We start from the raw sequence: 72,089 nt of genomic DNA on the forward strand, positions 1-72,089 counted from the left end.
AGAAAGAAAAATGGTTCAAAGTTTGTTTTAATTCGCTCTATTTCATATTATCATATTTTGTGAGTGAATATGTAAGTGTTGGTATTGTGTTGTGTATATGATTGTTTGGTGAACTTTTGTGGAGTTGAGTTGTGATTGGAGATGTTTTGGTCATCACTTGTTGTGACCTTGGGTTTTATTAGGATATGGCTCCCTTAAGCATGGCTTTACTCTCACATTTTCCTAAATTTATCCTACCCTTTACCCTAGCCTTACATTACAAGCTTTAAAGACCTTCCGACCTTTGTGCATAAGAGCTGTATGAATGTGAAAGTGTTATTTATCAATGCAAGTTATGATTTGACATATTTCGAGTCGACTAGTAGGTTGAGCGTTCATTGTTTTATACACACGAGAGTGTGAGTTGGGAGGGCATTGTTCACATAAAGGGGTTGGTTGGAGAGTGATCGAGAACATCTTTTACTCGCCACATAAATGAGAGTTGAGTGTGTGAGCACTAGTCTTGAATTCTATATGCTCTTGTGGTTTGCTCTATTTGACAATTGTTAGGGAAGAAAGGTAATTGGATGGATTTGATTGGTTGATTTTGAAGTATGTTTATTTGATTTACCTTGAATTGTTTGTGCTTGATTTTTACTTTTTGGGGTGAAGCATATTTATTGATTCATTGATGAGATCTTTGCTTAGGGACAAGCAAAGGTTTGGCTTGGGGGAGTTTGATGTGTCTATTTTATATAGTGTTTTACCCCCGTCCCTTGGTCATAATTAGTAGTGTTTTTGGCTCTTTAGAGCCACTTTTATTACTAATTGGTGTTTTCTAGTGTTTTCGTAGATTTGGTTGACTTTTGCAGGGATTTTCACTTTTGGAGCATTTTCCCAAGATATTATAGAGCAAATACGAGCACTGGAGAAGCACGACCAGATTTTATAGCCCAGGGCCGGTTAGAGCCATCAAACCGGTGATTAAGGGCTCAGTATATGTGATACCGGGGCATTTGGACCGAGTATTCAAGACCCGAAGAAGAAACCCAGATTGGCCCGAAGAATTGGAGCCCAATCTTAGTCCAAATAGTGGCCTAAGAGAGCCGCCCGGCCAAAGAGGCTGGCGCCCCGAGGCGCGCCTGGCCGGGCGAGAGCAGCAAAGGACGGCGCCCGATGACGCGCCCGGCCGGGCGCGAGACATGTATCTGATGAGCAAATGTTTGATGTTCAAATGTTCTAGTTGGAGGTTAATCAAAAGAGAAAATAAGAGCTTCTATGAAAAATTCAAGTTTGAAAATAAAGTTTGTTTATTCACTCCACTTCTTCATTATTATTTCCTATGAGTGAAATTCTAGGAGTTGGGATTGTTTATATTGTTTGGAGTATATTTGGTGGATTTTTGTTAGAGTTGGTTATGTAGGAGATGTTGATCATTATTTATTTTGATTATGGGTTTTACTAGGATTTGCTCCCTTAAGCATAACTTTTCTCTCACTTATTCCCAAATGATTCCTACCCTTTACCCTAGCCTTACATTACAAGCTTTAAAGACCTTCCGACCTTTGTGCATAGAGTTGTATGAATGTGAAAGTGTTGTTTATCAATGCAAGTTATGATTTGACATATTTCGAGTCGACTAGTAGGTTGAACGTTCATTGTTTTAAACACACGATAGTGTGAGTTGGGAGGGAATTGTTCACAAATAAAGGGGTTGGTTGGAGAGCGATCGAGTACATCTTTTACTCGCCACATAAATGAGAATTGAGTGTGTGAGCACTAGTCTTGAATTCTATATGCTCATGTGGTTTGCTCTACTTGACAATTGTTGGGGATGAAGGATGATTAGATGAATGAGATTGATTGCCATTGAAGCATGTCATTAGATTTATCTTGAATCGTTTGTGCTTGATTTTGTTTATTGGTATGAGGCATGTTTTATATGTTCATTGATGAGCTCTTTGCTTAGGGACAAGCAAAGGTTTGGCTTGGGGGAGTTTGATATGTCCAATTTATATAGTGTTTTACACCCGTCCCATGGTCATAATTAGCAGTGTTTTTGGCTCTTTAGGGCCACTTTTATTACTAATTTGTGTTTTCTAGTGTTTTTGTAGTTTTGCTTGAGTTTTGTAGGAAATTGCACACTTGGAGCGTTTTCCGGGGTTTTCACGAAGCAACTACGAGCGTTAGAAGGACACGACCATCCTTGAAGCCCAGGACCGGTGAGAGCCGGTGATTAAGGGCTCGATATGTGATACCAGGGCAATTGGATCAAGTAATCAAGACCCGATGAGGAAATCCGGATTGGGCTGAGGAATCGAGCCCAATCGAAATCCAAGCCTCGAAGAAGAACCTGGGCCCGATCGGGCAAGCATACGACCGATCGGGCGGGCGCGCGCAAAGCAACATCAAGGAAGAAGGCGCGCCCGATCGGGTGAGCGTAGGCTCGATCGGGCGCAGCACACTAGTAAGGGCGTAGTAAAAAAGGCGGGCCCGATCAGGCGGCCCTTCGCACGATCAGGCACGTGTTTTTCTAAGGACCTGATTAGTTTTGTTTAAGGATTGGTTTTAGGAGTGTTTAAGTACGAATTTTGTACGTAATTTTTGTTTACCTTCTTTTTTAGATTTTCTCTCTCTACTTAGGATATTTTCTCTCTTTTAAACTCTCTCTCAACATTGTTCTTAATTACATTCATTAATCCAGATTTCTTTTAGTAACAATTTCTTCTCTTTTAATTCCAGTTATTTTATTTAATTCTTTCATTATGTCTTGCTTTATTTATTTGATTAGTTTATATTTAATTATGCTTGAGTAGTTTTATTTCTAGGGTTTATGGGGATCTAATCAATAATATGAAGGGGTAAATTTGTGATTGTTGATTATCAATGCTTGGTTAATTTCCTATTGATTGATTTAATGCTATGCAATTAGGTTTGGTCAGATTTAATTGTATGAGTTTAGCAATATTAATTCAAGATTCGACAGATGAGAATTGATGTTTAGGCAAAGTTTCAATAGGCGGACTAATTTATAAATGGTTAAGTCGAGATTCGACAAATGAGATTTAATACCGGTAAATTAACTCTATGATTATAATACGTAGCGAAAGCCCTTTATAATTTGATTAATCAATGCTTGATGATTGTTTATTATGATTTGCCCTGGAATATTGTTTATTAGTGAACCTATACCTTAGGCCTTTTAATATTTAATTTCTCCCTACTTTATTTTCTCTTATCATATCCTTCGTAGTATAGTCTTTAATTACAACAACATTGGTTACCTTGATAATTTAGATTATAATAATTAATTAGGAGTAAAAAGACTTGTTTCCCTGTGGATTCGACCCTACTTCCCTATCTGCATTAGTTAGAGGACTTAGGTAATACTTTTGATTAGGGGATACGACTTTACCCTGTCAATTATTTTTGTCACAACGTAAGTATGCAGAGGAAATTATTGACAGGGCCGGGATGAGTTCGTGTAAGTCTTCGGCCACTCCTGTTGAGGCAAAGTCGAAAGTCAATGCATCGGGCTCCCCTTTTGTAGATCCCACCTTGTATTGTAGCCTTGCTGGGGCACTACAGTATCTTACTTTTACAAGGCCGGATATTTCTTATGTTGTGCAACAGGTATGCTTACATATGCATGATCCGAAAGAAACTCATATGGCTGATCTGAAACGCATCATTCGGTATGTACAAGGTACTCTTGACCATGGTTTGCATCTTTATCCATCATCTATTTCTACTCTTGTATCATATACAGATGCTGATTGGGGTGGGTGTCCCGATACGAGACATTTCACATCTGGGTATTGTGTGTTTTCGGGTGATAATTTGATATCTTGGTCATCTAAACGACAGACTACTCTCTCCAAGTCTAGTTGTGAAACAGAGTACAGAGGTGTGGCCAATGTGGTTTCGGAGTCATGTTGGCTTCGTAATTTGTTGTTGGAGTTACATTACCCGATTAAAAAGGCAACCTTGGTTTATTGTGATGATGTGAGTGCTATTTATCTTTCGGGTAATCCAGTGCAACATCAGCGTACCAAGCATATTGAGATGGACATTCTTTTCATTCGTGAAAAGGTGGCTAGAGGTGAAGTGCGTGTCCTCCATGTTCCATCTAGGCACCAAATTGCGGACATCTTTACGAAAGGACTACCACGGATATTATTTGAAGATTTCAGAGATAGTCTAAGTGTCCGTCCTCCTCCCGCTTCGACTACGGGGGTGTGTTAAGATATATTAGAATTAATATATCTTTGACTTAGTATATATGTAAATATTCTGTTTTCCTAACTTGTAGCTTAGCATTTATTTTGATGTATAGCTTCCCCTTAATTAGTGGCTTTAGTTAAGGATTGTAATGTGTATATATTGACAGCAATTCTAATGGAAAACTCACGGAAATAGTTTCCTTCAATAATTATATATTTATTTGTGTATGTACTTGTGTATAAATTTGGTGCAAAACAAATAGATCTTCCAAAACATTGATCTTCATAATGTTCTATTTAAAGTAAATGTTTCAGTTTTAAAAGTAATTAAATACATAATACTTTAAAGTTAATGAAATATTTATATAATAATTTAATAATAATAATGAAATATTCAAATTGATCTTTATAATTTTGTTAAAGTAAATGTCTCAGCTTTAAAAGTAAATATATATTACTTTATAAAGTTAATGAAATATTTATATAATAATTTGATATGACTAATTTTCATTTTAATTTGAATTGCATGCAGATTTAAATAAAGAAAATTTCAAAGAAAACTGTTGCAGTTACGAAGAAATCTCCAAGGGTTGCAGCTGGAAAGAAAACTACAAAGATACCTCCGGTTGCAATTATGAAGAAATCTCCAATGAAAACCTCCTGTGGCAACTCGAAATCTCCGAAGAAACCTCCTATTAAAAATATGTTGCAGCTACGAAGAAATCTCCAAAGAAACTTGTTGCAGGTATGTTATCTTGAATATTCAGTTCAATAAGTTTTGTTTTACAAAATTCCTTCTAAAACATGCAAAGTAAATACAGTATGCGTGAGGAGGGTAGTCCATCGTTGGGGATCCCACTTCCTCTATGCCCATGACCCTTTAAATAGCCTAGGAATTGAAACTTTTGAAGGAGTGTAGGATTTGAATTCTTGGTTGTTTAGGAGACTATGAATTAGAATTGATTCTATCATTACGGTTTTTTGTAAGAAACTTATAGAGAGTCGCCAATGAGTTTTAGGAAAATTCATAAACCTCGTTCATGTCTTTTTCCCAAGTAGAGTTCAAGGGATATTTAACACGAATCATAAGTTTACGCATGACCAAATTGGTCTACTTGTACTAGAAATGAGTTCGGGAGCGAGAGTACTAAAATAACATTCTCTTTAGAGGGGAATCGCTATCCTAGCCCAATTGCAGCCTCTACTACCTCTTCCTTTTTCACAATTTCTTCACAAAACAATGTATGTAATTACACTACAAGAAAAAGGTTAAATACCGACGGAAATTTTCCCTTGCAAAAAGGCCAATTTCCGTCGCAAACAGCATTTCCAACGGAATTCCGTCGTAACGTTCCGTCGCAAAACCTTTCGTAGGAGAAAAAAAGAATTTCCGAGGGAAATTCCGTCGGAAATGTCTTTTACGACGGAAATACCGACGAAATATCTTCCGTCGCAAGAAAATCTGACTTTCAAGTATCATCCGTCGCAGATTTACGACGGAAAATTCCGTCGCTGAATAATCAGTTACGACGGAAAAATCCCTCGCAAAAGTTCAGAATTTGCGCAGAATTGTATTTCGTCGGAAGTTTACGACGAAAAATTCCCTTGCTAAAAGATTATTTGCGACGGAAAAATCCCTTGCTAAAAGATTATTTGCGACGGAAAAATCCCTTGCAAAAAGATTATTTGCGACGGAAAAATCCCTCGCAATATTCCGACGGAATTTAATTCCCTCGCAAACTTTCAACTTTTGCGAGGGAAGTTTCCGTTGTTAAGGATTCCGTCAGCGACGGAATGTTCTTCATTTTTCCGTCACAAATCAATTCCGACAAACAAAATATTAATTATTTCCGTCGCATAATATAATTCACAAAGCCAAAATTCTAGTTGTCCAGCATTAATAACTTATGTTCCTGCACCTAATACCTGTGAAAATTAAAATCATAAACCAATTTCAGAAATATAAATATATATATTTCCACAAAAGCTATTCTGAAGTTAAACATATCCAAAAGCTACATAATATATAGTAATTCTACAAAAGCGGGAAAATCATCAAACGCTACATAAATTCTAATTAACTACTTGTCCGTACTACATAAACCTAAGCTAGGCTAAAAAATTGCAGGGGTACCCTGGCTTGCTCCTCCACTACCCGGGTCATCCCTAGGGTCTCGTCGCTGAGGCTGAATGGTGGAACATGTGTCGTTGCCAAATCATCTCATGAAGTCATTCCACCTCTCCTCGGCTCTCCTTTCCATTTGGGCTACTTCAGCTTGAATTTAGCTTGCATCTCAACTTCCATTTCACTCCGAAGTTCACTTCTTATTTCACTCCGGAGTTCATTGCGGATCTCACTACGAAGAGCCTCCACCCTGTGGTCCATCTAGTCCTGCATATGACAAACAACAGACGGTGTGTACTGTTGTGAAGACCTAGAACCTCAACCCGTCCGGTTTCCAAAGTACAGCTCTGAACTTTGGCCAAGTCCCCTCACTCGACCCTTCTTGTTGCGACCACCCACACTCTCCCAATACAACTCATTAGGACTCTTTTTAATCCCTTGAGTGGTGGCTTCTTCAACATTCTTCTGGTAGTTCTCCTACAAGAAAGACATTATACAATAATATATAGTTTAAACAATTAACCAACAACATAAGTTACAAGTAAAGCAAATAAACATATAAGTGAAGACTTGAAATCACATAAAAGAAGCAAATTTATAAGTTTATGGGTCCATATTCTCAAAATGAAACCATTTCAAGCCAAAATGGATTCTTACATGCCTATTTTCTTTATTTCTTAACTTTTGAACTCATTTTTTCTTAAACCATCCCATATTTACATATTTATAAGAGTTTATGACTTTAAATCACGTAAAAGAAGCAAATTTACTAAGTTTATGGGTCCATATCCTCAAAATGAAGCCATTTCAAGCCAAAATGGGTTCTTACATGCCTATTTTCTTTATTTCTTAACTTTTGAACTCATTCTTTCTCAAACCATACCATATTTACATATTTATAAGAGTTTATGACTTGAAATCACGTAAAAGAAGCAATTTTCTAAGTTTTTGGGTCCATATCCTCAAAATGAAGCCATTTCAAGCCAAAATGGGTTCTTACATGCCTATTTTCTTTATTTCTTAACTTTTGAACTCATTATTTCTCAAACCATTTCATATTTACATATATATAAGATTTTATGACTTGAAATCACATAAAAGAAGCAATTTTCTAAGTTTTTGGGTCCATATCCTCAAAATGAAGCCATTTCAAGCCAAAATGGGTTCTTACATGCCTATTTTCTTTATTTCTTAACTTTTGAACTCATTATTTATCAAACAATCCCATATTTACATATTTATAAGAGTTTATGACTTGAAATCAGGTAAAAGAAACAATTTTCTAAGTTTTTGGGTCCATATCCTCAAAATGAAGCCATTTCAAGCCAAAATGGGTTCTTACATGCCTATTTTCTTTATTTCTTAACTTTTGAACTCATTATTTCTCAAACCATCCCATATTTACATATTTATAAGAGTTTATGAATTGAAATCACGTAAAAGAAGCAATTTTCTAAGTTTATGGGTCCATATTCTTAAAATGAAGTCATTTCAAGCCAAAATGGGTTCTTACATGCCTATTTTCTTTATTTCTTAACTTTTGAACTCATTATTTCTCAAAACATCCCATATTTACATATTCATAAGATTTTATGACTTGAAATCACATAAAAGAAGCAATTTACTAAGTTTATGGGTCAATAATTTCAAAATGAAGCCATTTCAAGCCAAAATGGGTTCTTACATGCCTATTTTCTTTATTTCTTAACTTTTCAACTCATTCTTTCTCAAACCATCCCATATTTACATATTTGTAAGATTTTATGACTTGAAATCACGTAAAAGAAGCAATTTTCTAAGTTTATGGGTCCATATTCTAAAAATGAAACCATTTCAAGCCAAAATGGGTTCTTACATGCCTATTTTCTTTATTTCTTAACTTTTGAACTCATTCTTTCTCAAACCATCACATATTTACATATTTATAAGAGTTTATCACTTGAAATCATGTAAAAGAAGCAATTTTACTAAGTTTATGGGTCCATATCCTCATAATGAAGCCATTTCAAGCCAAAATGGGTTCTTACATGCCTATTTTCTTTATTTCTTAACTTTTGAGCTCATTCTTTCTCAAACCATCCCATATTTACATATTTATAAGAGTTTATAACTTGAAATCACGTAAAAGAAGCAAATTTACTAAGTTTATGGGTCCATATCCTCAAAATGAAGCCATTTCAAGCAAAAATGGGTTCTTACATGCCTATTTTCTTTATTTCTTAAGTTTTGAACTCATTCTTTCTCAAACCATCCCATATTTACATATTTATAAGATTTTATGACTTGAAATCACGTAAAAGAAGCAATTTTCTAAGTTTTTGGGTCCATATCCTCAAAATGAAGCCATTTCAAGCCAAAATGGGTTATTACATGCCTATTTTCTTTATTTCTTAACTTTTGAACTCATTCTTTCTCAAACCATCCCATATTTACATATTTGTCAGATTTTATGACTTGAAATCACGTAAAAGAAGCAATTTACTAAGTTTATGGGTCCATATTCTCAAAATGAAGCCATTTCAAGCCAAAATGGGTTCTTACATGCCTATTTTCTTTATTTCTTAACTTTTGAACTCATTCTTTCTCAAACCATCCCATATTTACATATTTGTAAGAGTTTATGACTTGAAATCACGTAAAAGAAGCAATTTACTAAGTTTATGGGTCCATATTCTCAAAATGAAGCCATTTCAAGCCAAAATGGGTTCTTACATGCCTATTTTCTTTATTTCTTAACTTTTAAACTCATTCTTTCTCATACCATCCCATATTTACATATTTGTAAGATTTTATGAATTAAAATCACGTAAAAGAAGCAATTTACTAAGTTTATGGGTCTATATTCTCAAAATGAAGTCATTTCAAGCCAAAATGGGTTCTTACATGCCTATTTTCTTTATTTCTTAACTTTTGAACTCATTCTTTCTCAAACCATCCCATATTTACATATATGTAAGATTTTATGACTTGAAATCACGTAAAAGAAGCAATTTACAAAGTTTATGGGTCCATATTCTCAAAATGAAGCCATTTCAAGCCAAAATGCCTTCTTATATGCCTATTTTCTATATTTTTTAATTTTTGGACTCATTCTTTCTCAAACTATCCCATATTTACATATTTATAAGAGTTTATGACTTGAAATCACATAAGCAATCAAATGTACTAAATTTAATGGTCCATATCCTTAAAGTGAAGCCATTTCAAGCCGAATTAATATGTTTAAAGCCAAAATTATATTAAAGTTGTTACCGCAATGTTCTTGACTTTGGCATTTTTTGGCACCTTTCCTTTCCCAGGGATCTCGTTGAAGTGTGTCTTCATGAAAAGATCATGTGCAGTTGGTAACTGGCCATTGTTTTTCGCCGCCTTTGAACGTACATGCACCAAACCAAATTAAGCTTATCATTTCAATGTAACCATAATTGTTGTCTTTTTCAATTGCCTAAAAAACAAACTCACAATCCTTTTAGCATGTTGTAAAGATGAAATTGAACCCTGGTAATGGGTTGGCTCAACCACATTGTCCATCGATCCGCCTCTTCTGTTCTTCTTGTTTTGTTCGGACCTCTTCTTGTACGTATCATCATTTTTCAAAACGTCCATCATATCCTTGTGGACTTCATCGATCATCCATCTCGGCTTCTTACCGTTCATCCTGTGTGTGACTGCGCGAAACATGTCCCTCAGCCGATCTGCGAACTTGACTTCGAAGGTTCGCTTAACATGGTCGTTTAACTCAGGTGCCCATGTGCATTGTTTCTGCATATGACAAACATTTAAAATTATCAAACATAACTCCATCAATTCATTTAGTAATACATAGTTATAAGTATAAAATGTCATACGCAAAACAAGTTCCACCAATGATCCTTCGTCTTCTTATCAACCTCTCCGTAATGACTATGAAGGTTTTGTATGAAAGAGGAAGTGAAGGGGACTTTGATTTACCTTTCAAAGGGATACATCCATCTATATTGAACAGGACCACATAACTTTCCCTCATATGGAAAATGAATAAGTAAATGCTCCATGGAGTTGAAGAATGCCGGAGGGAACACCTTCTCAAGCTTGCAAAGGATTTCAGCTATGTTTTTCTCTAATCGCTCCATGTCACTAACGGTGATTGTGTAACAACACAAATCACGGAAGAATTGACTGATCTCTGTAACCGCATTGCAAATATGGGTAGGGAGCAATTCTCTCAAAGCAGTAGGCAACAACCTCTCCATGAACACATGACAGTCGTGGCTTTTCATACCATGAAGCTTACAACCTTGTAAATCTACGCATCTGCTCAAATTAGAGGCATATCCATCTGGAAAATGCAACTGTTTAACCCAGTCACACAACACTTTTCTTTGAGCCCTATCAAGAGCAAATGGGGATTTTGGCATGTACTCTTTCCCCCTACCGTCCTCCTGCAGATGAAGTTGTGGCCTTTTACAATATTTAGCTATGTCATTTCGAGCCGATGGCGTGTCACATGTCTGTTTTATCACATCCATAATGGTGTGGGTTAACTGATCAAAGAAGTTCTTTTCAATGTGCATGACATCCAAGTTGTGACGGATGAGCAGATGCTTCCAATAAGGAAGCTCCCACAACGAGGTTTGCTTGAACCACCCTTTTTTTGCTCTTTTGAGATGTTTCAATGCCTCCGGCCCATCAGTTACCTTTGGAAGGTGTCTCACACATTCCCACAATTCCTCACCTGACATGATGTGTGGCGGTGAACCTTTTTCGACTTTGTTTTTACAAAATGCAGTTTTACTATTTCGAAAAGGGTGATCTGTTGGAAGGAATTGGCAATGGCAATCAAACCAAGAAATTTTTCCACCGTGTTCAAGCCAGAATGCTTTGCTTTTATCCATACAATAAGGACAAGCCTTCTTACCCGCTGTGGTCCAACTAGACAACATACCGTAAGCTGGGAAGTCACTAACAGTCCAAAGGATGGCTGCTCGAAGATTGAAATTTTGTTTCCTCGAAATGTCATAAGTATTTGCGCCTACTTCCCATAATTGTTTCAACTCTTGTACCAACGGTTGCATATACACATCCAAATTGCCCTTAGGGTTCTTAGGACTAGGAACGAGCAACGAAAGGAACATGAATTGTCTTTTCATACACATTGAAGGAGGCAAGTTATAAGGGGTCAAAATGACTGGCCAACAGGAATATTGTCCCCCAAACTTACCATGAGGAGCAAAACCATCTGTACACAAGCCAAGTCGAACATTACGAGGCTCATTGGAAAATTCTGGAAAGCATCTATCGAGGTGTTTCCAAGCTTCACTATCACTAGGGTGCCCCATTGTGCCTTGAACTCGAGAATTTTTCGAATGCCATGTCATTTCCTCCGATATGTTCTTGGTTGCATAGAGCCTTTGCAATCTCGGTGTAATCGGAAAATAAATTAAAACATTCAAAGGCACTAAACTACCTTTAGAAGTCTTTTTGTATCAGTCGCTACCACACACCCTACATGTAGATAGCTGAACATCATCCTTCCAAAACAGCATACATCCTTTCGGGTATGCATGAATCTTTTCATGAGGCAACTCCAACCCCTTCACAATCTTCTTCACCTCATAGAATGTGTCGGCCATATTGTTATTATTAGGAATCGCCTCATTGACCAAAGAAGCAAACCCATCAACACATATATGGGGCAAATTATACTCACACTTAAGACTAGTAATTCGAGCAGCCATCTCTAACACAAACAATGAACTTCCTTCGTATAATGGTCTTTCGGAAGCCTTTAACAAATCTAGGAAATGCTTAGCTTGTGCACTAGGCTCCTCCTCTGCCTCTTCTGAATGCCCTTGATCTTCATTATGACCAAAAGCATCGAAAACCATTTCACGGTATTCATTTGACGGTCCTTCAGAAGCTCCCGGAAAGCCTTCCCCATGACACATCCACTCATAGTAATTAGGTATGAAACCCTTGCGGTACAAATGAATTTTAACAGTTTTCGCATCCCAAAGTCGTTTGCTCTTACATTTAAAACATGGACACCTAACTTCATTCGGGTTGCTACTCTCGGGATGGTCTTCCAGATATTTAAGGAATTCATCTACCCCTTTCACAAATTCCGGATTAATAGAATGCCCAACCTTCCTTTCATACATCCAGCTACGTTCTGTTCGTTTCATGATTACAACTTCTACACAAACTCATGAATATGTATAATCACATTAGTCACAACGCGTATTGAATATTCATTAACCATCTAAATGTTAAAAATATGATAATAAGATTGTACATGATGTCCAAAGGTCCTTATCACTCCAACCTAACCCATCCTTGGACATTTAATCTCACTAGCGAATGTATGCCAGGTTATCAGCTCTATGGAAAATCCGGCAGCATTTCCCTTATGTTCTCCAAGTACACGATGTAGGCTATTAGATAACCCGTCATATGTACCCAGAGAACATTGTAGAGAAATGATAAGCCAGGATATTCCCTAGAATCAATAACAAGGCATACATTCACCACCTAAGTGAGAATAAACGTCCAAGGACAGTCCCAACCGGGGACTATCCAAGACATACTCCTAATGAGTATGCCTTGAACGGGTATATAGGCAAATGATGATGCAAATGATTCATTCAAAAATATATCAAGTAAATATAACACGCTCATTTAAAAATATGCCAAGCAAATTACATAACACAATCATTATAAGTAAACCAAATATATCATAATCATAATTAAATTGATATAAACAATCATATATAAACAACTAATATTCGTAATTAAATTGATATAAACAATTATATAGTAATCATTACATTTAAAATTATATAAAACAAATATTTTTTACTAAATTAACTAACATGCATTAAATTAAACTAACATACATTATATTAAACTAAACAAAACTAACATACATTATTAAATAATAATAAATTAAACTAAACTAACATACATTATTATAACAAACTAAATCAATGTAAACTAACATATCATGCGGTACATTATTATAATAAAATATCAACCTAAACTAACATATCATGTCATACATTATTATACTAAACCAAACAAAATTAACATGCCATGTCTTACATTATTATAAAAAAAACAAACCAGATTAAACTTAACTAACATATCAACCATTATTATTTATTATAATAAAACCAAAGAAAACTAAACTAACATTTATCTAAGTCACTAACAAGCCAAGTATAAACGAAAATAGGTGCTCCTCTCTCTAAAAATTGAGAGTTTATCTCACTAGAATTGTGAGTAGGTTTTTTTCTGTTGGTCTTTTGCTTTTTCCCAAGAAAATCTAGGGTTTACTGTAGCATGCAAATTTAATTTGGCCCTGATTCCAGTGTTTGTGAGGGGCTCAAAGATTTGCTTTTCCTTGTTGGCCAATCGGTGTTCTTGTTTCTTTGATCCTCAACAAACATGATCTTTGAATCTGCCATCCTTCTGATTTCTTTTGTTCAAACTTTTCATATTCCCCTATCACTGGCTTTGCTTGTTTGAATACATGCAAAAAAGAGGTTGAACAATTAGTTTATACTCTGACCTTCACCCTTCTATTTCTCTTTATATACAGGCATTTTGTGTTAGTTTCTCTCAATCAAAACACAAACCTTTCTGCTTTTTAATCCCTATTTATTACTTGGTTTCTAATTTTGAAACATGGATAGAAGAATATTCCCCACAAATACTTTCTTAGCAAGCTTCAGAATGGGGGTTGTACTTGATCCCCCTGATGCTGAGATTCCAGACAATATTAATTGGCTTTCAACTGTCGCTGCAAGGTTTGTTGGTGATTACCCACCGCACCCGACCTTGATACAGGGACTAATAAATACTCAATGGACTAGTAGAGGAGATATAGTAGTCCATAGAGTGAGCAATATTGTTCTGTTTGTATGTGCTGTTCAGCAGGATGCAGATGCTTTGGTTGAGTAGCAAACTACGATTCTGGATGGAAGAGTAGTTAATCTTAGACAAGCATACTTCTCAATGGTCCCACAATCGGTTAGTTTCCAGATCTCCAGGTTATGGGTACGTGTGGTAGGTCTACCTTTGGGCTTGCTACATAGAGAGTGGGCTCTACAAGCCTTTAGGCAAGTTGGATATGTGGTCAGAATGGAAGAACAAGAAGGAATTCTACCACAAGAGCTTGAATTCAGGGTGCAGCTAATGATTAACACCTCCCAACCCCTTATTCCAGGCTGCTATGTGCCCATTCATGGCCATCAGGTGGTTTGGATTCACTTTAGGTACGAAGGTGTCTTTAAATTCTGTAAGCAATGTGGCTGTGTTGGGAATTATACTCGCCATTGTCATGTTTCTGAATATTTTGCTAGTAGATTTTTGAGGAATCGTTTAGCTCAATGTGATAGGGATGGGATGAGGGTCTTATATAGCCCTATCTCGATCCCTTATTACTCTAACATGATACAAGGGCTGCTTGATCGTTTCTGCTATCGAAATACTCCTATCTAATGGAGAATGATGAAGTTGGGCCTGATTTTGGTCCATTTGGGTTCGATAATAATAACAATGATGACCAGGGTAATAATGATGATGATGAAGAACCTGATTTTCATCCTGCTAGAGAGGATTTTAATCAGGAGGAGGGGGACGATGCTACATCTGATGATGATGTGATGCCAGCAGAAGATAGGGTGGTTGAAGGTGAACATAATCCTGATGACTTCTATGGTGATGATCCAATGGTGCATGACGCGCTGTTGCCTTCAGCTTTTCTTGCGCCAGGAACTCGTTTTGGCCTGGGAGAAGATCCTTATGCTATGTATTACCCCACGAATATGTCGAGTCCGGATCAAAGCCGAGGTAACCAGCTCTCAATCTCTTCACCTACTGATAAAAAATTGAAAGGTGTCGTGCAGGATGATAGCCCAGCTAGCAATGGGTCTGGTGAGGCTCGAATTTGGAATTTTGAACAAGGTGAATCGAGTCAAAACCGCTTTGTTACCCATGCAACTGTTCCAATAACTATAACAATTCAACCTCCCTCTACTCAATCTCTCCAAATTAATGAAGGGGCCAATCAAACCCAGGTTAATTTGGGCGGAGAAGAGGTCACTCATAATGGGAATGATGGTGTTCGTGATATGCCGCGAAGAACAGGGTTGCTGGAAGATATACCATTGCAAAGCTTGAGATTAGACGCAGCTCCTTCACCGATTATGATGATTACTCGTCCGCAACCTCAAATTCCGGAAGGAGAGCATGCAGGGGTCTATGTTCAGCTTCCGCAAGCCCAATTGCCTCATGGTCCGAGAATTCATGATCTTCTCCCTGTAAGACAAGGTGTTAGACGTCGACCGCTTAAAGCTCTTCAACGATTTTGCAAGCTTTTTAAGCGCAAAAACTCAAGGTCGAAGGTACATCCAATTATTGAAATTCCTGTCACAAATAATTTTCAATATAATGTAATATTTGCTGGAAATTTGGCAAATGTTCCTGCTCTTCCAGACTATAGGAGAAACCCTCCAAACTCACCAAGTTCAGATTTCTCTTCCTCTTCATCTGATATTTCTTGTGTTGAGACTGATTTTAGCTTTCCGGATTTATCTGATCGAGTTACTGATCGAGTTACTTGGGCAAAAAAACGGGTACTAAGCTCTACATTACCAAGGACTCGTTCAACTGGTAATATTCATGAAAATGACTTTGTTACTACTAGTTGGGGTTTCAAAAGGCGAAAAATGCGTCTTTTGGAATTACAGGAGAAAGGGGGCTTTAATATGTGGAGAGAGGGGGGTACAATCTTGTACTCAAAAGCGATCTCTGATATTGATATGGCTCGTGATCTGGAAGTGGAAGTAGGGGAAGAGGTATCTTCCTTGCTTTCTAAAAGAAGGGAGATTGATGATTCTGTCTTTTTTTTTTAGAAAGATAACATGCAATGTGATGATTGTGTTGATGATGTTCTCACAGTTAATCTGAAACTTTCGCTTGGTGTTAACTCTAAGGGTGTGGAAGCTGGCCCGTCACAGCTCCCATACTTATTATGAAGACAATAGCTTGGAATTGTAGAGGTATCAATGATGCCGGATCCTCTAAACAATCCTATGTCCTTTGGCTCAAACAAAAATTTATGCCTATGTTTATTTTTCTCTCGGAAACTAAGATGACAGTCCAAAAAGGTGTAACTATTTTCCAATCTAGTTCACCGCATTTTGTTTTCGGATCGGACTCGATAGGATCTAGTGGGGGCTTACTTGTGTAAGCTTGGAGCTCTTTTAATATTTCATGTTCTTTCTCTTCAAAAAATATTATAGCTTGTAATGTAGTAGAACCTAATGGTAATGAATGGAATATATTATTTGTGTACGGTGCTCCTATCCTAGAAAATAGGGAGGAGGTGTGGTTTTCTTTACTTTCACAAATTAGATTAAATCCCAATGTTCTAATTATTGGGGATTTTAATCAAGTTGAACACTCTTATGACAATTTAGGGGGTTCTAGTACAATTAAAGGGTGGAATATTTTTATGGATTGGAGATTCCATTCAAGATTATTGGAGGTGCCGTACCTAGGTCCAAAATATACTTGGACTAATAAAAGGGAGGATCATACTCTAGTTTTGGAAAGAATTGATAAAGCATATTGTGATAATAATTGGATGGAGAACACCCAAATGGCCGTGTGATTCACCAACCCTTTACTGTTTCGGATCATGGTGCAATCATTTATGATAGTGACTATGGAAAGCTTGTCCTAAGAAGACCGTATCAAATTGAGAATTGGTGTCTCCGATTTGAGGAAATTACCAACATCATTAAAGAGGTTTGGAAGGCGAATGTGAATGGCTCACATATGTTTGTGGTACAACAAAAAATGAAGAAATTAAGACCTCTACTACGACAATGGTGCTTAAAATATAGGAAATTTTGGGGCATAAATTGGAATGATTTCACTGAGACCTTAGCCAACGAAGCCTCAAGAATTAATATGGTTGAGGAAGGTATGGATTTTATTACTCTTCTAAAATCTAATATTACAAAGATTGATATAGACTTTCTATATTGGAAGCAAAGAGTTAAACAGGTTTGGATTAAAAAAGGAGATGTTTCTTCTAAACAAATGTATTCTAAAATGAAACAAAGACAGAGAAGAAATGAGATATGCATGTTGAAGGACTCTAATGAGGTTTGGGTAGAAGGTCGAGATAAGGTGATCCCTCTTGTAGTAAACTTTTTAAAAGATGTGTATGACCCAAAGTTGGAAGAAAATGATGGGGATGAGATTGATTTGGTTTTAAGGGAATTGGAGTTACCTATTTTATCAGAAGACGATAAAAGGATTTTTGAAAAAAGTATTACTCCAGAGGAAATTAAGGATGCCATGTTTGGAATGAAGAGTGATAAATCCCCGGGTCCAGATGGTTATAATGCAGAATTTTTCAAGCAGCACTGGGATATTGTTGGCCCTTCGGTGATTAATGGTATTACTAGCTTTTTTAATAGTGGTTTTATCCTAAAGTCTTGGAATGAATCCATTTTGGTTATGATCCCTAAAATTGATAATCCAGAAGAAGTCGGGCATCTTAGACCAATAAGTTTATGTAATACCATCTACAAATGTGCTTATAAATGTATGGTAAATAGAATAAAGCTAGTCCTTCCAAATCTTATTTCGGATTACCAACATGCTTTCGTACCAGGGAGACATATGTCAGATAATATCCTACTTAGCCATGAGCTTCTCCATATGGTTAATAACAGAAAGAAGGGGGCAGATATGGCTGTGGTAAAGATGGACATGAGCAAAGCGTATGACCGAGTAAGATGGGATTTTTTTGTTAAGGTTCTGAAGAAATTTGGCTTTCCGGACCATTGGATCTTGCTGTGTAAACAATGCTTTTCAACAGTTTCTTACAAAGTTTTGATAAATGGAAGTGTTTCCTCAAATTTCAGTCCCAGCTGTGGTTTGCGGCAAGGTGACCCCCTTTCTCTGTATTTATTTTTGTTTTGTATGGATATTTTTTCACGAATGCTACAGCTAGCAGAAGACATCAATCTTATTAAAGGTATTAAGCTTTCGAGACAATCCCCAAGGATTAATCACTTATTTTTTGCGGATGATGTCCTTCTGTTTTATCATCCATCAGAAGAGATATGTACTTCTCTTTCTACTATTATCGGTCGATTCTGTAAGATCTCAGGGGAACAGTTGAATTTGAACAAATCCTTTATCAAATTCAGTCCGAGCACTACCCTGGGAAAGCAGGATGCTTATAAAAGTATTTTGCGAATAAACAAAACAACAAACCTGGGGCTTCACCTTGGTGCTCCAGTTGATCTCCTTCCAAGTAGAAGCTCAAATTTTAACTTTCTAGTGGATAAAATTACGGGGAAAATTTTGGCTTGGAATACTCTCAATATTTCTTTCTCTGCAAAAATAATTCTGGTAAATACAGTACTTATCTCGATGGAAGCACATGTTATGAATTGCTTCAAGCTTCCTTGTGCTATTGCTAGCAAGATTGAGAGTCTGGTGATGAGATTCCTATGGGGGAATAAAGGTAGTAAGGGTATTCATTGGGTAAAAAAAGAGATTGCTCAATTGCCTAAAGGAATGGGGGGCTTAGGGATCCGAAATATTGAAGCCCTTAATGATACCTTACTAATGAAGCAAGCCTGGCGTATGCACAATAACCCGCAATTATTGGTATCTAGAATCTATGCTATGAAATGCCCTTCTATGCTGTTAAAAGGGAAGGCTCTTTCATTGAAGAACAAAAGGATTTCATGGGGAATGAGGGGAATTCGGAGTAGTGAATCGAAGTTTAAAGATGGTCATGGTTGGAAGGTTGGAAATGGGGAAAAATTTATGCTTTTCGGGATATTTGGGTTGATAGAAGAACTCCAGAGCCAAATTCAAATGTAACTCTCCGACAGGTCTTAAGAGGCAAGGTAAGTGATTTAATTAATAAAGAAAATAATATGTGGGATGCTAGGAAACTACGGGATTTTTTCCCTTTAGCAGAGGCAAGAGCAATCGGGGCTATGGAATTGCCGGAGACAGACAGAGAGGATGTGTTGTGTTGGAATCTTACCAAGACTGGAGACTTTAGTACGAAATCGGGTTACGCCTTCTTACTCGGTAAACAAATACAGAATGATAGAATTACACTTGATGAGATAAAGTTTCTAAAGTTTATGTGGAAACAGAACTACTACCGAAATGGAAAATTTTCATTTGGAAGGTTTTTTATAATGGTTTGCCAGTTAAGAGTAATTTGCTTCTTCGTCATCTTAGCACCTCGAGCTTGTGTGAAATCTGTAAAATTGAAGAAGAAAATATGAATCACCTTTTAAGACAATGTGATACTCCAAGGAAGGTATGGTTTGGTGGAAGCCTTGGTATTAGATCGGAGGAAAACTTGGAGAGTACTATTCAAACGTGGTTAATATGTTATATCCGACTCTTTTATAGTCAGGATGGTTCCGAGAGTGAGAGAGTTCCAATCTTTGTGGCTACCCTGTGGGAGATATGGTTAGCAAGGAATGACTTCATTTTCAGAGGGAACAAGGTGCCTGCAGAGGAAATATTGGAAAAGATTGACAAGCGTATGGAAGAACACCAGACCTTTATCAACCAAGGTACGACTGGGGTTGAAGATTCTTACCCAACAGACTTAGATCCAGTACGACCGCCAGGATTCCTTTTGGCAAGTTTAGGGAAGTCTGATCAAGGTTTCTCTAATCTACTGATACAATTTGATGGTGCTTGGAATAAACAAACAAAGAGGATGGGTATAGGTTGGGCTCTAGTAGAGAATGGAGTATTGATAAAGAATTATGGCTGCAATTTCGGAATGGCAAGTTCTGCTCTCCATGCGGAAGCTATGGCATGTCTACTTGCAATGAAATGGTGTATCCAAGAAGGTTTAAGTAGTATGGTCTTTGTCACAGATGCTGCAAATCTGGTTGATCTGTTGCAGAAGGGGAGGGCTAGAGATAAAACAATTGATTGGACCATCTCTGAAATCAAGGAAAAGGGAAAGAACTTTAACTGGTGCATTATTCGCAAGGAAATTAGGGCAAAAGTGGAAGTAGCACATAGAATAGCCAAGGATGCAGAATCCTTTTTAATTTAGTCTGTTACAGTTTCTTCAATTATGTAATTCTGCTTTTTCCAATGTAAAAAAAAATAAAAAAAAAATAAACGAAAATAACAATTTTAGAAATTAGAATGTCACGAAACTATAGATTTGCACTTTTTATTGAGATTCAAAGTAAGGAAAAGATACAAATCCTACAAATAATAACAATTAAACATTATTTAAGGTGTAAAATGTCAATTTTTATTTAAAAAAAATGAAAAAAAAAAAAAAAAAGGTAAAATTATGTTCAATAATTTACCAGCGGGAGGATGAAGGTGGTGGTGGTTCTGGTAGGAAGCGGAACGGTGGAGGAACCTGAAACAAAAGGGGTGTTGGTGGTGGTTATTAGGGTTAAATCAAAAAAAAATTAAAACATAAAAATAAAAAAAAATATATAAAAATACCTCACCGGCATTGCAGCCGGAATTCTTGGAATGTCGCCGGCCGGGTAGGTGTGACGGCGACTGCTACAAGCCAGTGGTGGCTGTTCACAAGCCCTGGTGGTTAGTGGTGGCCTTTTGCGAATTTAAAAAATAATAAAAAAAAAACCTAACAGCGGCTTACCGTCGGGGAGAACAGCGGGATCCGGTGGTCGCTCAGGCGGAGGCGGCGGCGGCGTCCTTTCCTCTTCCTCTTTCTCTTTCTTTCTCTCTCTTTCTCCCTTTCTTTCTTTCTTTCTTTCTCTTTCTTCCCCCGTTTTTTTTCCTTGTTCTTTCTGGTTTACAAACCTAATTTCTAGTTCAAATTTTTGCGACGGAATTTATTTCTGTCGATAAATTTTTTCCGACGGAAAATTCCGTCGCAAATAATTTTGCTACGGAATTTTCCGTCGGAAATATAATTTTCTGACATAAATAAATTCCGTTGCAAATTTAGCGAGGGAATTTTCGTCGCAAATCATATTCTCCGACGCATTTTAGCAACAAACTTAATTCCGTCGCTGAAATTAAAGTTTGCGACGGAAAAATAGGTCCGTCGTAAAAATTCCGTCGGTATTAAGCCGTTTTCTAGTAGTGTAACGTGGTACCTAAAACTAAGTTAGTTGATTTTATTTACACACGTTAATCACATAAAGATTACATTACAACGAATGTTGTTATTCTTATTTAGTCCAAATTTGTGAAAGAACAAAAGTAAAAAAGATTCGCCTTGGCTTAAGTGATAAAACAATCAATTAATTTGTCCAATTCTAGTCTTGTTTAATGAAAAAAAATACTATGTCAAAATAATTAATTAAATGTTTAATTTAATGTAATCAAACAACAATAATTAATTTAAGTGATTTAAGACCAGAAAAGTAAAGTGATTTATCTAAGTGCTCGAGAATTACCACTTTTCCTTGTTAGATCTTCGTTTAGAACACTTATGGACTCCTTCTTGTTAGGAAACCTCCACTGTAATTAAGAACATAATAATTAAAGGGTAAGTGTTTGGGACAAGAGGGTTGATTATTGCATAAGTTCATAAAATACTACTGCTGACCTTTAGGTTATTTTTCTGTCTTTAAAGCTCGCTCGTATTGAACCTCTATTTATAGGAAATGGGTGAGATTAGGGTTTCGGAGATTCTGCTGCAGTAGGTGGCGCACGCAACTCTGAAGGTTGCGCGCGGCTACTGCATGCAAGTTATTTGAACCTCTGGTCTTGCGTGTGACTTTATGGTAAGATTCAATTTAGTATTTTATTTTTGAAATTCTGAATCTTTCACAAGCGCATCTATGTGGGTCGCGCTGGGTGCAAACACTGTAAATTTTTTGTTCTCTCTCAAATTTGATCCAAAGGCAAGGTTTGTTGTTTTTTATGTTTATAATCAAAAAAATTTATAGCAATTCAAGTAAAACAATAACAAAAAGATGTTAATACAAAAAAAGTATTTTATACTTCGTACTAACAAGTAAAACAAGAAACAAGAGGTAGTGCATTGATAATTATGCAACACAAATACACAATACTTACAATTTTGATCTAGTTACATACTTGAACGATAAACCTTTTAATTTATAGCTCATATGTCATACCAACTTTAAGCAATTGCTTACGAGGAATGTCAAACATTTTATTACTTTGTCTTAAATTCCTCTTCAAGAAATTGAATGCCATATCAATGACAATCTTCTTTCCAACACTAGACCCTTTACTTGCAATCACTTCGCTCTCACCCATCATGTGTACAACCCCAGAACACCGTGCTTGATCAATCATAACAATTTCATTTTCTAAGGCGTCTTCCTTAGCCTTTAACATGTATTCTTCATCCTCATCATCATCCTTGTGACATATAGAATCCTCTTCGTCGCTTTGATGATACATGCTTTGAGTTTGATAATCGTTTCCAAGAACCCAAAAGTCGTCCCTAATAAACTCCTTTAGCCTCTCTATTAACATCGTCTCAAAAGGTGCATCCTCATTGCGAGTTTCAGCATATCCATACCTTACTACACAACGGAACACATTGAGCTCCCTAGGATGAACTCTTCGAAAGAGAAATCGTTCCTCTAGAGGGATTTTACTAACAGGCAATGACTTGACGGAAACAAATACCAGCACTGAATGCAAAGCAGGGATGTTCTCCACATAATGGTTAAAAATAGGAGGTATTCCATGGACAAGTTCCGAATAAAAGATTGCTATCCCTGGAATTCGACACAAGTTGCTTCGACTGACAATCTCCCTTAGTGTATCGGGTGAGACCTTGTTTTCCATCTCATAGTAGTACCTCTTTCGATATACATAATTCCAAATGAACATTATAGTTAGTAGGATGCTCGCAAATGCTATTGGAAAGTATCCGCCATGTGGGAATTTGTATAGTACTGCGCTCAAGTAAACGAGCTCAACTGACATTATGCAACACACATACATTATCACTAGTATTATGTGCTTCTTCCAAATCACAAGCATTACAAGAACTATGAAAGACGAAGTGATTGTCTCAGCAAATACCACTGCAATGCCTGAAATATAAATGTGAATCATTCATTAGTTAAAACAAAAGTTGTGCCTAATCTAGGCAACTAAAAGACCGTGTTTAGAGCATGAATAATAAAGGTAACATACCATAAGCATGACCAATCTTTTCGGTTGTTCTGAAAGCAATCGTGACAAGTACACTAGCCAACATGAGGATATAGTTAATTTCTGGGATATATACTTGACCTTCGAATTTGGCTGATGTATGAACAATTTTAACACGAGGGAAACATCCTAACGCAAGGGACTGTTGGATGATAGAAAATGTCCCGGAGATCATGGCTTGGCTAGCTATGATCGCTGCTAGAACAGCTATGGCGAACATTGGCCAATAGAGTGGACCTAAAAAGGAAACAAATCAAGCAATCAAATTTCTTACACTTTTTAGTCACAGAGTAATTGAGGTACATAATACAATAGCAGAGCAACTGGTTATTACCTGGTATTGCGTTATAAAATGCATTTCCAACTTTATCTTGATGCAATCGAAGGAAAGATGCTTGTCCTGAGTATGTCAACATAAGAGCAGGGTATGCAATAGATGATGTACTTATTTGGATCGACCGAACAGAAAAATGTCCAACATCAGCAAATAATGCTTCAGTCCCTACAAATGAATACATAAAACTCTTATATTAGGCTAATGTTGGGCAACAATTCTTTCTACACTTAAATACAATAAGAAAGATTGTATATCCTTTAGTACTACGAGAAATTCCCTGTTTCTCATGGTGAGAAACGAAATTTGTTTCTCATGGGGGCATTTTCGTGAATAAATCAGTAACTTTTTCATTATTGTGGGCTCCACAGTTGAATAAAGTTGTTGATTTATTTACGAAAATGCCAATGAGAAACAAATTTGTTTCTCATCGTGAGAAACTGGGGCACCCTCTAAGTAATCGCTATATATATTGATCAATGGTACACACTCCAATTTAAAGAGTTTTCCCGAAAACTAACAAATAATGTGCACTTAAATAATAAAATTTAGATGAGGGCTTGACAAACCTGTGACACAAAGGACTACACCGCCGAGAGAAATCCAAGCATCTTTGCCATTCCTTACGAAATATTGAATGATGTACCATGGATTAACAGCTTTAATAACCGTAGGATCATACTTAATGAAATTGAAAACACCAATTCCAGCATTCATTATAAACCAAATGCTGACTATAGGAGCAAAACTATAGCCTACTTTATCTGTTCCAAATCTTTGAGCAGAGAAAAGAATAATCAAAATGCCAACAGATATCCAGACCACCTTTCCTATGAAAGAAATACAGAACAAAGAGTTATCATAATCGCGATGATCACATATACATCATTCAACTTAAAGTTATGCTGTTAAGAAACATTAACTAGTGATTGAAATAAGATCAATTGTACCATGAAGAAATTAGCAATACTACAAGTTCTAATAATTATGCTTTATAATAAGTTTTGTTACCTTCTGTGAAAATAGGTGAAGCTTCTCTTAACCCTCCAACCGCAGATAAAACTGGGGATCAATGTACATAAAACATAGAAAAATGTTAGTTGAACTTCCGTTGCTATACATTACATTATAAAGGGATCAGATATTTAATTATAAACATCATGTTAAGGATACTTTTGGTAATTTACTTGTTTAATTTTCTTTTATAATTTTTGCTAGTGTGAGATAATTAATATCTAACTTTTATAATTTTTGCCAGTGTGAGATTAAAGATATTTACGGTCAAAGATGGGTAAAAATTTGTATCGATTTACAAAACAGGAACATCATTATGAAACGGAGTGAGTAGTACAATAAGAATGAAAGATCATTACAAAATACAGGTTATAGTACATTTTTTTATGTTAGCTTTTTATGTGATTATAATGCTTATCTTAATTGTTCAAATAGGTAGTTCGTATAATATAATTTAGAAGAAATAATAAGATAAGATGGATACCTGATATAGAGGGAGTGAGGACACCATCTCCTATGACCAAGGAGGTTGAGAGCATTGTGACAAGCAAAAGAATGTATTTGGAAATTAAGCTATTTTCTAAGAAGGTTTTGAGCTTCAAAGACAATCCTAATTGATTGCTTGGCAACTGAAGTTGATAGTTTGATACATCTTGATCTTCTGCTTGTTGACTAGGGAGCAAACCCACCTTTGCATTTCGGCACAAAAGGGAATACAACGCAAATGTTCCACCTATTTCCGTGTCACAACTTTAATCAGCAATCTATAATATATTTTTTTATCGATATATGAATATTATAAAAAGTTAGCATTTTGAACACATATGAACAAATCCAATAACAATAAGTCAATAATAAAATCTGTAATATTTATTTTTATAAATTACTACTCCGTATTTTGATCAAGATATAACATGGTAATGATAAAAATTAAAGGAAATTATGAATGATTAATAATATAAAAAAGTACGGAGTATGTTTTCTTTTAAATATTTAATGTTTGTATTTTAAAAATTAAAAATAAATAAAATAATGACTAGTCTTTCTTCAAAATAAGTAAATTATACTCCCTCCATTCCAAAATGATATTACTGTTTGGAATCTTTGACTTTTAAAAAATAAGAGAGAATCTTCTAAATTTCTCTCAATCTATATTAACAAATATAGTCATGCATGTGAGATCCTTTTTGATTCGTGTTGGTGAGTAAATTATTAATATCTAACTTATACTGAGTATAATTTTTGCTAGTAAGAGCTTAAAGATATTTGCGGTCAAAGATGGATAAAAACTTGCATTGATTTACGTAAATAGGAACATCATTCTAAAATGGAGGGAGTAATGACTACTCTCGGAGTCCTTGATTTAACACAAATTGATATTCCGTATACTAATCAATCCCAATTGAATACTATTCAAAGTAGTTATTTTACCATACTAATTATTACCCATATGTTCAAATTATTTATCTCATTTTCATTTTAATAAAAGATAAGTAAGTAAGAATAAAGCGTGTAGATGATTGTAAGAAGTTAAAAGGGCAACTAAATTGTAACAAAGGAAAAAAAAATGTAACAGATAAATTTTAGAAGCGTTTATTCCAACTAAGTTTAAATTTCATATTAGTAAAACAATAACATTTTGCCTATAATGGAGTTTTGTACTGTAAGTAAAATCGAGTAAACAAACTCCCAATTAAAAATTATGACTACCTACGTATAGTGTATACCCCGTAAAATGTATTCCTGAAGAGGAGGAGTTAATCGAACATATTGCAATAAATCTAGCACGGAGTAGTTTTTTCTTTAAAGGACAACAAGGCAACAAAAAACAAGCACTTAGAGCATGTTCTGATTTACTAAATTGAATTGAATTTAATTGAGTTAAACTGATTGGAGCTGAGCTGAACTGAACTGAACTGAGCTGAACTAAACCGAATTGTTTATAAGAGAAGGAAATTATGAACTAAAGTGAGTTGAATACTTGAATTGAATTGAACTGAACTAAAATTAAGATGAAGAGAACATACCCTTATTAGAGTGAATCTACAAGAACATACAAGTTTAGGCGAGAATATTGACTTTATAATTAAAAACATGTGCGTAATAGTCATGATACTTTGAAAATATGCAAGTGATTACGAAAGGAATATTCTTAAATTTAGTTTGTATGACGTCAACATCCAAGTACATGGATACACTTAGCTACTTAACTTAAGCAGTTGAAGCCGCCAAGGTGCCAACTATAAGTCTATAAGTCAATAAATAGTCAATATTCTTCAAAAGACTATGGTACGTTTCATGATATAAGTTCTCAAAATTGGAATACAACAATTCATTATGTTTTTTGTATGTAATCATGTATTGCTTTTACTCATCATTCTAGTAAAATTTGAGTTCAATGAATTTATGAATGAAATTTAACGGCAAGATAAGCAGCTGATTAGCTTACAAATATAGTGTCATCCTCAAAATTGAAAATAATTTTGAGTATGACAAATTTGTTAAAACATTAATCACAAGGGTCATTTATATTGTAAGAATGTAGCAATTGGTTGCCCTGCACACTTGTAGTGGTGGTTTTTTTTTTTTAATCAATATCTTTCTATTTAAGCTCCTATGACCAATTCTCATGCTACTTATGATTTTATGAATAGGTACTATCAATATTTGCCCCAAATTTATGACATAAATTTTCTCTACTCTACTTAAAAGTCAACAAAACAACAAAATATATATATATATATATATATATATATATATATATATATATATATATATATATATATATATATATATATATATATATATATATATATATATATATATATATATATATATATATAGCAAAGTCTCTTCTTATAAAGACAAGCAGCTTAATGTCATTTAATGACCTAAACCCCTTAAAGGACATGGACGTGACCTAGTCATACTCTTTCTCTCTCTTAAACTCAATTATGTACATTTTTTTGTAAAAAAAAATAGTATTTTTTTCAATCTTGACGCCCGCATTGGTTGGCTTTACTATGAACAATATAATTTTCACTACTAAAAAATTTAATTTTCTTGTATAGAATTTTTATATGGGTGAAGATTCCCTCCACCAAGGGGATATTATATAGGATAGTTAAAGTTGTTTTAATATGTACTAAATTATTATTAAAATTTACAAGTACATAATAATTTTTTCCTCCTTTTATAAAAGTGTCTTTTTCATTCTTAAACTAATGCTCCGTTCACTTCACCTTATTTTTGTTGAATTGAAATTATTTACAGAAACAAAATAATATTTGTTGAAATTAAATTATTTTTACTGAATTTAAATTAATTTTACTGAACTAAAATTAATTTTACTGAACTGAAATTATTTTTACTGATTTTATATTATAATTTTTCTTTAAGATAACTGAATTTTACTGAACTAAACTTATTTTTACCGATCTGAAATTATTTTTATTGAACTGAAATTATTTTTACTGAAGTGAAATTAATTTTATTGAACTAAACTTATTTTTACTAAATTGAAATTATTTTTACTTAATATTATTTTTTAAGGTGAAGTGAACAGGCCTAACAAATTTAGTCAACACCGCTAAATATATATATATATATATATATATATATAAAGAAAATGATGACTTACCCTTTCCATTGTCATTTGCCCTCAAGACAATAAAGACATACTTGATCAAGGGTAGCAAAGTAATTGTATAGTAAATGAGTGAAAGAACTCCCAATATATCATCTCTATTTTTAATTCCATTCGAAAAAGTGCTTGCATACACATATAGTGGCGAAGTACCGATGTCTCCATAAATCACACCTACACTTTGGAAAGCCAACGACAATACAACTGCCCAACTTACATCCTATTCAACAAAGAAAAAAAAAAAAAACAAATTAATTTATTGGAATTAGCTAATTAATCAAGAAAATAAAACCAAGATGTGAAAATAATGTCATGCTATTAATAATAATGTAACAACAAGTCTAATACAACTATACAAGTAATGTACTATTTTTCTTTTTCATTATCAAATGTTAATACTTCATTCATTTCAAAATAGATGATTCAAATGTACACCATTATGACTTTATTTGTGCATTATAAATGAGACTGAATAAAGTAGATTATGTATAGTTTTTGAATTTTGAATATCAGTTTTTCATAATTTATCCTCCGTACATTTAAATATTGGTCAAAATTGATGTATTTATCAATGTGCCAATCAAAATAAGGTATTATTTTAAAGGACAGTTTTGTAATGGCTACAATAAAATTGTAGCCACCACAAGAATGAAATCTACACCCTTGATTATCATTATGTAAATTAGGACCGTTGATTTTAGTTGACCATAAAAATACCCAAAAAAATTTCTTTAAAAGTTTTTCCTTAATACTCTATATTGCATTGATGATTTTCTGCAAAGTATGAATAACAAAACAATCCACTTAACATGAAATCCATCAATTAGTGCAAGAACGAACAAGGAGAATTATGGAGAGGAATAATTAAATAATTATGAACTATCCCATGTATAAAATTGTATTCGTTTTTGAAGGTCATCGGTTGACAGTTTTCCATTGATTGTAATTGGTAATACTTTAATCCTATCTATAAGAATTGTTCCTCCATACAAATTTATTGGAGATTTAGGTTAATAGGTTAAAGGTTGAATACTTGAACTGCGTCAATGGCAGCGACAGTTTTTTTTTTTTTTTTTTTTTTGTAAAAAAGTAGTTTTAAGAAAAATTTTATAATTTAGAAGTCAATATATGAATGGACAAGATTAATCATTAATATTTAAACGGTTGAGATTAAAAGTAGTTACAATGGCTACATATTTTATGTAGCCATTAAAATAGTCTTATTTTAAAACTAAAAGAGTAATTTACATTATGTGTAATTTACTTAAGAGAATGTAGGGAAAGTAATACAGATTTGTTATAATCCTCATTTGGCTATGTAGCCAATTCGAGTTGGAATAGAGATGAAGATAAAACTCAATTTGAGGGCATACACAAATTTGGTAAGGGGTTAGGGTGGCACATGCCCCGCAAATTTTATGAAATATGGAGTATATATTATATTTACAAATTACAACAACAAAAATAGGGCTATTAAGTGCTCCACCACATTAATTACAGGCTAAGTTCAATAGGAAGAAATGAATGTATTTTTTCCAATAATGAAAAAGAAATCTCCAAAACTAGTTCAAGCTTCACACTAGTTAAAGTGAGTTGTGAATATTTAACAGCAAGTGAAATATGAGGACCAAGAATTAGTAGGTGGGATTTTATTACTCCTTTTTTATCTCTTGTACAGTAAGTGATGAGAAAATAAAAAAATAAAATATTAGTTCTATCGAGGGTCAAGCCTAGAAACAAAGAACAAAAATTTAACAATTAAAATGTTATAAGTTAATTAAATGGTTGATTTTTTATTTTTATGGGTTTAATAATTTGTTCCTCAAATTTTTGTAGGTATTATGATGTAATTAAAAGAAGTTTGAAAAGGAAACAACATTTTCCATTTTTCTTACCACCCTAATAATATTGCTAGTTAAACTACTACCTCCGTTAAATGTTATGTGTACGTTTAGGGTATTATTTGTGAGATATAAAATATTCCAAAATTGCAATTAACATTTAACGGTGTAGTAATTAACAATGTGAAAATCTGAACAATAATGGAATTCATAAAATTAATCAATCTTGTCCTAAAACAGTAAAATTAAATACTCCCTCCGTTTTTAAATACTTGCTCCATTTCTCCATGCACGGAGTTACAGGAGATATTGGAGAAAATAATAGAATATGGAGGTAGTGGGGTTGGTTGAAGAATAAAAAATTATAAAAAGCAAAAGTAATGGAGAGAATTCGAAGAGAGAGAATATATATTGGGTCCACTAGGTGAGAGAAATAAATTAAATATTGTAAAAGCTTTCCAAATAAGAAAATTAAATAAGTATTTAAAACGACCGCAAATGAAAAGTAGAGCAAGTATTTAAAAACGGAGGGAATCTACATCAACCATGCATGGAACAATGAAGAACAATTATTACCTTGGAGTCATGAGCATGGTGGCCTTTAACGTTAGCGGATTCGAGATCGAGGGAATCGTAACGATGTAGTTTCGTCTTCCCTTTGATCTGAGGATAAGCAATTTCTTGCTCATCGTTGTTCATGATATTATCATCATTTGACATTTTTAACATAGAAAATTCACTTGGAAAATAAGAAGAGAAAAGGATGACTTAGGAGTTTTTTTTGCACTTACTTTGGAATGGAAAAGTTACAAAAAAGGGGGGGGGGGGGGGGGGGGGGGGGTTTAAAGGATTAATTCTACGTACATAAGCCCAACACTCATGAGATCCATGGTATAGTGCTTAGAATCTAAAAGTCTAAACACGAGAAAGAACTTATTTTTGGTAGTATTTGGGAAGGGTGTTAACTGTTTAAATTAAGTAAAACTTTGGCTTTTCATAATATGCGGGTTGGTGTAATGTACATTTAAGACTATTTTTTAAATGCCTTTGTTTATTTGGGAGAGTTTATAAATTTAAGAGAAATTTGTGAAAAAGATCCTATTAAGTGGTCGAATTTTAGTAAAATGACCTTTTAAGTGAAAAGTTGTGAAAAAAGACCTTTTAAATTGTATTATGTTTTTAGGGGGTACTTGGGTGAGTTTTCTTGGTGGTCAATGCCGGAGCCCCGATGTTGACTTTCACATGTTAGTCACGTGAATAAAATAAAAAAATTATTTTTTCCACCAAATTTTAGAAAGAGGAAGGCGGGAAAATGAAAGGGGTAGTTCGAGAAAGGAGGGAAATTTGGGGGGAAAGTAATTTTTTATTATTACTTTTAACTCACGTGACTAACACGTGAAAGTCAACGGCAAAGCTTCGATGTTGACCACCAAAAAAAACTAACCCAAATACCCCCTAAAAAATCATACAACTTAAAAGGTTCTTTTTCACAACTTTTCACTTAAAATGTCTAATTATAAAAAAAAATCGACCATTTAAAAGGTTCTTTTCACATATTTCTTTAAATTTAAAGTGCGGTGTTTATTAATATATCGTCAAAAAAAAATTATATTAGTTACGTGTAACTGTTACTTTGATATTTGGATACCACAATTTATAATGATTCTAACAAGATGTCATATAAATAATAAATAAATAAATAAAAAATAAATGGTACGCAATAGATGGTCAACGTTTTTTCAGTCGGACCCATACATGGTAATTAAGTGAGTAAAGCATATGAATCAAGAAAAAAAAAAAAAAAAAAAAAAAAAAAAAAAGAGAGAGAGAGAAAAGAAAAAAGTAAGTAAAGCATACAAGAATTAGACTTTCATTTTTTGTTCTCAAAAAAAAAAATAATAATAATAAATGAGTAACATGTTAGTGATTATATTCATAACTTGATTGGCTAAAAAACTGATACGAAGTAGTACATTATTTGATGTTTAACTAGTGTGTGATCCCGGGTTTTGCCCCGGATGACATTTTGAATAATCTAATATATATATATATATATAGGGGAGTTTTTTCCCGAGTTTTTAGAGAGCCACTTAGCATCTAATTTTCTTAGAGCGCCACATAGGATTATAAATTTTTGTTGTAGCCAATCAAATAAGAGATTATTATATTTCTTTTATAATTAAATAATTCAAATGCCACGTAAGCAAAATTGGCGAATACAATTTTTAAGTTTAAAGTAATTATATATTATATATTATCTTTTGATATTAGGAATTTTATCTAAGGGCCTGTTCCGATTGACTGAACTCAGCTGAACTGAACAGAACTGAACTGAACTTATTAATTAATGATTTTTAACTACGGATTAGTGATCTTTGATTATTTATTGATTATTTATTACTATACATATGTGTATATACAAATGTACATATTATTATTATTATTATTATTAATAATAATAATAATAATAATAATAATAATAATAATAATAATAATAATAATAATATTATTATTATTATTATTTATTGATTATTATTATTAGTATCAGTATTATTATTATTATTATTGTTATTATTATTATTATTATTATTATTATTATTATTTATTGATGATTATTATTATTATTTATTGATTATTATTATTAGTATTATTATTTCAATTATTATTGTTGTTGTTATTATTATTATTATTATTATTATTATTATTATTATTATTATTATTATTTATTGATGATTATTATTATTTATTACTTATTGATGATTATTATTATTTATTACTTATTGATTATTATTATTATTGTTGTTGTTGTTGTTGTCGTCGTCGTCGTCGTCGCCGCCGCCGTCGTCGTCGCCGCCGCCGTCGTCGTCGTCGTCGTTGTAATAAGAGCTTAAAAGAATGAAATTTGACTTTATATCATTAGCAATATCATTAGACGTAAATTAAGAGCTGAACTGAACTGAACTGAACTGAACTGAGCTGAGCTGAACTGAACTGAACTGAATTGAACTGAACTGAATTGAACTGAACTGAACTGAACTAAATTTCAACGGAAGAGAACAGACCCTAAATATATAACAAATTTTAGCACATTAATACAAAAAAAAATATTTAAAAAAAAAAATCAAACAAACCGTGCATCGCACGGGCTTCATCTAGTTTCATTTTTATTTTAGACACTATAAAAGATATGTTAATTTTTTATTGTGTGATAATTGACTGACATGGTTGTAAAGTCAATTTTGTTATGAGTGGTTTGGGGTTCGAATCTCCGAGTCTTCATATTTTTATGAGATGTGGCAAAGTGACATGGCGACATGAATTGTTTGTAAAAGTGACATGGTGTAATATAGAAGATTCTCCGTGACACATGTACGTTTTTATAAACGCATTTTAATATATTAGTATAGATTTAGTGGAAATTATGGACCATGAGATGCGGAATTTTATGATAGCATTTAATTCATATGTGATTTTTCATGGTACATATAAGAATTCACAGTCTACCTCCATTTTTTGTTATTTGCAATAAAGAGATATTATTTATGAGACATACAAAAAAATTTTATTACTATGGTAAAAATGGATGTAGTATTGTAGACACCTAAAAATGTCTCCCCAAAACCAAACCCGATGATGAATAACCTTTCACCGCCACTATTGGTCAGGTTTAGTATTTAATCCCGAGAGTGCTTAAAAAATCATATTTTATTAAATTCATATTTTTGAACAGTCCATGGATTAGTCTTGATGTTTGGTAAAAGCATAGTTTTAATTTCAGCCCAAACTTATTAATTAATTTTTAGCCCAAACCTTTTTTATTTTATTGTTTTATTATTTATTTTTGGCCCAAACCCTTTATTTATTTTTATTTAATTATTTTCTTATTTTAGCCCGAATAATAAAAAGTCAGAAAAGGCCCGAAATTGTCAATCGACACTTAAAATGCGGAAGGAAATTTGGGTTAAAAATGTATTTAGACGGAAAAACAGGCAGGAATTTCCTGCGCCACGGCAGGTACCTACCGTGTCACGGGAATCCTTCCCGTCTGACGGTGGGATTTCCCGTGACACGGGAGGTCTACCGTGACACGGGACATTCCGTGTTTTTTCCGCGTAAACCCTTGACGCGTTTTCTATCCCGTTTTCTGAAAATTTCCCGCATCACGCCAAAAGTGTACCGTGTCACGGGAAAGTGTACCGTCTGACGGTGGAGCTTCCCGTGTCACGGTACAGTTTGACCATGTCACGGGATACTTTTTTAGGGTTTTTATCATTTTAGGGTTCCGTGTGCTCCCTCAACACATTTTCCCTATAAATACCCCCTCATTTCTGATGAACGGGGCACCGAGTAATTCTCTAATTTTATTTTCTCTCTTCTATGCTTTAGCCTAAACACTAGCCTACCCTTTTCTACTTCGAAATTCCTTCTTCAAGTACTCAAAGGAGTCCATACTTTACTCGTGGTTCTATCCTTAAGCCAAGGCGTGAAAGGTAGAATTGTTTGAGGGTTTGGCCCCAAAATCAACTATACTTTATTTAAGTTAATTTCATTATTGTTTTATTTATTTCCTTGAAGTTACTAACTCGTTTATTATTTTGTAGTTGCAAACAAACAGAATCAAAGTAAGGATCATGCTCCTTTTATTTTTATTATTTTTCTAACGATTTTGTGTTGTTGGAATTGTGATTAAATTGGTTTTAATATTAATGTTTATTCTATTATATTTTTTATTGATCACCATATTGCATGTTTAAAGGGAATATGTAATTGAAAATCACGCCTAATAAGATAATTTGGACAACCGGTTTAGGATCTTTTTTAATCTTGTTGTTTAATCAAGTGATCACCAATATTTTAGAATTATGTTGCATTAATATTAAACCAATTTAGCTTAATAATAGTTTGGAGCAAATTGAATATTTTGTTTGTATGCCTTTGAGATCACAGGAATGCTTTTCAATATAAGAATCGAGTAAAGGCCAATACGGGCGAATGTGACTCCATGACTCACTTCGTACCATCATCCCCGATCCTCCTTTCGTGGTTCCGAACCATATGGAGTTAGTAATCTCATGGATTATGAATGGGGTGTAACCTTCACGGGTCAATCGTTGTTGCCTATCGTTGTCCCTTTATCGTGGTTGCCTTTTATGATCTGTGAACGGTTTACAAGTTCCTTAAAAACTTGTTGGCGGCTCCCTACTTTTCTTTGTCCCTAATCGTTGTCCCTAATCGTAATGTCAATTCCCACTTCCTATGAGTGCCAAGCATATTCACCACATGCTTTAACGTAGGCGCACTTCGAGCGACCCCTACAAGTATCTATTTTTCTTATGTGTGTAAAATATCGGATTTACATTTGTATAAGTGTTTGGGAGGAGATTCTTTACATAAGCATAGTTAAAAAAAAAAAAAAAAATAGTAGTATAAAGTATTTCGTTCTTAATAGGAACTCATCAATTAATTTGATGTATCATGTAGTCACGTACAAGTATGTGTTAACATATACTCCGTATATAATAACATCAATTGAACCCAAACCAAATCCACATAAAGCAGTCTACTAAATAATTGACTCGACTTGAATTGACGTGACTTAAATTGCCGAACCTAATAACCCGGATGAACTGATTGCCCCCTCTTAGAAGTACTAGTAGCAATTTCCGTAATTTAAAAGAGTTAAGGAAAAATCCTTTGCCCCATGCCATGCATGCACACATGCACATATTTGTCAAATATTGGAAGATTTGGAACAACTTCTTATTACACGCTGCCTCTATTTGACTGAGGTGAAGGATGACACTTGCGGGTAGATTGCAATTGGATAACTAATTGAACGACTAGAAATTATTAGCAATGCCAAAGTCTAACAAAGATTCACTTACAAAGCTAGTATCACACGGGAGTAAGTTAAAAACTAAAGTATGTACGTAGTATCTTATACTACGTATATAATTAAATATTAATAAAAATTTATTAAATAGTTAATATTATTAAATTTTATATTAATATGATAATAGCTATTTATAAACATCTATATGAAATTAATTATTTTTGAAACATTACTCAAAATCTGTAGTTAAATTGAATATATAAATAATGAAGAAAAATTAAAATGTATCAATTATTGTGAGAGGAATGGAGTATGTTCATACAAAGCTAGTATCACACGAGAGTAATAAGTTACAAACTAAAGTATGCAACATTTTCCTCGGACAACTTGGGTAGCAAATGATGTCATGACTCCAAACTAAGAGGAAGAAAAATAATTGAAGGAACTCCTCAATTTCACATGAAATTTTGTTGTATGATAGTCAATATTTTGCATGTGTAGTCACCCACTTGTTGTCAATCTTGTCACACTCATGGGAATCATCATTTTCTCTTACGTAGTAGTAGTAATCGTGCTAATACAAAGGAAAGTAAGAAATTTCTCGTGCTCTATTCCTTTTCCAAACTCGATAATTGACTACGGGTCTATTTTTATTTATTGAACTGAACTCATTGGAGTTGAACTGAATTGATTAGAGTTGAACTGAATTAAGCTGATTGGAACTTAATTGAACTGAGCTGAAATGAATTGTGTATGAGAGAAGAAAATTAGGAATTGAATTGAACTGAGCTGGTTCAAGCTAAACTGAACTGATATTAAGCTGAAGAGAACAAGCTCTAATAAGCGAAAAAAATTTACTAATATTATTTTATTCAATGGATAACAACTTAGTCTTAAATTTATACTTGTAGATTACTACCTTCGTTCCTAAAAAATATACTTTGTATTTTCCGTTTGCTTTGTATAAGAAATACGAAATATAAAAAGTAATAATCTACTATTATTGGACGTATAGAATACAATCTACACACAATCTGTATTTCTTATACAGTAGTACTTTTTTTGTTTAGGCTTATTTCCCTATATGTGTGTACACACGTAATGTATTGGACGTAATTAACTTTGGGTTAGAATCTTGGCCCTGAGGTACCTTTAGGGTGTGTTTGGATTGAAGGAAATGGAGGGAAGGGAAATAGAGAGATGGAATATCTTTCATTTGGATAACTAATGAGGAAGGAAAGGAATTGGAGGGGAGAGAAATAAAGGGATTAAATTGTAGGAATTGATCCCTCCAATAATGGAGAGATTTGGAAGGAAAATTCAACATTCTTCCCTTCCCTCCGTTTCCCTCCCCTCCTCTTCTCCTGATGGATGTCATAAATGGCACCCATTTGATGAGCATTTAGGTTGTTTTCACCTTCTTTTCATGGCTTTCATGCTTAATAAATGCTTAGTTTTATGCTTATGCTCTTTGTCTTACCTTTTACTCTCTTATTTTGTGGTTTTGTGCATTTTGATTGTTTTTCTACTCTTTTCTCCTTTATTTGCTCTATTTTCGTGGTTGTAGGTATTGTACGAGGTCCGGGTCTTGATATTGGTGATTTACTAAGGTGGAAGATGCTTTTGGAGCAAGCTCATGGCAATTGGAAAGCTTAAGATGCCGGAAGTGGATTCTCCAAGTTCTAGCTCTTACGCTTTCAAGCCGTGCTCTCATGAAGATGGGGTGTTGAACCCACAATCAAGTGCTTTTGGGACTGCCTCTCTTAGTGTTTATCATTATCATGTTGCGCATTCATTCGAAGACCTTAGCGAACACACGAAGCTGCGAGAAAGATCAAAGAAACCCAAATCAGCACGGGCGCGCCACCCCTGCTCACGCGGCCGCGCCTCTCTAGGTACTTCCTTGCTCGGTTTTTGTTCGCGCCTCCTATATATATATCTTTGTAACCCGATTTTTGGGCAAGTTTTAGAATAAGTTTTTAGAGAATTAAAATTCATAATTTTAGTTTAGTTGAGAGCTTCTCTCTCTAGTTTTAGGGTTAGTTTAGGAGTAGATTTTAGAGAGAGAAAGTGAGGAATTTCAATGGTGATTGAGAGATTGAAGATTCAATTGTGACAACTGTGTTGAAGATCTTGTCTATTATCAATGAGCATTCTTAACTCTATCTCATTTTATTGCTTTGTTTAATTTCATATTTGTTGGTTTGATTTTGATGTTTGATTGTTGATTAGTGTAATTATTCTTCATAAATTGTTGAATCTTGATTTCTATAGTTGTTTGTTGATTTGATGATGGTGTTAGAGTAGTTGTTTGCTAAGGATAGGGTGAATTTTATGATAGCATTTACTTCGTATGTGATTTTTCATGGTACATATAAGAATTCACAGTCTACCTCCATTTTTTGTTATTTGCAATAAAGAGAAATTATTTATGAGACATACAAAATTTTTTTATTACTATGGTAAAAAATGGATGTAGTATCTATTTTTCTTATGTGTGTAAAATATCGGATTTACATTTGTATATGTGTTTGGGAGGAGATTCTTTACATATGCATAGTTAAAAAAAAAAAAAAAAAAAAAAAAAAAAAAAAAAAATAGTAGTATAAAGTATTTCGTTCTTAATAGGAACTCATCAATTAATTTGATGTATCATGTAGTCACGTACAAGTATGTGTTAACATATACTCCGTATATAATAACATCAACTGAACCCAAACCAAATCCACATAAACCGGTCTACTAAATAATTGACTCGACTTGAATTCACGTGACTTAAATTGCCGAACCTAATAACCGGGATGAACTGATTGCCCCCTCTTAGAAGTACTAGTAGCAATTTCCGTAATTTAAAAGAGTTAAGGAAAAATCCTTTGCCCCATGCCATGCATGCACATATGCACATATTTGTCAAATATTGGAAGATTTGGAACAACTCCTTATTACACGCTGCCTCTATTTGACTGAGGTGAAGGATGACACTTGCGGGTAGATTGCAATTGGATAACTAATTGAACGACTAGAAATTATTAGCAATGCCAAAGTCTAACAAAGATCACTTACAAAGCTAGTATCACACGGGAGTAAGTTAAAAATTAAAGTATGTAAAGTTAAAAATTAAAGTATGTATCTTTTATCTCTATATACTACGTATATAATTAAATATTAATAAAAATTTATTAAATAGTTAATATTATTAAATTTTATATTAATATGATAATATCTATTTATAAACATGTATATGAAATTAATTATTTTTGAAACATTACTCAAAATCTATAGTTAAATTGAGTATATAAATAACTAGTTAAATCTGAAAATTGTATAGTACACTAGGGTGTACCATGCTCATGGTACACCTAGTGTTAAATGATGCGTTTTTAACATTTTATTTGCAAGCTGTCAGTTTGTTATTAAAAAAAAAAAAAAAAAAAAAAAAAAAAAAAAAAAAAAAAAAACTCTTCCACAATTCATTAGATTTAACGTAATAATCTCCATTTTTACATAACTTTCAAAATTAAATTTCACCATATTTCAATTATAAATTGTACTTATGTTCGCTATTATAGTTATCGAACAATTATATGAATGTTCTTTATTTTTATCCTTTATGTTCTTTGCTTCGATGTTCTTTGATTTGTTCTTCGAATTATTATATATTTTTAAAATAATATATCATTTATTAATTCTATATATATATATATATATATTATCACTAACTACGTATATTATTATGACGATATTTTTTTGAGATCTTCTCTATTGATGATTGTTTTTCAGATCTAAAGAACATCCGTAATATTATTAAAGAACATGATAATATTATGAAATGAACATAACTTATATAGATACCTACCACGATCCAAAGACAAAATTCAAAGAACATTTCACAATAAGCAATGAACATTATGTGACGATAAAAGTACATTGCAATTACAATAAAAAAAATGGACAATTAAAATAAAATATCAAAAAATCTAATAAAAATAATTATATGATATAATTATGGACATAAGGAAAAAGATATAGTTTTAAAAAATAATTGTACATTACAACCAACTATAAAGTACATCATGTTTTCTAATAGAGAACATTATTAAATCACATATAGAACATCACAAAAATATTATATATACCAACCCTAAAATGAATATTGTAACTATATATATTAAAGGTGAAAAATATGAATGAAAAAAAAAATTGAAAACGAAATTTATAAATTTAAATTTTGAAATTTAAAAATGAAATCTTAAGTTATTTTTAGGTCAAATAATTTTAGAGAATAAAAATTATTTTTTTATATAAAGAAGATTATATAGTCATATAAAGAGCCTCATTTAAAATTTGAAATTCAAAATTCAGGTGTAGGTGTAGGAACCACGCATTAGTTAAATCCCGAGGAATGCACGGTTGTTAAATATTTTTGACAATTTTATTATAAACTAGATGTAAGCTCATGCGATGCACGGTTTTTAAATATTTCATTTTGTACATTTTTTTGTAATTTCTTAATATTTTTTGTTTTAATTTTCTATTCTATTATTTTAACATTAATTTAAGGTAAAATATTTTGTTAAGTTTTAAATTATTCCTATTCAAATTTTACGCATATAGAACTTGAATTTATAAATTGAAATAAATATTATCTCATTCATCGGATAGTTTGATAAAATCATTAAATAAAAATATATTTTTTAATTTCTAATTATTTGTTAAAATAATATAAATCCTAATGTAAAAGATAATAAAAAAGATAATTTTTGCTTTTTTTTTCATAATTTAAATCTTAAATTACTATTTTTTTTTGTTTTCAATTCTCAAATTTCATTTGTTAATTTTTTTCTTAAATAGCGATGAAAATTTAAATTATAAATTAATATATAAATCTAATTTTTTATTGGTCGAAATATTACTTTTGCTTATGTGGCGTGCGATACACGAATTTTTATATACATTTTGTATATAAATATTTTTTTGGTGATCTCTTAATTTTTTTTCTTGCATTATAAGTTTTAAAATTTTGTATGAAAATATCATATCGTCAAATATTTACAAAAAACCATTAACATCAAGTGATAATTTATATTTTTTAAATATAAAAATATAATTTTTAGTTTTTTTAAATAATATAAATCCTAATATCTAAAGATAATTGTTAGTTTTGTAACAAATAAAAATGATAAAATTTAGTGTTCTTAAATAATAAAAATCTTAATAAATTACTATTCGTCGTTTTTACCTACGTGGAAATTAAAATTTTAAAATTTCATTCGTCACTTTTGTTTAAGTGGCGAGTGATTTTTTTAATTCTAAAATAAAATAGATATCTAACTTTTAATTGGTCGAAAATATACATTTTCTTATGTGGCGCTCCCAATGCTCTCCAAAAATGCCTACTTTATTTATATATATTAGATTAGATTTTTTAATATAATGACTCGAGTATTAAAAAATATAGAGTATATTAAAAATAAAAGCATGTAAGAGAAAATATTTAAAAAAACATGTAATAGTTATAAACTTATAATGGATAGTTTAATCTTTTAGGAAAAGATTTATATTTTATATAAAACAAATTATGTCATAATTTAGATATAATTTTTTTTTTTTCCCTTAAGTAACAATAATTTTTGTAGAAGGTACTTTTGGCGAAATTTTTTAATAATATACATTGACAAGTGTGTCTTAAGATTCGCTTTTAGTAGTATGTAATTGATTGATTGATTGTTGAAGAAAAATTAAAATGTATCAATTATTGTGAAAGAAATGGAGTAACTAGCACATGGTGTTCATACAAAGCTAGTATCACACGAGAGTAATAAGTTACAAACTAAAGTATGCAACATTTTCCTCGGACAACTTGGGTAGCAAATGTAGTCATGACTCCCAACTATGAGGAAGAAAAATCTTTGAAGGAACTCCTATGATAGTCAATATTTTGCATGAGTAGTCAACCCACTTCTTGTCACACTCATGGGAATCATCATTTTCTCTTACGTAGTAGTAGTAATCGTGTACAAAGGAAAGTAAGAAATTTCTCGTGCTCTATTCCTTTACCAAAATCATTAAGGTTGACTAAGGGTCTATTTTGATTTATTGAACTGAATTGATTGGAACTGAACTGAATTGATTGGAGCTGAACTGAATTAAGCTGATTGGAGCTTAATTGAACTGAGGTGAAATGAATTGTTAATGAGAGAAGGAAATTAGGAACTGAATTGAACTGAACTGATTCAAGCTAAACTGAACTGAAATTAAGCTGAAGAGAACACGCCCTAATAAGCGAAAAAATTTACTAATGTTATTTTATTCAATGAATAACAACTTACTTTTAAATTTATACTTGTAGATTACTACCTTCGTTCCTAAAAAATATACTCTGTATTTTCCGTTTGCTTTGTATAAGAAATCGACATATAAGAAGTAATAATCTACTCCGTACTATTATTGGACATATAGAATACAATCTACACACAATCTGTCTTTCTTATACAGTAGTACTTTTTTTTTTTAGGCTTACTTCCCTATATGTGTGTACACACGTAATGTATTGGACGTAATTAACTTTGGGTTAGAATCTTGGCACTGAGGTACCTTAAGAGTGCGCTTGGATTGAAGGAAATGGAGGGAAAGAAAGGGAAGGGAAATGGAGAGATGGAATATCTTTCATTTGGATAACTAATGAGAGAGGAAGGGAATTGGAGGGAAGAGAAATAAAAGGATTAAATTGTAGAAAATTAATCCCTCCAACAATGGAGAGATTTGAAAGGAAAATTCAACATTCTTCTCTCCCCTCCCTTTCCCTCCCCTCCTCTTCTCCTCTCTCCCCTTCTTTTCCTTCCTCCTTTTTTATCCAAACACAGTGTTAAAGTTCATTTAACATCAAAACTGATGCTCAACTGCTCAAGCACAGAAGGTGATGCTTGAGAGGACAGAAGAATTTCTAAACCACCTGCAAGGTGTCATGTTTTGTGTGTCATTATTCTAAATGTGAACTGCTGAAAGTCAAACGTATGGTGGTCATTGAATCCCATAAGGAGAAGCTAACACAATTGCCGTGCTGTGCCATATGCACCAAGGAAAGCTTAAGAAACAGACCATCAGGCTGCTCTGAGCTTATGCATTGCCTTCTGTTGGTACTGTGTTTACCGGTTTATCTGTATGCTATGTTCAAGGACTATCATGGGAAAAAACATGTAGATATGCTGTCCAAAAGTCAGTTTCCATTAATATCATGGCCAAGATCACAATAAAGATGTAACAGGCCCCTTCAAGACCTCATTACATATGCAATTGTCAATATTCATACATTTACAAAATGTGCACCATACATGAAGGCAAAAATTGGTGCATCCAATGATAGATAATCGACAGTTAAATTAGATTCATGAGTATTTCTGAATTCGTATTCACGGGCTGTAATACTAGAGGTTTTAACTTTTAAATATGCTTGGCCTTCTTTTTCAGCAGGTCTTATGAGAAGCCTTAACCATCCAAAATTATCATACTTTGGATTCACCTGTTTACAAGATTCTGGTGAAAATTGGGTTTTTTACCAGTTCTCTAGCAGAAGGTCGCCTTGTTGGATCTGAATCCACCATGAGCTGTCAAATTATGTGCAAATCATCATACATTGTTACAGATAATCACTTCATTTTCAATTAACACAAAATTGATAAAAGTGCCTAACAATCAAATCTATCTCCAATTGTCTCTTTCTAGGAATTTAGAATTATAGGGTTTTATTCAAAGTTTCCTGCAAGTGCAGGTTATCCACTAAAAGTAAAATGAGTTGAGCTCAAGGTGATCAGCACTATTAGCATAATACTTCGTATATATATTTTGTTTGATTGATGAGAGAGGAAAAAATGGAGAAGGAAAGTTAAAAAGTGCACTTAAAGTTGAGAGATTATACCTTGATCAAGTTTTGTAACTGCAGTGAATTGCTAGGAAGCAGCGGTAGTTTCCCCTCTCTCAAAAGCTGATGCACTGCATCTGGCAATGATGAACCTCGCAAAAGCTCGTAGATAGAAACCCCCAGTGAAAATATATCAACTTTATCAAGATGATCATACTTCTCATTCAAAATCTCTTGAGGCATATAGCGTGCATCACCTTCTTCAATGGGAAGACTATTATCTAGTAGTGTGGCACAACCAAAGTCACCAAGCTTATAGCCACCATTTTTAACATAAATGTTTTCTGGCTTTACATCTAAATGAGCAATTCCTCCTGCATGTATGTATTGCAATGCTCTGGCAATCTGCAAACACAAGTTTTAGGAATGTGGAACTACAAGGAATAATCTTACTAGAATACCAACAAGCCACCAAAAGAACATACAAAGATCAGTTGAAAAAGAATAACAAAATAACGCCCAAAGCCAAAAAAAGAAGAAAAACAAGGTATATGGTAAATAAAAACTAAATCAGTGCAATGAGATAAAATTCATTTTTTCAAGCTTAATAATGAAAATTGCACCGAAATTTCAGTTCAGGCAATCATGTCAGGTTGGATTGCTCATCAATTTAACCTTAGAACAACATGGCAACATTGTCGAGGCAAAAGTCAGAAGAAAAGGCTACCTGTAAAAAAACCTCCAAAACTTCTTCCTCAGTAAGCGAGCAAGATGTATTATAACTGGAAAGACTATAGTCACAAAGCTCCATTTGTATATACAGTTGCTCATTTTCAAACCAGGAAGTGTGATAAGCAACTATATTTTCGTGAAATCCTGCACCAAGCAAAATCATCTTTCAGACCATTAATCAAAGTCAACAATAAAAATATTGCTAGCATCTTTGAGACAGGTCTCATTTGACAAACCTAGAGCAGCCAGTGCTTGAACTTCCATCAAAGCTTTCCGCCTGCAGTAGACAATTCGAAAAAGCAGCTGCCAGTTAATAAGGATTGACAATCTGACGAGTGAAAATGAATTACTTCAGATTCTAATGAAAAGTGAATATACCTTTCTGTGTCTAGGCACAATTGCTTAGTGCTACGTTTTACAGCATAGAGGCAACCATCAATTCTCTTCAAGACTTTATATACATGACTGAAGTTTCCATTTCCAATTTGCTGAGAACAAGGAAAATATTTAGTATTATTTAAAGCTTACTTTTATTTGCCATTCCGTATATGCATAATATCTGGCAACTGCTGACAATACCTCTATTTCTTGGAAGTCGGTACAGTAGCGTGACATGCTTTCAGCACCAGCAGACGCAGAGAGATAACCTAAGCAAAATTGTACAAAATTTATTCTCACTATCTCATAAAGTAAGCACCATATAACCAAGAGAACTTCTACACATCAAAAGATTTTCAAAAAAAAAAAAAAACAAGTGAGTAAACCTTAAGAGACTAAAAAGGACCTATAAAGTGGAAAGCAGAAGCAGCTAGAGTCAACAAAAGGAAAAACCTGAACACTTTGTTCTCCAACTTCCAAATGGATCCACATCCATTTCCACCGCATCCTTTATATAAGGGTTCTTTAAACAGGGAGGTGGCATAACACGGCAGCGTAAAGCAATAGCTGACTTCGGGACATAATTAGGACCATTGTCCAATGCAGTAGCTGCGGTTTTTCCTGTCTTGTTTTCATTCACATAATTTGTATCATTTGCAAGTTCCACTGCCTGTTGATGATCCAACATAGAAGCTGGAGATTTTACAAAGCTGCCATCTGTTGAGATTATGAAAAATTCAGTGATGAAGGTATTAAAAAATTTATTGAGTTTGCAAGTGAAAAGTTAGTAAAGAACTAAATATGCTATATAAAGTAAACAGATAAAATGAAATCAAACAAACTAAATAAATGGACCATTCAAAACTAACAAAAGGAAAACAAATGAACCATACATTTCTTTAGAAAACCATTAGAAACCCAAATTGACCAGGATAGTTTCACATTTTTACAAACCAAATCGACAGCCAAAGTTGTGAAATGAGAGAAGTACATATAATGACCACATTATATCACTAGTTTGAAACAGAAAGTATATGGAAGCAGGAAGCAGATCTTTTCAAAACACATGGGTAGAGAGTCAAGCAGCAGTCCCCATTCCAAGCAATCAAAACACGAAAATCCAATAATAAATTGGTCAGGCAATTGTTACAAGTTTACAACTATATATTGGATTTCATTATTGATGGATAAAGATCTAGAACATGCATTATGCCCATTCAACAACCAAGACTTCAATAAGACCATTGTTAAAAGCCCCATCAAGAACACACTCTAACAATAACATCGATAAGTACAAGAGAAGGAATCCAGCAACGCATTAAATACATCAATATCTTGCAAAGCCCTCAACTATATTGGCAAGTACAGTCTAGAGATGACTATGACATTAACATAACGAGCTAGAGAGCTTCATTAGAAACTTTATCATGAACTACTATCAAGCTAAGAGAGCAACCTTAATCAAATGACATAGACATAATTTATTACTGTACTAAATTTAGAAAGAAAAATTAAAAAAGTCCAAGGTAACGCTCTAAGCTTGCAGAGAACGCAATCACCTTGCTTTAATCTTCTACTCTTGACAGTCTTCAACTTCTCCGGCGAAGCCGGACATGATATATGTTCCTGCCAATAGAATCAAAATGCCCAATTCTCCATCACACCAAGACAAAGATAAAACTAAAAAAAAAATCAACCTTGAAAGTATCAGTACTCACCTTATTGGCATCAAAATCAACAAATAAATTCTGACATTCCGGAGTAATATAATCAGGTGTGCTGCAAACAATTTCCCCAAAAAACAAAATTACTTGAAAACCCCAATTACAAATACAAATTCAATCAACAAAGCAACAATCACTCCTATCAACTAAACCCTAACCTAATTAAATCAATACCCAAATCAAAATCAACAATAAAACAACCCAATATAACCACAAAAACCCATTAAAAGCACAATTATCATAGAACACAACCCAATTAATCAATGAATTAAAGGTATTAACTTTAATTATAAATCATCAATAAAATCAGAAATCGAGCTGTACCAAAAGAAATCCTGACTAAGAATTTCGGTAGAACCAAAATCGGAGGCATCGGCAGCGGTGGAAGCGAGCTTAGAAGAATCAGATTGAAGATTGTTGTTAGAAGAAGCGTGAATTTGAGGGTGTTGTTTAAGAGATGGAGGACGAGAGAGTAGTGATTCAAGAGGTCTAGTGAGAGAAAGTTTGGGTTGTTTTCTCTCTCTAACTGGGTTTCTCCTTTGACCTCTCTTCTTCATTTCTGCTAATGGAGAATGAGAGGAGTGAAAATGGAAGAGAAGGGTTTTTTGGTTTTGGTGAAAATACTCAAAATGAAAACCAATTCGAAATTGCGCGGGGTGAGTGAGTGATAGGAGGGTGAGGAAGTACTAATGTAGGTTTGATATGTATATGCAAATACATATCAAACATTAAAATATTGAAAAGTATTGTAAATCACATGGGGGTGGGAGAAAAGGAGGAGAGAGATGGGCACGTGGGACCAGTTTTAAATGTACCACTGAAAGCTTATATAATATCATTAACTATGTAGTGATACTATTTCTACACGTAGTTAGTACCACTGAATGAATATACAGTACCATTGAATGAATATATAGTACCACTGAATGTTCAATGATACTATTTGATCATCTAGTGATACTATTAATCACCCAGTGGTATACTTAAATTCAGCACATGGGGGTGAGAGAAAGGAGGAGAAAGATGGGTAAATTTCATGTGAAATGTCTCTTATGCCCCTTGATATGTATGTTCAGGTACCTATCAAACCTCCCTTTGGAAGGCCTCATAGGAGGGTAGAGCCGTAGAGGGAGAGGGAGTGTCAGTGGTGAGTTGATTGGTGTGTGCTTTTTCTGATTTTTGTTGTTTTAGTAGTCTTTTTTTTTTTTTTTTTTTTTTTTTTTTTTTTGGTAAAGTAGGTTAAGGCCCTATTCTGTAGACCTACTCTGCTCTGCTCTGCCGAGTCTTGCTCTGCTCTGCCGAGTCTTGCTCTGCTCTGTTCAGCTTTGCTGCAATCTGCTCCACTTTCCTCTGTTTTGCTTAGAAATAATTCTTAATATTGAATTATTATTATAATAATAATAATTAATATTTAATAAATAAATAATAATTATTATTGAATTATATAATAAAAATTAATATTTAATAATTATAATAATAATAATATTTAATATTTAATAATAATAATAATATAAGTAGTAGTAATAATAATAATAATATTCGTCGTCTCAAAAACAAAAGTCATACAACCTACAAAAGTCATACAAAAGTCATACAACCTACAACCTCAAAACAAAAGTCATATTATTATTATTTATTATTATTATTATTATTATTATTATTATTATTATTATTATTATTATTATCATCTCAAAAACAAAAGTCATACAACCTACAATAAATTAGTGGGAAGCCGAGATACAATTTGGGCCCCCACTCCTCTAGCTATAGCAAAGCCTACCCTAGTGAATATGTGAGCTGCAGCACAAGCCCCAATGTCTTGCGTCATTGAGAACCTTTGAATCCGCTTCAGCAACGCAACAACCTCCTTCTCTAAATCCCCAAGCGAAGAAAAGGATAAGGGAATGAAACCATATCCAATCGCCAGACAACGAGTTTCATACTTAACCCGCTTCCGATGAGCCGCATCAGCCAAAACCCGTCCCACAACAAAGTCAGATAGCCCTGTCTGTGTCAAAGGAGAAGACCCTGTGAAGTCGACACATACATCACGACCACGATCCCATGAATAAAGTAACACATCGGCAGGTCTGAGGGTCCCGTCATTCCCTCCAGACAATCCTATGTCAACTTCCTTTCTTGCTGAAATTCCAGATTTGTAGCAAATATCAACAAATGTATCCCGAACAACATTGTGCCGATGTATAATACCAACAATGCCAGCACACGACACCGCATGGTCACCGAATACATCCCCAGTAAAAACCCGAGAGCAAGCAGAGCACGGTGTCGAGACAGAGAACAATGGAACACCCATCCGATAACACAACACACATCGGTATGTCTTAGCGTTCATCGTCTGACCCAATCCAGAAATAGGGACTGCCCGAAGCCAAGCAGAGGTGTGATCACCCTGCTGCGACTTCCACAATGCCGACCGTCGAGGAGACAAAGAAAAGGTGGATTCTGCCGAATGTCAGACTCAACCGTTCCAGTAAACAAACTCAACGCATCCTAAAAAGCTTGACCAAGACCCACAATACCAGTACGACGCAGAAGCTGCGTCTGCAACCCAGCAGACTGCAACCGGGAAGCAAGAAAAGCATAGTGACGAACATCACCTACGGAGTAAACACCAAGCCCTCCAAACGCAAATGGTAAGGTGGCAAGCCGCCACTGCCAATCACCAAACCCGGGCCCCGAAGCAGTAACAATACGCTCCAAGGAAGATCGAAGAGCCTCGTCGAAAACGCGTCGAGCCGCCTCAAATGCACCTGGAGGACAAGTACGCAAGGAAAAGTAGAGTTTAGAAACTCCAGTACATGCCCTAAGTAACAACAGCTCACACTAAGGATCATCCAGCATAGCAACCTTATCCATAAGCGCAATGGTCTTGGTCACCCTCTGCATCACAAGCTCGCCACTAAACCCGGAATCAGAACTAACAGGACCACCAAGCAGCTTAACACCATGCAATGGTCGAGCAATAGAAGGGGGAAAAATACCCAAAAGCCTACTCCGAGGGTCTTCTGTAGGCCAGAAAACTTCAGTTTTTTCCACATTGAGATGCAACCCAAAACGAGGTCGTCCTTCCTCCATAATCAACTGTAGAACCTTCCCTACCACCAAAGTGTCTCCAATAATAGTGCCGTGATCCAAATACCACGCCTGAAGACATACCTCAAAAGCATCTTTGATTTTACACACAAGAGGCTGTAAAACCAAAGAAAAAAGGAGAGGACCAAGGGGATCACCCTGCTGCACCCCCTGAGATGACCATAAGGTGTGGTCCCCATAATACAATTTGGCAGGATTAGAGTAGCAGAAATCAACCCACCGCGAAATACCCGGACAACGACGACGGACTTCACGTAACATGACCGCACGATCAACTAGATTGAAGGCATTTTGAAAATCCACCAACAACATAGAAAGACCAACGTCAGAACCACGATCCTTAATCAACCGATTCACAGCATGAAGAATAGCCTCACAATAATAACAATGAAATCTGCTCGGCTCGGCTCTGCTCTGCTCTGCTTCAATCTGCTCTACTCTACTAAAATCTACTCTTCTCTGTTCCGCTCTGCTTCGCTGACTTCTGCTCTGCCCAAAAGCTCAAAAGAATAGGGCCTTAATCTGTTTTAATGCAAAGTGTTGAATAATTATGCTAAAAATATAATTAAATAAAAAATAATGAATTGATTCACCAACACATGAAATATATTACGGAGTAAAACGATAAAAACATGCGAGTGTCCGTTTAGATATTTTAAAAAGTTTACTTTAGATTTTACTAGTTGTAGGGAATAATTTCAAGCCTTTAAAATCCCACTAGCTCGAACCCCACTGTGATCATACACTAAAGTACGGTGGCGTCCAAAAGGGAAGAAGATAGAGCAAAAGAGTCGCCAACAAGTTTTTTAAGGAACTTGTAAACCGTTCACGAGGTGAAGGTTACACCCCTTAACGATCCAAGAGATCGTCAACTCCATAAGTTCATGAACCAAATAAGGGTTCGGGGATGAAGGTACAAATCCAACCTAAAAGAGATTGAACCTGCCCTAATAATAGGCCTCTACTTTATTCTGATCGTATTCATGTGCGCTTTCTGACTAACATACAATCAATAGGATTAACCCTAAACCTGTTTAATCTATGTTTGTTGAATATTAATGCACAAATAAACTATTATTGGCGATCACTTGAAATATAATCACAATTAACCCTAACAAGATTATTAAATATCTTATTAAGCATGATAGCAAGTACCAAATTCCCTTTAAACATGCAATAAAAGGTGATCAAGCAATAACAATAAATAATATACATATCAAGCAACATAAATAAATAATCAACATCATTAATAATAATAATATCAATCATAATCATAATCATGTTAAAGCATAGCAAGATCCTAGGCATGATACTAACAAGATTAATAACAAACCCTAGCATGTCACTAAGCAATAAAAATCAAATCTTTAGCCCTAACATGATACTAACATGAATTAATATTAGGAAGAAAATAAAAGGCATCATAGCAATCATATTTGATATTAAAAATACCCTAGACATGATACTAGGAATCATAATAACAATATAAACATGATATCTACATCATAAAATCAATTAAAACCATTAAAGTATTTACTTGGATGGCTCGTACCTCTTTCTAATAACAAAATACACACGTTAGTAACTTCAAGGAAAATAATAAATAAAACAATTAAATTAAATAATTGAAAAAGAGATTTGGGACCAAACCCTCAGAAATTAAAACCTTTCACGTCTAGGGCGAAGGCAACTTCGAATATGGCTAGGTGTTTCTAGATCTTGTGAATGCGGAATTTTGTATTAAAAAGCAAAGTTTAGAATTAAAGAAAAGAATGCCAATGAATTAATATTATTGAAAATTGATGAATGAATGAATGATTTGATTGAAGATGAAGAGAATGAATTAAAAGAATTGATGAATGATTGATGCTTGTTGATGAATGATGAAGATAGTTGGTGAATGAAAACGGAGTTTTTGATACGATATTTATAGAGAAAATCATCCAAAAAAGATAATTTAACAAAACAGAGTCTGAAGATCAAAAATCAACATTGGCGCCAGCCCTGGCTAGTTGGCGCCAGCACCAGTGGCTAGCGCCAGGCGCCAATGGCTAGCGCCTGGCGCCAATCCTGGTTCCAGGCGCCAAGGCCTGGGGTTGGACGCCAAACTGGTTTTCAACACGTTTTCGAAAATCTGATAAATTTCCTGTACTGGAAGATAAAATAATATAATTCCAATCGAAAATGCTATTTGATCTTGATTACAACTCTGAAGAGAGTCCTAATTGAATTAGGAATGAAAAGAACCTTCTAGAATATTCTAGAAGACTAAAACCATTCCTAATTGCATTAGCAATGATAAATTATATTAGGCCCTCCCCTAGATCATTGGGCCGTACATAAAGCTCAAACCGGGCCCGGTTTAGTAAATTGGCCATAATTTCCTCAATATTCATCGGAATTGGGCTTATAATATATCGTTGGAAAGGTCTTTGCAAGCCCTATCCAACTACACCACTATTGGACCCATATCATGGACCAACCAAACCGGATTGACTGTTTTCTTAAAATAAAGTTTTCAAAAACAGGGAGAAGAGAAGAGAAATAAAACTTTCCGCAACACTAGACCTTTCCACACTTTCGTTTCATTCGATTATAATTCGACGTGAAAGGCACTCATCACCGGGTTTGGTTTTGGGGAGACACAAATGGGTGTCTACAGAAGCCCCCACTTTGACTGAGTTTGGAGAAACGCAAGTTTCGAAAACAAAAGTCAAAGTATCGATAGGGACGGAGAATGATTCAGAACGTTCTGCGATCCTAAATCAATCTTGTAACGCCGATACCTGCAAAACTAGCATTAGTTAAAACAGATAAAAGAGTTAAGAAACGTGTATCTTGCACCGTCGAGCACACGTCTCTGAAAGTAACCACATGTTGCCGCTGCTGTTGTTTTGATGACCTCCTACAAGCTAGAGAATGTCATCCCGCTTGAAAACCGCTACGCCTTGTAACTGCTTCCAAATTAGAAGATTGCTTCGCCCGAAACCATCCTCCCCGCTATGATAACATTCCACGTCCAAGGGAACATCATCAAAAATTATTTCTCTCGAAATAATTCTCATCCGCATTGATAATATTCCACGTCCAAGGGAATACTATCGAAAATTATTTCTCTTGAAATAATTCTCATCCGCATTATGATCATCTACCATGCCTAAGGGACTATGATCGAAGACAACTTCGCCCGAAATCACCTTCAGCTGTTTGTGACAACTTTCCGCAAGCTAGGGAATGATGTCGAAGACATCTTCTCTTGAAGTCATCCTCATTTGATGCGATAATCTTCCAAAGGAAATTACCGAAGATCCACGCCTGTCGATCTTTAAAAGTTCGCCTGAACTTTGCTATGCCTGTATGTTGGCGCTCTTTTGCTTTGAACCTGTATGTTGGTGCCCTTTGCTCTTGAACCTATATGTCGGTGCCTTTTGCTAATGAGCCAATGCTTAGGCGCTTTAAGCTAAGTGAGACGATCTTTTCATCAGGTCGATCACTTTACGTAATCAAGTCAATTACTTAATCATGTCAAATTGCTTAGAGGGGCTAACTGGCGTACCAAGGAACCCAAAATATATTGCAGAAGGCTAGCACAACCCCAACAGGTGGCTGGCTGCTTTGGCGTCGCTGAAAATCCATCAGCGCCAGCCTAATGGCATTAGCGCCAGGCGCTGGCGTTGGCGTCTGGCGCCAAGCACAGAAAGTGACGCCAATGCCTAGGGACTGGCGCCAGCACGGGAATCTCTTTAAATTCCCGTTTTCGTTCATTTTTTGCTCTGTTCGTCGCGAAACTGCTCGAGAGAAGTCCGAAAACTTCAATTGATCGTTGCTCACTCGTTTCTCAACCGAATTCACTCAAATTTGTTGCAAATTAAAGGTTTTTTCATCTATATTCCCGATCTATGTAAGTTTTCCTCAAACTCACACCGGTTTTTAATGAATTTTTAGCATATTATTCACGAATTTTATGAAAATTCGAAATTTATAATGCTCAATTTGCTTTGTTTATCAAGTTTTATGCCATGAAATTGCTTGTTTATGTTTGTATATTGCCTTGGGAGTAATTTGAGACTTGTTTGACTCAATTTGATGAAGAAATGAGCAATCTGCCATTGTTGGACCTCTTAAGGTCGTGAAGAACAATGTGGCTTGTTCTTGATATTTTTGCTAGCAATTCTTGTTCAATTTGTCACAATAATCACTATAGTGTTGCAAGAAATTGTTTGATTGCTTGAAAAATGTTGTCATGCTCAATTTGATTTTGTGCTCTGTTTTAGTACTACGTACTCTGTTTTCTGCGAACATAGTATCATGCGGCTAGGCGAACCTTAGATACTATAGAACCTTAATTTTGGATGATTCTGCACAATGTAGCATAGCTATACAACGAGGCTCAGGTTCACGGTCCCGAAACACTAGACGGGAGCATGAGCTCGTAAAGGACGACACCACACCGTCCACTTTGCTTGGTCGGCTCCCAGAGTGGGATGAGCAGACCTTGTTCTTTGCCCCTGTTCACCACATTTCTGAGAGGGTGAGACGGGGAACCGAGCCTGGGAGGACACGGCATCACGGCTCTGGCTGTGATGGTCTAGGCGATTTGTACAGGATGCACATCGCCAGAGACCGCGAGACGAGGCTCCTATGGGAGTCCTGCGGACTAGTTGCTCTGTTTGAGACCTCCGAGGCTATGGTCTCCTCCAGCGGGGGTCACCACGTAGTACGCGCTTTGGTGGAGTTCTTCTGGGACACCACCAACACCTTTCATTTTCCCTGGGGCGAGATGATGGTCACCCCTACAGACTTCAGTCTCATCACAGGATTGGAGTTTACTTCTGTGCCGCTGCCATTCAACGGAGGGATCGACGTCTTTTCTCCAGAGGTCGAGGAGTTGTTGGGGCCGATTGCTGTTCGGGCCTGAGCTGAGGTCGAGACGACTCAGTTCATTGCTAGAGGGATTCGCCGCTCGACGCTGGCAGCGGCTCTTGATGATGATGCGACCACCCGAGAGCAGCGGGTGCGCATCTTTGTGCTGATGTTGTTTTCAGGGACATTCTCCCCTTGATGATTTTGTTCGCGCGCTGAGGGACTCGTGTCGTCACCGGTCCTTTAGGACGAACGTCGCTTTGTCTGCTTTCTGGAAGGTCGTAGAGGTAAACATTATTCCCTATAAAGTTTAGCCCTACATGTTAGTTAGCATTTACTCACGCTTTTAACTTTTTGTAGATCTGGTTCTACGAGTACTTTCCTTCCGTTGCGCCGGCGAGACCATCGCCGAGGGGATATCCGGTGAGCGCCTCTTGGGGCGGCCACCATGTGGACATGTCTACTGCACGTGTCCGGAGTCGAATCATCTCGGTACGACTTTAGTGTTTATCTTGCTCTTCTGTGATGTTTTGGGCATGTTCTTACCCGATTGGTACTTTTTATAGGGACCTAAGGTAGTATACCGACCGTGGGGCGGTTGGACAGTCCCTGGATTAGCCGCACAGTACTCTGCTGAGCGTCGTTACTTTCTGGGGACCTACGGAGCGATTGTATACTTAGGAGAGAGAGTTGCTAGACAGCACTCTTCTGATGTTTTCGTTGTTCCTGCTCCTTCACCACGTCACATGTTCGACGAGAGAGAGTCGTCGAGCATGGCTGAGGGGTCTGGTTCCCTCTAGCGGTCCCATGTGATTCTTGGGCGGAGTTACGCTGGGGAGCTACTTCCTTTGTTAGCTTCATCCCCTGTACCGGCCGAGGATGTGAGGGTAAGATCCTTAGCTTTTTATTTTTCGCTAAGTATCCCCCAAGTAATACCTTACTGACTTCTTTCTGTCTTATCAGGATGGTCCCAATGAGTTTGTGCCGCCCCATATGTCCATTCACTACCAGGGGATCTATGGGCCGATCGAGGAGATGATTTCACCGGCTCCCGAGGGCGAGCGCTTCGTGGAGCGGTCGATTCCTCGCCACCAGACCAGGGTAGGCCTAGTTTTAATTCAGAATTTTATATTCAGTTATCATGTATTTTTACTGACTTATTTTTTCTGACAGTTCCCACGCGAGGTGGTTTCGGCTATGGCACGATGTATAGATGCCTTTCGGAGCCAGCTCGTCCGGATGAGGAACGCGGCTACCTGTCGTCGAGACGACGTTGTCCGAGAGGTAACTTTTCTTCACTTATTATTTCATTATGGCTTCAGTTTTACCTTGTTTCTGATTTAATTCTTTTTGCAGGGTCAGCCGATCGCTTCTCACACCCGTACGAGGCCTGAGGGGCGGAGAGATCCGACGAGGTCTAGCTCGAGACGTCGTCGCACTTCGTCAGGAGGTAGAGGTGGTCGTTCCAAGGCTGCTCGAGCTGACGTTGCTGAGGGTTCAGGATCTTCTTCTGAGGGTGCTCCTGCTGCACCGGCAGGAGAGGCTACCTCGGCTTTCAGAGGTGGTGGGATGTACGAGGTTGGCTTGTCATCGCAGCAGCCTCCGCGATCTCAGCCTCAGGTTAACCTTGGCTGGAGCGGTCCTGTCTTGAGTTTTCCTCCTCCTACGGAGACTAGAGCTGGTGCTGAGGCCGGAGCTGGTGGAGAGGTGACTCCTCGGACAGCATAGTTTTATGGCATGATGGGCCTACGTTCTCCGGCGCCGTAGTCTGTTCCTGTACATGTATTTTATTTTGACTTTTTATAGAACTTTGCCTTTGACTCATTATTTAGACACTTTATATTTTTATGTTATTGTAACTTTGATTAATGTTAGTGTATGTTAGTGTGTGCAAAAGAAGTGTGATAACAATTTTGCGCAAAAATTCCGTCATTTTTATTATTGATGGAGGGTATTATCCGACTCTCTCCCCCAAAAGAAAAAATAAAAAGGAAAAATAAAACGGAGAAAAAGCTGGTTTTTTGAAAATTAATATAAAGTCCAAAAAAGAAATAAAATTAACTAAAAATAATTGCTATATTTAATTCGTTAATTAAGAAAAGGATAGAAAAAAATAAATTAAAACGGGGCCATAAAGTCATTAACTGACTCAAGGTTAAATATCAAAACGCAGCTGAGCACGCGTGGCCTCCCTGCTGACTTGGCGCCAGCTGGCGCCAGGCGCTACACTTAGCGTGTGGCGCCAAGCACTGATGGGTGGCGCCAATGTCGAGGCTGCGACGCCAATTGACGCTGACTCCGTATTTCAGTCAGATTGAAATTCCTCGCAATTTGTACATAAATAGCCCCCTACTCAGCCGATTCTTCTCATAATTCCAGCGAAAAAATTATTTTCCTCTTTAGAAAAAATAATAATCATGTCTTTAGCCATTAAAACCTTCACCCAATACTCTCATGAATGGTGTCGATCTCTTAATGCTAGAGAAAGAAAAGAGTTGGATTTATTTCACTTGGGGGGAATTTATGGCATCAAAGGGGTAGATTTAGACATAGACTTCATACATACCGCTTTAGAATTTTGGAATACCGATACTCATTGTTTCAGAATAGGGTATGATGAAATTAGCCCTTTGCCAGAGGAATTTGGTGTTATCTTAGGCTTCCCTGCAATAGACCTGGTAGTAATCCTTAGGGTAGATGCATATTATTATAAAGATTTTGAGCGCTTCTTTAATTTGAAGGAAAGAGATTTATCAAAAACAGTAGATGGCAATATAGTTAATTTGAAAGAATTCGCACGCTATTATTTTGATAAACCGCTTTCTGAATCTTTCCACATATATAGAAGAAGGGCGTTCTTATTCTGCATGCTTAATCAATATTGTCTTAGTAGTGGTAAAAATAACGAGGGTCAATCAATTATAAACACTGTGCTAGAACAAATTGAATCAGGGAGAAATCCAATGCCATTGATAGTTGGAGAGACTATGATTAGTCTAGATGAATTGAAAAGGGACCCAAAAGCACCTCTTCGCGGCTCTCCAATTTTATTACAGGTAGAAAAATAATATTTTTAATTACAGAAATCAAAAAATATATTTTTGTATTGTAATATTAATTTATTTGCATTGCAATTTTTCTACAGATGTGGCTAATGGAGAGGCTAGGATTGATTAGCCCTCCGGACGATATTGAAAATTATACTCCCACTTGCTTTGTGAGAAGGAAGAAGCGCATCCCTAAAATTGGGCGCCATGGGTGGAGAAAAGTCTTTGAATCACGTGATTTTGCTATCAAGTGGGTCATCCCATGGTGGAAAATAAAAAGGATGGTTGGTGTTAACAAGCAACCTTTCTGCCGTCTCCCAAGCTTGTCTCGTGTAACATATTATTATCCCTGCAGGGTAAAAAGACGATATGGCTTGCTTCAAAATATTCCTTCCGGGGATCTTCGTCCTCCCTATGAGTACCCCGTGTCTCAAGAAGTGGATAAATTTGACACTTACTGGAGCGCTAGACCTTTATGGGAAGTGATTACCCAAAAGGTTCCCCTTTCTTTACCTAATGATGTAAAGAAGTGGTTGTTGAAGAAGTCTTCAATTGATCAGGGTAGAACCGATGTGAAGAATCGTCTAGGTTACAGGGTGACACCGGCCAAAGAACGCTTAGGTGCAAGAATTGAATTCAAAACACCTAATGCCTAGGAAGAAAAATACTACTAAAGACAAGGGGAAAAGGAAAGCTACCACCACAGATAAAAAGGTTTGGGTGGAAAAGAAGCATGGGGTGCTAGCTGAAGGGGAAACAATCTATTCCAAAATTGAATGTAGGTCCTTTAAAGGATGCCTACTAGCTAAAGTAATGGATGAAGAGGAGGAAACAGAAAAGAATTGGAAAAGAGCAAAGAAGGAGAAGAAAGATTAAAACATTGCTTAGCTTTAGATTTATTAGATTGTTAATTTTTATTTAAAGTTAATTTATTTCAGCCTTATTTAAATTCCATTAACAATGTAATTTTATTTTATTAATGAAATTTCAGCTTTCAATTAAATTGTTACTTTAAATATATTTTATTAAAGCAATGAAAATCAAGAAAAATTAATTTTCCAGAAACCCTTCGAGTACGGAAGTCGAAAATTTTCCGAAAAACATCGAAATTCGCCCAGATTTTATGACTGAATTGGCGTCAGTAATTACAGTTTGGCGCCAGGCGCCAATACCATCGGCTGGCGCTAATGACCTATTGCTGGCGCCAAACTCTGTTTTGCGACGCCAATAGTTTTTCGACTTTTTGTTGACTTCTAGTTGATTCTGGAACGCGGAGATGTCGAAAAATAAAGTGGCCGCACCCGTAAAGGGTTGCCTACGTATCCTTTCCTAAGGAATCAGGCCGAACGTAGCTCTCTTGAGTGTCCTACTCAAGTAATTATGGGTAGTATTTTTTAAGTTGGTCAAGATTGGTCATGTTTGAGAATTCGTTGCTATCCATGTCAGTTAATTTTGCTGCACCACCTGACAGGATTGTTTTGACAATGTAGGGGCCAGACCAATTAGGTCTAAACTTTCCCCTTGGATCTAAAACATTTTTCCTTAGCGCTTTTAATACCAAATCTCCTACTTTGATATTTCTTGTCTTGACCTTCTTATTAAAATGTCTAGCCATACGAGTTTGATAGCACTGAGTGTGATGTAGAGCTTCTAGTCGTTTTTCGTCGAGTAGGATCAATTCTTCATATCGTGCCCTAGTCCATTCGACTTCATCAAGTTTACTCTCTAGCGCAATGCGTAGAGATGGTATTTCTAGTTCGACAGGTTGTACGGCATCCATTCCATATACCAAAGAAAATGGTGTATTTCCCGTTGACGTACGGATTGACGTGCGATAACCCCACAGTGCAAAGTGGAGCTTGTCAGGCCAATCTTTATAATTTTCTGTCATCTTCTCAATGATAGTCTTTAAATTCTTATTAGCTGCCTCGACTGCTCCGTTTGCTTGAGGTCTATAAGGGGATGAATGATGATGTTGGATACCATATTTATATAGCAATTCTTCACATTCGGCTTGAAAGTGAGTTCCATTGTCACTTATCATTTCATGTGGGACCCCATATCGACAAATGATATTTCTCTCGATAAAGAGTGCTACATGTTTTGCAGTGAGTTTAGCGTATGATTGCGCTTCAACCCACTTCGTAAAGTAATCAATTGCTACTAGAATAAATTCGTGGCCTCCTGTCCCTGGGGGAGTGATCTTGCCGATTATGTCAATTCCCCATGTAGAGAATGGCCATGGTGATGTGTAGGTGTAGAGCAAAGATGGAGGAACGTGTTGTAAATTGGCATAAATTTGACACTTAGGACATCTTTTCACGTATTTATGGCAGTCCCTATTCATGGTAGTCCAATAATACCCTTCTCGCATTATTTTCTGGACTAACATTTTTCCATTTACATGAATTCCACAGATTCCTTCGTGGACCATTCTCATTATTCTTTGTGCATCCGCCTTTCCTACGCATAGGAGAGCTCGACCTTTAGGTACCCTTTTATGTATCTCGTTGTCTATGAGTACATATTGAGAAGCCAAAAGTCTCAATGCTCGTTTCGCTCTTTTGTCAGCATTAGGAGGATATTCTCCATTGGTGACATAGTTGAGAATGTCTGTGTACCATGGTTCTTCTTCTTGTTCTACTTTTTCATCTTGGATTGGGTCGTCGTCTTCTATAGCCTGTATATATGCTGGTTTGTGTCTTTTTTCGATAGTTAGAGGCATTTGCTCGATATCCGTGGGAATCCTAACCATTGAGGCTAATCTTGCCAAGGCATCAGCAAATTGGTTTTCTTCTCTAGGTAGATATGTGTATTCTACCTTCTCTAACTGGTCGGTAAGAGTTTCCAGATAAGTTTGGTAAGGGGCTAGGCTTTCGCTCCTTACTTTCCACCTTTTAGATATTTGATTGATAATCAAAGAAGAGTCTCCGAATATCCTTAACTTCTTTACTCCCAATGCCAGGGCTGTTTCAAGGCCTACCACACATGCTTCATATTCAGCAGCGTTGTTGGTAACGTCGAAATCAAGCTTTATTGAGATTGGGACGTGTTATTCTTTAGGTGATACTAGTAGCACTCCGACACCACATCCTTTTTGGTTTGAGGCTCTGTCGAAATACAAGGTCCAAGTATCATCTTCGGTGACCATCAAATCTTCGTCTGGAAATTCATTGTCCTGTATTGGTGTCGAGTCTTCTATTGGAAAGTCTGCCAGAAAGTCTGACACCACAGATCCTTTAATAGCTTTTTGTGGCATAAACCGCACATCGAACTGGGCTAAGTTGACTATCCATCTTGAAATACGTCCATTGAGTGTTGATTTCTCGAACAAGTATTTGAGTGGATCTAATCGGGATACTACGAAAACGGTATGCACCAACATGTAATGTCTCAACTTAGTTGTGGCCCACACCAAAGCGAGGCACAATTTCTCGAGTGGTGTATAGCGTGTTTCGTATTTGAGCATCTTCTTACTTAAGTAATAGATTGCATTCTCTTTGTTTTCTACCTCTTGTGCTAGCATGGCTCCCATTGTCTCTTTGGTAAACGTCAAATATAACCTTAGAGGTATTCCGGGAAGTGCTGGCGCTAATACGGGAGGATTTGCGAGATAGGCTTTGATCTTTTCAAAGGCTTTTTGACACTCATCATCCCATATTACTGGTACATTCTTCTTGAGCTTCTTGAAGATTGGTTCACATATTGTTGTCAGTTTTGATATGAACCTACTTATGTATTGCAACCGGCCAATAAATCCTCGAATCTGTTTCTCGGTCTTGGGCGGTGGCATTGACATGATTGCTTTAATCTTGGTTGGATCTATCTCTATTCCTCTAGAGCTTATGACGTATCCCAAGAGCTTGCCTGAGGTGACTCCAAAAGCACACTTTGATGGATTCAACCTCATATTGTACTTTCTTAGCCTTTCAAAAAATTTCCTTAAGGCTACTTGATGGCTTGGACGGTCCTTTGATTTCACAATCATGTCGTCGACATATACTTCAACTTCTTTATGCATCATGTCGTGGAGTAAGGCAGTTGCTGCACGTTGGTAAGTAGCACCTGCGTTTTTCAACCCAAATGGCATTACCGTGTAACAGTAAGTGCCCCACGGTGTGATAAAGGTCGTTTTCTCCATGTCTTCTTCTGCCATGAGAATCTGATTGTACCCGGCGTATCCGTCCATGAATGAGAGAAGCGCGTGATTTGCCATGTTGTCTACCAGAATATCGATGTGTGGCAAAGGGAAGTCGTCCTTTAGACTTGCCTTATTTAGATCTCGATAGTCGACACACATCCTTACCCTTCCGTCTTTCTTTGGAACTGGGACGACGTTGGCGACCCATTTGGGGTATTTGGATACCTTGATGAAACCTGCAGTTATTTATTTTTGAACTTCTTCTTTTATTTTAAGTGCTACGTCGGGTTTCATTCGACGCAACTTTTGTTTTACAGGTTTCATTCCTGGGATTAATGGTATAGTGTGTTGAGCTATTTCTCTGTTAATGCCTGGCATATCTTCATATGACCAAGCAAATACATCGATAAATTCTTTAAGCAAGTTAATTAAATCGGTTCTTTCTTGTTTATTCAATGTTAGTCCGATTTTAACTTCTCTTTTATGAGTTGAATCGTTCGAGATGTCAACTGTTTCAGTCTCTTCAATTACTGGTGTTTTCTTTTCAAGTGTTTCCATTGCTTTAATAATTTCTTTATCTTTTTCATCGTTAGCTAAGCAATGTTCGTCATCTTGGATTAGGGAAGAACACGAGGAGTAAGGAGAATGAGAGATATTATTATACTCTGAGATCATTACATCAAAGAGTGATATGTCCTCAGGGACTGGATCACTAACTATCCTAGGAGAAGAAACAAGAAGGGGAGGCATTATAGCTAAAGACTTAGAAGATTCTAAAGGGAAAGACTCTGACTCAGACTCTGACGATTCTTCAAACATCGGCCCTTTTCCTGTCGTGATTGATATCTTCCTTCCACTCGGAGTAGTTACCTTGATAGTCTTGCGCCACCCTTGCAGTGATCCTTCAGCTGGAGTAATTAGCTTTGAGGGGTCGAAGTTCTCGCTTTGTAGGACCGTTTGAATGAGTGAGGATTTATCTTCCTCATAAACTGGCTCATTCTTTTCTCGTCCAAACAGTAATCCCATGACGTTAAAGTCAAAGCATGGGGGTGCTTTCTCCTTATGGACGGGAGTTGGGATTTCATCAGTGAAATAGCAATCCAAGAAAATCTCGAATCCTGGTTGTCGTATTCCATTTACAACAAATGGTTCGGGAAATTCATGGCATGGATAGTCCTCTCCTTCTTTTATAAACTGACCATTAAGCGTAAGAGGGTACTGATCCATTGGAATTGCTTTCTTTTGAATGCGAGCGTCCCTGCGTGCTTTCAACTTGTAGGAAGTTTTTTGTTTAACCACAGGGGAACTGGTTTTCGGTGGGGTCTCGCTTGAAATCTTTCCGAGTCGGTTCGAAACCAAGTCCGAAAGTATCTAGTTTAGGGAGGCCAGGTGACTCTATCGATTTTTCTATCCCTTTCTTCTTTCCTAAGGTCATCCCAGGGAAGTGTCCTTGTTTCTTCAGCATAGTGTTGATAATCATGTTGGAATGGGGGTCATGGCAAAGAGATGTCCTTTCATCCTCTTGGATTAAGGAGACTTCTTAGTTAAAGCCCCATAGGTCTTCATCATCTTCGTCGTGCTCCACGTTGATGATTGGATTTTCTATTGATTTGATCCTCATCGGCGAAGCGTCAATAGTGATTGGGATTCCTCCAACTATGGCTTTCACTTGTTGGTGGAGAGATGAAGGGACGGCCTTTAGGTCATGGAGCCAAGGGCGTCCTAACAACAGATTGAATGAGGCTTTGATGTCTACCACTTGAAAAGTAGTAGCATGTTCTATTGCTCCTGCCGTCACATTTAGGGTTATTTTGCCAAGAGCTTGACGTCGAGTATTATCGTAATCTCTTATTCCTTGTGTGGACGGAGTTAGATCCTCATCCCTTATGCCGAGCATCCTCGCAGTCCTAAGTGGGCAGACATTAATAGCCGATCCATTGTCTACAAGAGTCATGGGAACATTCATCCTTTTGCAAACTACCGTGAGGTTTAACGCCTTGTAGTGTTTGTCACCTTCTGGGGGTAAATCTTTGTCAGAGAAGGTGATTAGATTAATTGGACTAGGGAGGTCACTCGTGAGAAAGTTAGCTAGTCCCTCAGGAGTGGTGTCAGAATCTATCCCGATTTTATCCAAGGCATTCATCACAGCCAACCTATGTTCTCGAGATGTTTCCAGAAGCTTCCATACATTCATCTCAACTTTTGTCTTCTTGAATTGTTTAACGATGTCATTATCTTCGATGATAGGTATGGGAACTTGTTGTACAGTAGGCATAGGTTGTGTTGAAACGGGAGGTTGCATTCTCCCGGATCTTGTGAGGACGTCTATTGATGAATCTTCTTCAGCCCAAATGTCGTCCGTGGTGTATGATACAGAAGGTGAAGGTCCTACTATGTCTTTTAGGTAGACATCTTCTTCATCACTGTCCCATACTCCATTAACAGTTATGTCCTCTTCTTGTTGAACTTGAACTAATTCCTTTTTATCAATCATTTTCTGCACCAAATCCTTGAACTTGAAGCAGTTTTCTAGGGTGTGCCCTCCTGACCGATGGTACTGACAGTAATATCTATCTGTCCTTTTTAATGATTCAAATGGTCTCGGTTCGAGAGGTTTGACCTTGCCACTCTCGGAGAGCATTTCAAACATTTGTGCATACGGGATCCCAATTGGAGTATAAACTTTACTGCTCTTCTTGGGTCTTTCGGTGACTTGTAAGGGAAAATACTTTGCCTCATAAGTCGTTTTCACTGGTGTGAATTCTCTTTTAGGTTCTTCCTTTGGACATGGAAGTTCATCATATTTCTTGTGAAGTTCGTTCACAATTTTGAGAGTTTCACGTAACAGTTGCGATGTCTCCCTCATAAACAGTGTGAGCAATCGTATGTCCTCCTCGTTTGCTGGTTCTGGAAGGTTATCTTTGACATCGAAAAAGATCTCTTCTTCTCCTTCTTCGACATTGGTTGCTTTGACGGGCTTAATGAGAGATGAGGGGTCAACTTCGCTTTCTTCATCGGAGATAGCCAAAGTATGAGCTAGAAGTGAAAGTATGAGCTAGAAGTGCATTGTCAATACTCGGCTTCTTACTGGAAGGGGGCAACGGCAGCTTGTTACTGTCAATTAGGTCTTGGATAGCTTCCTTAAGCTTCCAACAGCTTTCAGTGGAATGGCCCCTACCTTGGTGATATTTGCAATGTGCGTTGGGGTTCCAGTTAGGCGACCTCTTCTCAACTGGTGGATCTCCCAATGGTCCAATGGGAGTTATAAGAACTTTTGCATTCAATCGATCAAATGCGGTGTCATAACTCATGCCAATAGGAGTGAAGTTTCTCCTAAACGATTTCTTTTGTCCTTGGTTGTTCATGGCGAGGACTTCTCCTAGATTAAAGGTGCTAACATTATTTGAGTGGGCGGTTTTGGAAGAAGAAGGATTGTCGTTCTTCTTTCCTTTCCAGCCACTGTTGGAGCTATTGTTGGCAGCTTTAGATTTAGCCAAGTCATCTTCATTATTAATCCCAATATCATAAACAGCCTTAAAGGTATGAAGGTTATTTTGATATTTAAGATGTTTTGAATATTTTTCTTGGAGGTTTTTAATGAACAGCCTCACGGACTCTTTTTCACTTGGTACCTCAATCATTTTGGCTGAGGTTTCTCTCCACTTGTTAAAGAAAGCAGTGAAGCCTTCATTCTCCTTCTGTTTGAGGATTTCAAGTTCTCTATGGTCAGTTTCGACTTGAATGTTGCATTTGTATCTATCAACGAAAGCGTTTGCTATGGATTCCCAGGTAGAGGTCTTTTCTTTTTCAAGAGAAAAGAACCATTGTTGGTAAACGGTCTCGAGAGATAGTGAGAACAGAGAAGGGAAGAATTTCTTATCGATACCCTTGATACTCATTATTGTTTCGAATGCTCTTAAATGGAAGTAGGGGTTGTCGATTGCCCTAAATTTTGGGATGTCGTTGGCACTGAACTTCTGCGGAAGAAGATCTTTATCCACCGAGACCCCTTGGGATGTGAGTTCTTGAAACTTGTAGTCGCTGGACAACTTGCTTAGGCTCTCTTGCATGAGGTCCATTTGTTGTTGTTTCACGGGATCCTCGATCTTAAGTGCGAGAAGCTTCAGTGTCTCAGTTACAGTAGCCAGTTGGTTCTTGAGATCATTGACTTCTTCTTGAGTTGCCATTATAACTCTTGCTTTCCTCTTGCGGGCTATAGGTTTTTCGAAAAGTTAGACTTGTACGAAGAGGTTATCTTTGATTAATCGTCCTTCCTTTCTTGACCACGCGCTGTAAATTAAGCCACTTTGCGTTTTAATTACTTGACTCGAATCAATTTGACTTTATGGTTTTTATTTTTAAAAAAAAAGTATATGCATATTTTTGGGGAGCAATAATGTACATGTGTTTAGGGAACTAAGTATTATTATTTATTGGAGGATTAATATCCGACTTACCCCCCTAAAAAAAATGACGGAAAAAAGGGCGCGTACACAAGACTCTCTTAATTATGGTCAAGACATGTGTATTGGTGTGTGTATTGAGTGTAAGTGACATGTTTGGACTCTTGTGTAAGACCATGAGACTTAGTGCCTAAACTCGAACATTAATTTAATTAAGCATCATTGTCGGCAAAATTAACCGAATTAAACAGAAAACTGACTAATTAGACATTAGGTGATGACTCGACAAATAATCCGAACTGTCGGCCAAGCGACAGGACTGGCGTCACAATATGGTGATTGGCGCCAGACAATTTAGTTAATGTCTGGCGCTACACACTATACAGTGGCGCTACAGCTCAGACTTTGGCGCCAATATTGGAGCTTCGGTCTGGGACTGTTTTCGGTATTATTAGTCAACTGGGGTATGCCTAAAGTCGTAGTAGGTCAATTCCGATTAAAAAAGAAAAAACTTTGTTGACTCAAATTAATTAATTAATTAATTAATTAATTAGACAAAGTTCTTTAAGTCATTAATTTTAGTCTCAACACAAATCAACAAACGGTTAAGAGAAACATAGAATATATATGCACAACAAATAATGCACAATTAGTCAAGTAGGCACAATATGATGCAATGAGTTCGCAACCTAACCATGGCTCTAGTTCTCTAAAGTTCGGGATGTGGTTTAGTCAAATAGGGTCCATGGTTAATTGTCCAGATGCACCGCGCAGAAGCCTAACCGTGAAGGGTTAGCGCGTGTGGATAGGACACCGTGAGTTTTTAGAAAAAACTCACTTCCATGGTTTGGTGAATTCAACCTCTCAGATGTACCCTTTGTTGCCAGGAGCGTTCAATCGGGTAGATAGAGCATGAATTCCCAGAGGGTTATGTTCATATGTAGAACACATATGGGTTTCAGAAAAGTGAGAAAAAATTCAATCAGGAAGCAGGATCGAGCAAACAATACGAAAAAACCGGTCGAAATTAGAACGCATATTTCTGGCTCGGTATTGGGGGAAATTGGCGCCAGCAAACAGAGACTGGCGCCAACTTTTAACTGTAGCGCCTGGCACCAATACCGGCGTCTGGCGCTACGGCTAAAAGTGTGGCGCCAAGCTCTGGCCCCTGACGCTACTTCCCACATGCCTCAGCAGCTTTCTGTGCTCAATAAAATCATCCAGTTTCGCGCGGTGTTATTTCAGTCCTAGTTGTGAAAGACATTTCTCAAATTTCCTACGTGTAAAAACCTATGTTTTTGACACATTACGGATGGTCTTTCCAATGAGAACCTTTTTATGCATATGACAATAATGTTAATCAAAATTACGCACATGAAATACTTAGAACTTTTCGAGTCTCATCCACTCATTCTAAATCATTGCCGAAACAAATTCAGGAATTAAAATAGAAATCCTCCCAAGTGGAGTCGCCAAAAAACTGTAGGGAATAATTTCAAGCCTTTAAAAATCCCACTAGATCGAACCCCACTGTGATCATACACTAAAGTACGGTGGCGTCCAAAAGGGAAGAAGATAGAGCAAAAGAGTCGCTAACAAGTTTTTTAAGGAACTTGTAAACCGTTCACAAGGTGAAGGTTACACCCCTTAACGATCCAAGAGATCGTCAACTCCATAAGGTCATGAACCAAATAAGGGTTCGGGGATGAAGGTAAAAATCCAACCTAAAAGAGATTGAACCTGCCCTAATAATAGGCCTCTACTTTATTCTGATCGTATTCATGTGCGCTTTCTGACTAACATACAATCAATATGATTAACCCTAAACCTGTTTAATCTATGTTGGTTGAATATTAATGCACAAATAAACTATTATTGGCGATCACTTGAAATATAATCACAATTAACCCTAACAAGATTATGAAATATCTTATTAAGCATGATTGCAAGTACCAAATTCCCTTTAAACATGCAATAAAAGGTGATCAAGCAATAACAATAAATAATATACATATCAAGCAACATAAATAAATAATCAACATCATTAATAATAATAATATCAATCATAATCATAATCATGTTAAAGCATAGCAAGATCCTAGGCATGATACTAACAAGATTAATAACAAACCCTAGCATGTCACTAAGCAATAAAAATCAAATCTTTAGCCCTAACATGATACTAAAATGAATTAATATTAGGAAGAAAATGAAAGGCATCATAGCAATCATATTTGATATTAAAAATACCCTAGACATGATACTAGGTATCATAATAACAATATAAACATGATATCTACATCATAAAATCAATTAAAACCATTAAAGTACTTACTTGGATGCCTCGTACCTCTTTCTAATAACAAAATACACACGTTAGTAACTTCAAGGAAAATAATAAACAAAACAATTAAATTAAATAATTGAAAAAGAGATTTGGGACCAAACCCTCAGAAATTAAAACCTTTCACGTCTAGGGCGAAGGCAACTTCGAATATGGCTAGGTGTTTCTAGATCTTGTGAATGCGGAATTTTGTATTAAAAAGCAAAGTTTAGAATTAAAGAAAAGAATGCCAATGAATTAATATTATTGAAAATTGATGAATGAATGAATGATTTGATTGAAGATGAAGAGAATGAATTAAAAGAATTGATGAATGATTGATGCTTGTTGATGAATGATGAAGATAGTTGGTGAATGAAAACGGAGTTTTTGATACGATATTTATAGAGAAAATCATCCAAAAAAGATAATTTAACAAAACAGAGTCTGAAGATCGAAAATCAACATTGGCGCCAGCCCTGGCTAGTTGGCGCCAGCACCAGTGGCTAGCGCCTGGCGCCAATCCTGGTTCCAGGCGCCAAGGCCTGGGGTTGGACGCCAAACTGGTTTTCAACGCGTTTTCGAAAATCTGATAAATTTCCTGTACTGGAAGATAAAATAATATAATTCCAATCGAAAATGCTATTTGATCTTGATTACAACTCTGAAGAGAGTCCTAATTGAATTAGGAATGAAAAGAACCTTCTAGAATATTCTAGAAGACTAAAATCATTCATAATTGCATTAGGAATGATAAATTATTTTAGGCCCTCCCCTAGATCATTGGGCCGTACATAAAGCTCAAACCGGGTCCAGTTTAGTAAATTGGCCATAATTTCCTCAATATTCATCGGAATTGGGCTTATAATATATCGTTGGAAAGGTCTTTGCAAGCCCTATCCAACTACACCACTATTGGACCCATATCATGGACCAACCAATCTGGATTGGCTGTTTTCTTAAAATAAAGTTTTCAAAAACAGGGAGAAGAGAAGAGAAATAAAACTTTCCGCAACACTGGACCTTTCCACACTTTCGTTTCATTCGATTATGATTCGACGTGAAAGGCACTCATCACCGGGTTTGGTTTTGGGGAGACACAAATGGGTGTCTACACTAGTATATTAAATAAAAGTCATAGATGCAAACTTTATTTTTATATAACATTGATTTTTTTTAAAAAGTAATTTTGGGGAGAAATTTTATAATAATACATTGTCAAGTGTCCTCTTAAATTCGTTTTTAGTAGTACTAGGGCAGCCAAAGCGCGCATTGCGCACGGGGCGGCCAACCCTTTCGGTTTAATTTTTGTTGGCTTGTGTTTACACTTGACATGTATTTAATGGATTGATAAAGGAATATTTCTCTCTATTGCTCAGCCTTAATTTTTTTTAGCTTGTGTTTGCACTTCACATAGAGTTAATAGTTCGCTGTCGAGGACTCTAGTCTTTGATATTGTAGGATATTTTGGGAAATCTTATACAACATGTTGCACCCTTATTTTAGTAAAAAAAACAATGTGCTAACACTTTATTTAGGAATTTATGATACTGATATATATTTTGGACTCATTGACCTAATTGGAAACAACAAGGTACATCACAATACATAGTATTTATATATAAAAGTTTTTAGATACGTATGATTTCACAATGCTCAAAAGTTAACAGATAATCAGAAAATGAACTCGGACAAAATGCTTCTAACAATTTGGTTTTGCAATAATAAAATAAGCTCTATGTAACCCCATAATAATTCCCTTGAATCCCTTCTTGCTTTCTTCCCCTTTTTCACCGTAGTCAGTTTGGTTTCCTTCCTAGTACATCTACTTAGCACAATCATAGATTAATTTTATTAGTTTCAATGTCTTTTAAATAAAATTATGTATAAGTCATTAATTTTGACCTTCACAAAATATAGAGAAAAAAAAAATCCTCCCACATTAAGCAACAACATTTCATTGTCCAGTGACTAATGTTGTCATGTAATTAAACCATAACCCCCATTAAATTAAATATGAAAAATTTTAAACTTTATTATTCCATTCTCCATTTAATTTCTAATTACTTGATGGGTCTTAAGAAAAATTACGAAGTTACACATGGGGGTAAGAAGGTCAACAAACATTTTGAGGGGTATAATGGTCCATGCACTATTCATAAGAACAATCTCCTACTTTTTATAAGGTAGGGATGTAATAGACTAGATCGGTATGGGAAAGTGTTTAGATGAGTTATTCCCTCTTACTTGGAGGAAAGCCCTTTTATTATAAGATGGGTTGGCATTTCAATCATATGAACTAATGTATGTTTGGACCCAAGTAAAGTTGGTTTTCTTTTAACGAGAACAAATGAAGTCAAAGGGGAACTATGTACATAGTAAGCCAAACACAAGAGGGAGGCATAGAAGGAGAAAGAGGGTTTTTTTTTTAATATGGTAAGGAGAAGTACCGAGCCAGAACCTCTCACATTTGCAACTCGACCCGGGTTAGAAGGCTAGACAATTTGGGAGTGGGGGGAAGGGTAAGGGAATTCTCCTCCTCAAATTGCCTCTAGTACGGTTTGATCCCACAACCTTTTGGTTGTGAGGTGATAAACATTATCACTAGACCAAGCTTTAATTTGCTTGGTGAAGGAGAAAGAGGGTTATCCATAGAAGATGTCCGAATTTTCCATCCAATCGACACTTTAATGGAAGCCGTTAATACCAAATTTAGACAAAAATTCTTGCCATCTCATGGTACATATTTAATATTGGATTATCATTTTGTTCTCCAGATGTTGGTAATATGTTTTTAGTCATAATCTCTCACTGGTTGAGTTTATCCACTTGTTAGTGATGTATATGGAAAATGCCAATGGTTTGTTCTATACATGTTGTTCGATTCTGTAGAGCGTTTAACATTGTTTATTAGAGAAGGGTTATTTGATGTACCATTATTTATTATTGATTATTGGAAAGGCTTGGTGTTAGCTTAACGTAACGGAGAGCGATACACATACAATCATTGTATGTGGTCCCTACATACAATACCATTAGAATTTTGACACATCATCAAAAAGGGGAGAAAACTAGGAGTTAAATATAAATTGAATTCAAATAGAACTTGGACCCATAATTTTAGCCAATAAAAACATGACAAATTAAGGTTGTATGTAGGGACCACATACAACAATTGTATGTGTAGTCTTTACCTACGGTAAATGTGGTTTTTCTGGATTGGGTTTCCGATCCAACTACATTTTGGTGGAGGAAGTACTAATGCATAACTGTTATGTATAAGAAAATATATAACGAGTCCAACTGCGAATTAAACTA

At 35.7% G+C, this 72,089-nt stretch overlaps 2 protein-coding genes across 2 annotated transcripts; both read right to left on the bottom strand.

The window, feature by feature from the left end:
* Positions 1-22,440: 22,440 nt before the first annotated feature.
* LOC145614992 (potassium transporter 5-like) lies at positions 22,441-31,114 on the bottom strand. The gene is made up of 8 exons (XM_081670079.1): positions 30,929-31,114; positions 28,506-28,731; positions 25,350-25,598; positions 24,863-24,913; positions 24,421-24,681; positions 23,852-24,019; positions 23,500-23,754; positions 22,441-23,396 (listed from the first exon to the last, which is right to left on the bottom strand). Exons 1-8 carry the CDS (start codon positions 31,079-31,081, stop codon positions 22,441-22,443), a joined length of 2,319 nt encoding a protein of 772 aa, XP_081526205.1. The 5' UTR covers positions 31,082-31,114.
* A 12,280-nt stretch (positions 31,115-43,394) lies between these two features.
* LOC145615001 (wee1-like protein kinase) lies at positions 43,395-47,518 on the bottom strand. Its single transcript, XM_081670089.1, has 10 exons — positions 47,202-47,518; positions 46,872-46,932; positions 46,713-46,779; positions 45,607-45,870; positions 45,355-45,422; positions 45,154-45,263; positions 45,012-45,052; positions 44,771-44,919; positions 44,101-44,448; positions 43,395-43,789 (listed from the first exon to the last, which is right to left on the bottom strand). The coding sequence occupies exons 1-10, from the start codon at positions 47,432-47,434 to the stop codon at positions 43,709-43,711; spliced, it is 1,422 nt and encodes a 473-aa protein (XP_081526215.1). The 5' UTR covers positions 47,435-47,518; the 3' UTR covers positions 43,395-43,708.
* Positions 47,519-72,089: the final 24,571 nt, after the last annotated feature.

Source organism: Chenopodium album, chromosome 3, assembly GCF_948465745.1.
Source record: "Chenopodium album chromosome 3, dcCheAlbu1.1, whole genome shotgun sequence".
Classification (NCBI taxonomy): domain Eukaryota; kingdom Viridiplantae; phylum Streptophyta; class Magnoliopsida; order Caryophyllales; family Amaranthaceae; genus Chenopodium; species Chenopodium album.

What these genes read in the sequence shown, in the direction of transcription:
- LOC145614992 (XM_081670079.1), bottom strand. Translation starts at nt 31,081, where the DNA reads ATGTTAAAAATGTCAAATGATGATAATATCATGAACAACGATGAGCAA. An exon ending in ACCATGCTCATGACTCCAAG is followed by an intron (nt 28,732 to 30,928) that starts GTAATAATTGTT and finishes TTTGTTGAATAG; the next exon opens with GATGTAAGTTGGGCAGTTGT. An exon ending in ATTTTATAACGCAATACCAG is followed by an intron (nt 23,755 to 23,851) that starts GTAATAACCAGT and finishes TTTCCTTTTTAG; the next exon opens with GTCCACTCTATTGGCCAATG.
- LOC145615001 (XM_081670089.1), bottom strand. Translation starts at nt 47,434, where the DNA reads ATGAAGAAGAGAGGTCAAAGGAGAAACCCAGTTAGAGAGAGAAAACAA. An exon ending in TTGATTTTGATGCCAATAAG is followed by an intron (nt 46,780 to 46,871) that starts GTGAGTACTGAT and finishes TTCTATTGGCAG; the next exon opens with GAACATATATCATGTCCGGC. An exon ending in TTTTGGAGGTTTTTTTACAG is followed by an intron (nt 44,449 to 44,770) that starts GTAGCCTTTTCT and finishes TTGTGTTTGCAG; the next exon opens with ATTGCCAGAGCATTGCAATA.